The 72,089-nt window shown below is 34.4% G+C and overlaps 1 protein-coding gene across 1 annotated transcript; it reads right to left on the reverse strand.

Moving 5' to 3' along the window:
* Positions 1–2,143: 2,143 nt before the first annotated feature.
* LOC119766513 lies at positions 2,144–56,516 on the reverse strand. Its single transcript, XM_038251102.1, has 4 exons — positions 56,468–56,516; positions 53,297–56,023; positions 32,048–32,139; positions 2,144–2,236 (listed from the first exon to the last, which is right to left on the reverse strand). The coding sequence occupies exons 1-4, from the start codon at positions 56,514–56,516 to the stop codon at positions 2,144–2,146; spliced, it is 2,961 nt and encodes a 986-aa protein (XP_038107030.1).
* Between the last annotated feature and the right edge of the window lie 15,573 nt (positions 56,517–72,089).

The following is a 72,089-nucleotide window of genomic DNA, read 5'->3' on the forward strand; positions in this document are numbered from 1 at the left end:
AAAATAAACACGATTTCGGCAAATTGTTCGGCACACCAAATAAAATTGTAACATGTTAAATTAAATTTGGCATCGAAAATTATTTTGTATTTTTTTAAAGGCTTCGTTTTCGATTGAAAGCCATTTTTAGGTTGAAATCCTTGTTTTATTTTTATTAGTTTTCATTCTAATCCAACTCTGAAAAATGTATGTGAAGAAAATATTGATTTTTTTTTTCAATATTGCTGATTTCATTTTTTGTTCCTCACTTATCGATACCGATGTGCTCTCTTGTTCTTTTAAGATAGGAATCCCAGCAAGCTTGGTACAAGAGAGCACACGGGCATCGATATAGCCTTGCAAAGATTTATAATTATTTTTTGTGACTCTTTTGCTTCATTTTTTTTAAAATAAATTATATGTTCTCAAAAGTCATAAAATTGCAAAAAAAAAAAAACAAATTTCTACCTGAAGTCACTTTAATTAAAATAACGGGATTTTTTTTTAAACAAACCTAAGTATTTTTTTCTTTTCATTTTATGATTCCCAGTTATATGCAATTCTAAGGTTGAATGACTACACAGTTTTCAGACAATTCCAAAATTATTGATTTGCTTTCAATTATACTAGTTTTTCCATTTAGCATCGCATTTTTGAAAAAATAACTCAAATTTTCAGTAATTTACAATTCATTGCAATTTAATTCACAACCTAGTAATTTCCTAAAATAATTTAAAATAAGTTGTTAAGTTTTCAAAAACATAAATATTAGTTGTTTTTAAATTATATGGTTGGCTTTTTAATTCCAAGCCTTTAAATCAGCAAATTAAATTTTAATTTGACCTTTATACACCGAAAACTGATAAAAGCTATGCTGTTGTTGATGAGCTTTTTCGCTACTAAAGGTTTCTTCCCTTCATAAAATTCTGAGCTGCTCAGTCAGTACTCCAATCTATCACCATCAATGACCATTAAAAGTAAATAAAAGTCTTGGTGGTGCTTTTGCCCTCATCACCAAGTGCAGTGCACTTTTTTATTCGTGGGCGAGAGAGAAGAAATTTCGTTCAACTCAAGTTCGTTTAGAAACCACAAATGAAGCCAATAAAAATAGCATTCTCAAGCTCGTGTAAAACCGAAACCATGCAACTGTAATCGGATTACAAGCAATCAGCGATATTCATCAGTTTGTCTGTTTTTTTTCTTCTAATTTTAACTGAATTATTCAATCACAGCTCAGAAGCAAACCACGAAATCACAATCAATTTTGAGGGCACTTTTCGTGCCTCATCAACCATTCAGTCACGGCGACTGAGTGCGGGTTCACGAATTCAATGATCCATGAAGCATCTCCTCAGCAGCAGCACAGATAAATCAAATCCCTAACCAAACCAAAGCAAAGGATCACTCTTTGTGCTGGTGGCATCAGCAAAGTGATGCACTCGCTGGTTTTCTGCTGAATAATTGAGCAGGAGGTGATTGAGGCACGTCGCTTCTTATGACTTTTCTCCGTTGCAATCATTGATTTGTGAAACGTGCCCGGTTGCCACCACCGAAAGTTGTTCAAACAAACACATTCGAGATTGATTCATTATCGGAGGGAGAAGCTTGAGCGAATTTTTGTTTCAATCGCCTGAAGCTTTACAGAACAGGCTTAATTTTGTAAGCGAAACGCCTGAAGGTAGGCTATGCTGGCATACATGGTTCGATTCATGTTAAATCAATAGTTGGTAAATCTCAAAACAATAGAAGTGCATCTCTTGGAACATCCTGTTCAAATTTCAACATTTCAGTGATGCTATCTGCTGTTAATTGTGAGTATTGCAAATGTTTTCTTTTCCACCATAATGGGGGCTCTGTTTTCCGGTAAACCTAGCTCCAAATACACACACATCATAGAAATGTTGATCCCTGTGTCAGCCTTTGTTGCCAGAACCTCCGAAACAAATACACCCCAGAACACACACACATATCGTTCGTTCATCGTCACCGCATCCCCATCATCATCATCCCGAACGATGCAAACATCAATAGGGAGAGAGAGAGCTATCCTATTTGGTTCTGAACCAAACACACACACACATTTGTTCACACACGTGTGTCGGAGCCCAGGGATGATGAATGGGAAATCAAACGAAAGGTAGAAACATCAAATATTCACTGTGGCTTACACAATCTCCTGGCGCCAACAAAGGATGCTGATGACGTTGCCACTGGATGCTGAGAGCTGAATGGTGTTGGTGATGGCGACGACGATGACCTGTGTGGGAGTGTGAGAGAGAAAGAGAGTAGTGTGTGTTGGCATGGCACGGTATAACAACAGAGTCGAAGGAATTCATATGGCCAAAGTGGGACAAACTGGTCAAACAACAGTTTTAGGGTGGTGTTTTTAAATGTTTATCATTTTATTTGAGGGAAAAGGAGCAATTTTTACTGGAAAAAAGTTAATTACAAAATAACTTGGAAATCCAAGAAAAAGGTTCACATAGCAAATAGCCTGTACAAACAAGATTTTGATACAAATAATTGAATTTGGACCTATTCATTATCGAAAATGGGACAAAATAAGCCATTTGGACATTTTTAGTCAAATTAAAAGTTGAATAATAAAAAAATAATAAAGAGTAAAAACAATCGTTGTATTATATGAGATAAATTTTCCAGGGACAACATAAATTTTCTAAATTATTTTGAAATCTATTAAAAATAAGATTCACATTGTGAATTGTCTGGTTGAATCAGATAATGAGACAAACAGATACGAAATAGATTCACATAGCATAATTTAAATTGTTTAATAGTCTGGTTACATCAGATAGTGAGACAAATAATTCATTTGGACATCTGGACCTATTGAGTATGAAAAGTGAGACAAAATGATCCATTTGGACACAGCCATTTGGACAGCCTTTGGACACATTTAGTTAAATTAAAAGTCAAATAAAGTCTTTAGTAAACAAACTTTTTGGATTCCAGAAGTGGGACAAATTATCCATTTGGGCACACTCAGTGAATAAACTTATTGAATTCCAGAAGTGGGACAAATTTGGACACATTCAGTTCATATACTCTTTGGATTTCAGAAGTGGGACAAATTATCCATTTGGGCACATTCGGTAACTATACTATTTGAAATTCAAAAGTGGAACAAAATATCTATTTGGACACATTCAGTTAATATACTCTTTGTATTTCAGATGTGGGACAAAATATCCATTTGGGCACATTCAGTGAATATACTTTTTGAATTCCAGAAGTGGGACAAATTATCCATTTGGACACATTCAGTTAAATTTAAAGTCAAATAATTCGTCAAATCTTCAGTAAATAATCTATTTAGACTTCAGAAGTGGGACAAAAGATCCATTTGAGCACATGCAGCAAATATACTTTTTGGATTCCAGAAGTGGGACAAATTATCCATTTGGACACATTCAGTTAAATTTAAAGTCAAATAATTCGTCCGATCTTCAGTAAAGAATCTATTTAGATTTCAGAAGTGGGACAAAATATCCATTTGGGCACATGCAGTGAATATACTTTTTGAATTCCAGAAGTGGGACAAATTTGAACATATTCAGTAAATATACTTTTTGGATTCCAAAAGTGGGACAAATTATTCATTCGGGCAGATTCGGTAACTATACTGTTTGAATTTCAAAAGTGGGACAAAGTATCCATTTGGACACATGAAGTTAATATACTTTTTGGATTTCAGAAGTGGGACAAATTATTCATTTGGACACATTCAGTAAAATGAAAAGTCAAATAATTCGTTTAGTCTTCAGTAACTATACTTTGTGGATTCAAGAAGTGGGACAAATTATCTATTTGGACCTTGATTTGGACACATTTAGTTGAATTATAATTCAAATAATCCGTTCTGAAAAAACATACTTTTTGGGTTTCAGAATTGGGACAAATTATCGATTTGGACACATTCAGTCCAATTAAAAGTCAAATGATTCTTTAAGGATTCAGTAAATATACTTGTTGGTTTCTACAAGTGAGACAAATTGACCGTTTGGACACATTCAGTTGTGTGTAATTATGAGACAAATAATTCGTTTGTGTATCAGCATTAACCTACTAGAAACATTCAAATCGATCCATAAAATTGTGGGAAAAATCATTCGATTGAACATCACCAAATTTTTCCGGTATTCAAAAGTGGGACAAATTGGCCATATTGACACTTTAAAAGTAAAAAAAAAAAAAAACATTATAAGACAAATTATTTTGATGTCATCGTTGAACAAAGCCAAATTAATAATGTAGTTTTAAAATTGATTTGACATTAAAAAAAGGCTCATACTCTTGTTATATTGCAAATCATATAATGCGAGGCAGCCATATTTGACCATATTTGATAAAATTTTCCTCAAAAAACGAAATCACCCTAACCAAGTCAGCTCAGGAATTGCTCCCGTGTGTGCCCATGACCCCCGTCCCCAAACCGAAACCCAGCACAAAACTCAGATCCTGATCTGAGCCGAGCAGAAGACGGAGGAGGCTACATGGGAAAATATGTCTCTCTTTTCCGGCCAACCGAGCAGATATCAAAAGTGTAACTGCACCAACATCGTGTGGGACGACGACGAAGCTCAAGCGGATGACAAACGACAATATTTGCTCGAAGATGGATGACAGTTTATATTCATTCAGATCATGGCTGATGTCTTCTTTCATTTCGGTTCCTTGGCGCACAACTTGGCTCGAGTTCAGGAGTTTTTTTTTTGCGCAGGACTCTTGATTGAAAGGGTTGTACCAAAGGAAGGGTGGTGGGACAACCTCGCAACTGTTGGCCATGTCTCGTCTCGTTTAGTCACGTCGCTTCCTTCTTTCGTGTCTTTTTGGCACATTCTCGTGTGTGTTTTTGGGCAGCTGTGTAAGCCTGTGACGAAATTGGAATTTTCCTGACGTCGAGGACGCAGGAATGATTTCCATCTGGAAACGTGTGCATGGAAACGTAACATCTTTGATTTCTGTCTTTTTTGTTGGTTCTGCTCTGAATCTTTCGGAAAATTTGCTCATTGCAATAGGGTGCAATTTGTGGCAACACATGACAGGATATGAAATCATTGAAGCTTCATTCGATTATTCTGCACATCTCCTTATCTCATTCTCATCTCATTCTCATCTCATTCTCATCTCATTCTCATCTCATTCTCATCTCATTCTCATCTCATTCTCATCTCATTCTCATCTCATTCTCATCTCATTCTCATCTCATTCTCATCTCATTCTCATTTCATTCTCATCTCATTCTCATCTCATTCTCATCTCATTCTCATCTCATTCTCATCTCATTCTCATCTCATTCTCATCTCATTCTCATCTCATTCTCATCTCATTCTCATCTCATTCTCATCTCATTCTCATCTCATTCTCATCTCATTCTCATCTCATTCTCATCTCATTCTCATCTCATTCTCATCTCATTCGCATCTCATTCTCATTCCGAACTTTTGTTTTTTTTCGGATCAAGCTTGAATATGTTATGCTTGGAAATCGACAAGTTGAAAAAATATTTTTTTCAAAATCTCATTTCACTTGGGCACTCATTTGATTTGGTGCATCAGGAAATTAACAATATCAATTTCCGATTAAATCAAATAATGCTCGAATGAAACCAGTTTTCAATTTTTATCAATATCAGATTAAATATCATGATTGATTGTTACTTGTGATACCACCGATCTGCCACACAAATCGAATTCCATTGAGTGAGTCTGTAATAAAATTTGCAACAAGGAGAAAAATCGATCGTAATCTGCTTACAATTTAAAAATATCAATTCCAAGTAACTACCCTCAACTTCAGCACACAACAAAACCGATCAATTCCAAATGGAAAATGCAATAAAAATCAATCAACATCTACGGGCTGGCGATACTGGCCCACTTTTGGCAAAGTGACGCAAGCGACAATTTTAAATTTTAAGTCTTTTGAAAATTGTGTGAAAATTGCTCAATTACGACTGAAAAAAAATCTTTTGACATTCGAAACTTACATCACTTTGCAAAACTTCAGAGCGTACCAATTGCACAGGAGCTCTCTCCTTCTGCAGAAGTGAACCGAAACGGTAATCAATTAGATTAATGTCGATGTACCGAGCAGGGACGGAAGGGACGAATCCCGGGCGAACCCTTATTTGATTCGTGACAGGCTGATTGAGTTGGCTCTACTATTTGATAGTTTGGGAGATCCTTGAAATAGAACCTGGAATTGAATTATACCACCCAGTGGAATTCGGTTTTTGCTAAACAAAGTTAGCTTTTTGGACCTTTCTCTTAATATAAGAAATTTCTGTTGAGCTGTTTTTCTTAACTTTGATGATTTCCAAGAATTTAACTAATTTTTCCACAAAATTTCAACTTTCGTTCTGTATTTTTTTTCCTCTCGACAACCCGATTCTGCAATGTTTCACAATTTCTCAAATTCCATTAAAAACTTACCCATACCTTCCAATTAACGGCTACAATTTTCACTCCCATGCACGACGAAGCTTCCTCCCTCATCCCTCCACGACCATGTTCCACCATAAATTAAAAGTTTTTCGTTCAACTTCTTTGCTGCCGCTGCTCACACTATTCTGTGGCTTCTTAAGTTTCATAAGAAGAAAAACGAAAAAAAAAAATAAAGCTCCGGATAAAATAAAAAGCACCACTTGAGAGAGAATCCAGAACCGGAAAAGCTTTTAACACCCCTCCCTTTTCTTACTCTTATTTTTGCTCTCAATTTGGGGGTTTCTGAACGCAGAACACAAAATTTACTCCGGTGCTTAAGGGTGGAATGGTTTGTTTTAAAGTGAGGGTGGTAATTAGAAGTGTTGGGTTTCACCTTTGGTGCGGCTACTGAAGAATGTACTGAATTATCAATTAAATTGAAGTTCCCAAATTGTTCGATTGTCAGTATTAATTTTTTTTTAAGAAACTCACCTCACCTCCAAATACAAAATCTTACGACAGTGTTGCCAAATCTTCAAATTTTCAAATTAATTTCTAAAATGTTTTGAATTTTTATTAAAAAAAGCAGCTTGGCATGAATTTCGGAATTCTGATAAATTTCCACATAAACTGAACACAAAACAACAACCTACGTGCATCCCTAATCCAATTCCCACCTTAATCCTTCGCCAAGAAGAGAAGGCTCATTCCCACCGGTCTAATCGCCACTAATGAGCGACACCTTTTATGAATGGTACGTGAGCTCCCTTCTCCCAGACTGAGGCGGTATTCTTGCCCAGAAAAGCCGATTCGAACGATTTCGCTGCGCGCATTCAATATTCAGATACACGCACCAGCATCCGCAGCATCCCAGCTCAGAAGTCGTCCCCACCAGATCATGTGTGGTTCTGGGAAGTTGCAAAAGCTCTCTAATACACATGGACCATAAGCTATTAGGAGGCTCCTTTGGGAAGGATGAGTAGGCTGAGAGGCGGCAGTGTTTCACAACACAATAATTGCCCCTAATGGGTATCATCTTAGCAGGCGAATTAGCCACCATCTAAAGCGAAGCATTAGTGTCGAAGATTAGGCTGGAGCTGGGCATTTTGAGGTGAATTCGATTTCAAGAATAGATTACGACGGAATCCTGGTTGATTGGGTGGAGTATTATAATGCAATGAAACCAGACGCAGATGAGTTGAGTTTAAAACATTCGTCAAAATTTTCAAAATTGTCAAACTTGTCAAAATTGTCAAAATTGTCAAAATTGTCAAAATTGTCAAAATTGTCAAAATTGTCAAAATTGTCAAAATTGTCAAAATTGTCAAAATTGTCAAAATTGTCAAAATTGTCAAAATTGTCAAAATTGTCAAAATTGTCAAAATTGTCAAAATTGTCAAAATTGTCAAAATTGTCAAAATTGTCAAAATTGTCAAAATTGTCAAAATTGTCAAAATTGTCAAAATTGTCAAAATTGTCAAAATTGTCAAAATTGTCAAAATTTTCAAAATTTTCAAAATTGTCAAAATTGTCAAAATTGTCAAAATTGTCAAAATTTTTAAAATTGACAAAATTGTCAAAATTGACAAAATCGTCAAATTGTCACAATTGTCAAAATTGCCGCGTGTTTTGCCTTTCTTACAAGGGTTTTTACAAACTGTGTACAGAGTACACGTACGCGACTGCCAGTTGGTTGAATATTTACATTGGGACTTTTTTTATTATTATTTGAGCCACTGTTGCTCCACTGCGCACTCCAGCCACATGCATGATTTCACCATAAATCACTGGATTTATAAATATTGGGGAGGTTGTGTTCACCCGACAGAAATGGCTGCAAAACAATGGAGTACCCCTACTTTTGGTGAATTTAGAATGTTTATGGTCTACTTTCATAAGACTTGATTTAATTTTTTTAAATTAAATCCCTTGTCATCGATTGAACTTAAAAAGAAACAAAAAAAAATCATAGATTTGTTAAACATTTCGACGTCTGTTTAGTTAGCACCATCAAACGGTAATATGCTTTTTTGCGTCCCGAGTATTGTTCTTTTTTTTGCATGAAGTACCAAACGAGATGCTCGAATTAATGGGTGTCACAGGCAGTTCTGTCCTAGTTAGTGGGTGCTTGTGTGTTTAAAAATTGTTGAACTCATAGAAAAAAACTTGCATGTTAGATTGAAGAGCACTCTCTGATAATTCCAGAATTACTTTAACTCATGTTTTCCTAGGATAAACGTTTCCAGAATGTTTAATTAATGACAATTGAAACCAGAAAATTATTTCAAAAGGCCTATTCTTCTACTGAATAAAACAACAATCATTTCCACCTGCAAATCTGACACACACACTCACAGATGTCACATCACTTAATGCGCAAACATACTTGTGTTCAACACAACAAAAGCCCAGAAACCAGAACTAGTTTTCCGTGTGTGTGAATCTGACAAACAAACAGCTCTTGACACGGCCATTCCATCCCCCCATCACAGTGGGCTTTGACTGCTGCCATGGCATGCTATTTCAAAGGGCGACTGACTGCCTGGCTGCGTCCTGCTCGCTCGTACAAAATAAACAACGTGTCGTACAACAATTGTCTCATAAACTAGCAATCCACTCCACTCGCAAATGGCATTCATGACGCAACACACACCCACACACACAACAATTTCAGGACACTCTCGCGGCCTGCTGTGTCCCTTTAGGGGGGAGGGTGATGTCCTCCCACATGTCCTGCAGGGAAGATTTAGCTTTTTTTGAAGGCTTTATTCTTAAATTATTTTTAAATAATTGTCTTTTTTTGTCAAAATTTTTCAAATATCTTTTAACATTAAAATTTGAACCCTTTTCAAATATGTCTCCCTCTACCGCGTGGATGTCCAGTTTTAGCTTCAGAATCACGCTTTTATGTCACACGTCCATTTAATGTTCTCATGGCGTGGCTGTTCCACCACCACCCACGCTGCTTTCCGATGATGTCCGGCGTCTCCCACTTGTGTGGTGCTGTCTGATTCGCGCTGAACTCTGGCACTCTCGCTAGCCTGCTTGGATTGGTGGCTCATCCAAACCCGCGCTATCCTCGAGGGGGGTTGGGAGGTTGTTGTACAGGATGTGGTTTGTTATGATTTTTTTATAATAAAATGATTAACATTTTTCCATATTCTAAATTTGTTTTTTTTTAAAGAGTTAATAAAAATAACATTCAACAGAGTTTGGCATAATATAAAATCCCGATTTGTTCAAGCAAAATAGGGCAATTTTGACAATATAAAATCCCGATTTGTTCAAGCAAAATAGGGCAATTTTTTGACAATTTTGACAATTTTGACAATTTTGACAATTTTGACAATTTTGACAATTTCGACAATTTTGACAATTTTGACAATTTTGACAATTTTGACAATTTTGACAATTTTGACAATTTTGACAATTTTAACAATTTTGACAATTTTAACAATTTTGACAATTTTGACAATTTTGATAATTTTCATTAAAGATCAAAATAAAGAGTCCAAAAATACCCCTCTCACTGTACTTTTTCCCGATGCTCGATGCCCGTGTGAATTAATAATTCCGCAACGGGCTTAGAGATGAATTGGACGCCATGTTTAAGCTCTGTCACGGCGTCGGCGTCGAGTGCATCCCGGGATCAACCGATGGAAAACCGTTGTACTTGCAACGCAACGCTTATATGTTCGTGGGGGATGAGTTTTGGGTTTTCAGGGACAGTTTTGGCAAACATTTCAGTTTCACGATTGCTGCCGGGGCACACAGTCTCTTGCAAATTTGTATGTGTGTGTGTGTGCGGACTGTATGTGTGAGTTCGCTTCGGTCAACTGGAAACTGTTCGATTTGCGCACAATTTTGTTGTCTGTTGGCTAAACAAATTTTCATTTAATTAATTTATTATTCCGACAGTCGGCGAAATTGATATTTATAGCAAATGATCGCTTATACGGCTTAATTGAAATCGACTTTTCAGCGAAAATGGCGCTATGTGCTTGAACGTGTATGCAACCCGAGCAGGGGTAAATAACACGGGAATACCAAATTTTGATATTACTTGGGCAAATAACAGCGACCAAAATGTGCCCTTGGTTGCCCAGTAATAGATGGTAAAATACCATGAAATCATACCAAAATCTTGTATGTGTAAGGGCACAACAATACCAAACCATGTTATTCCAAGGGTAAAATAATACCTCAAAATAAAACCATTTCAATACCAAGTTGAGGTCTTCTGGATTTTTGAACATTGCTTGAATACCAAAACTTGGTATTGCCATGGTTTTATTTATAGGTATTCCCGCGCCCTTGGAAAATCATATTTTGGTATTTCTGTGGTCTTCACATACATGATTTTGGTATGATTTCATGATATTTTACCATCTATTACTGGGCAACCAAGAGCACATTATGGTCGCTGGTATTTGAACAAGTAATACCAAAATTTGGTATTTTCATACCATTTTTAGTGCAGCAGTTGCAGTTAGTGAAAAAACGGAAATTATTCATATGCAACAGCCAAATCTACTCACCTGATGATTCCATGTTGTTATTAGTGATATTTTTCACCACACCGAATGCATTTGTCATTGATGAACGGCCTGTGCTTGAAGTTCTTGAAGCTTCTGAAAAATAACAAGATTGAAAAATAAGTATTATTAAAATGAAACTGAATTGAAATTCACCAAAATTCATTAATCTGTCGATTGACTCGTTTTTCAAAGTATTTGGTTATCCCGACTTAGAGACATTTCAACGTTTTTGAAAAAAATATTAGTGGGTATATCACACTAATTTTTAAAATCATCTTTAACATTTTTGGGTTTCAAGTCATGTTAGCGCAAAATGAATTAACTCGTAAATTTGTTTTAACAAATTTCCCATAGTTTCAGAGAAAATTGATGAAACCTTTCAATATTCAAATAATACCAAAATAAACCATCCTGACTTAGAAAATTTTCCACAATTTCAAGTGATTTCTGTAGGGGGTATATCAAAAATGTTTAAAATCAAGTTTGAAATTTCCTGTTTTGAATGAAAGCATTCGCTTTGAGACATGATTTTAGCGCAAAATTAATTATTTTGTCAAAATTGGTCAAAATTTTCCCATAGTTTCAGAGGAATTTGATAAAACACTTAAATACCAAAATGTGCCATCCTGACTTAGAAAATTTTCCACAATTTCAAGTCATTTCTATAGGGGGTATATCAAAAATGTTTAAAATCAAGTTTGAAATTTCCGGTTTTCAATGAAAGCATTCGCTTTGAGACCTCGTTTTAGCGCAAAATTAATTATTTTGTCAAAATTGGTCAAAATTTTCCCATAGTTTCAGAGGAATTTGGTAAAACACTTTAATACCAAAATAATACCAAAATGTGGTGTTCGACCATTGACAAATTCTGCAATTTTGCAATATCAAAACAATACCTTAAATTGGTATGATACCAAATTTTGCTCTTGCATAATCCTTAAGACAAATTTTAAAGGGTCCAGGAATACCAAAATTTGGTATTGATACCAGAGAAAGGTATTATTACGCATTTCCCTTGTTATTTACCCATGCTCGGGAAATGCGATTTGCGGAAATATTCAAATAAATAGATATTGTGACGATCACGGGAAACGATGATGGGTCTTGTTTGGGAGATTGCAGATAATGTCATATCGGCGTCGATCTAAAACGAAATTACGCTGCGAGTTTGTGGCTGGAGGAGAGGAAAAAAAAATCAGAAATGTAATCAGCGTGACTAGCAGCGGAGAAAGCCAAAAATTATGATACGAAAATAAAACCGGCACTCGATAAAGAAAAACACGAACGCGACTATGAAAACGGGGTGGACCATTATCGTTTGTGGTCGTAACTTTGATTATGGTCATTACCATCAAGCGGAGAGGGCAACCCTGATGGCAACCCTTTTTTTCGGGGGACGACTCGTTATCTCAGATGGCAACCAGGCAGCCAGCACTGAGTGGTTAGAAGCGTGAAATTATGAGCGCAACAAAAAGATTTTTAACACGTCAAAAGTAATTTCAAGTGACTTTATAAGTGATCAAAATTATTTCAGTAAATGAAAAAATACAATCTTCTAGGAAATAAACCAAAAGAGACAAGTTTAAACTGAAATATATGCATAATGAAAGATATGAAGCCTGTTTAAAAGTTTGGTTTCATTTTTGAACATAACTGCTGAAAACTGAATATTAGTCCCAAGTGCAATTGTAAACAACAAAAAAATAATGTTTTGGAACGATTATTGTAATATTGGAATGCTGGACACTTTACCCCAGAAATTTCCTTCTTTTTTTCCACGGCCTCCTGAGGTACACAACGCTGGCTGCAACTGCCACCGAAAGTGCAAAATTAATTTCCCACTCCGGCAGACAGTGTTGCCAGCAGCCGAAAGAGTGAGTAAAGTCGTCGCCAAATACTCTGCCACACAAACCCACAGAGACACAGAGTCTTTTTGGCAGTCTGCGACACGGAATCTTTTCATCCGGATTATGACAGGAAGGGGGTTGGAAGGGAACTATGCCCCGGCATAATTTGATGACTGACGCGGGAAATTTTGCACATATGGTGAAAATTGCATTCCAGCTGCCAGCCTCACTTGAAAAGTGCATCCGGTGCTGGAAGAGGAGGAGAGAAGGTCGTACTAGGAAAATTATAATTAAAATTTTATGGAGGTTGTTCCTTGTGTTGCCCCCGCGTGCCGGATGGCGGATTTTAATATACATCACAGCTCGGATGGCTGCTGCTGTGTGGAGGGCAATAATTGCAAATTTTGATCGTCACGATATTGAGCTTTTCGGAAAAATGAAATAGGCAAACACAGTTGTGAGCAATCGATTTTTATTCTATTCGAAAGGGCAAACATGATTTGCTCATTTTGAAATCGGAATCGTACAAGAGCCTCTCTTTTTTTCTGAGGGGTGGCAACAATTGCGACAATCTGTCGAATTTCCCACACCAACGCACACGGTGGGAAAATAATCTTTAGCTGGAAAATCTTTGCCGAAAAGCTGAAGCCCAAGGTAAACACCATTAGCATCATGTGTGTGCGTGTGCGAGAGCCACGTGTGTTCGAAAGGTGGGTTCAACGACATGTGGGATGATGATGATGATGATGATGGAAGTTGACTCTTCTTCCTACACACAAAAAAATATTTCTGAATGTTACATCTTTTATGATGTAACACTTTTGCACGTCATTAAACATTAAAATTTAAATGCGATTTGATGTGAATTTGCATCAAATTATACGTAAAAACATGATTTTACGTGTGATTTAACCGTTTAAGTAGAATCTCAAGTTTACATCAACTGAGTTTGCATGTGATTCATTTTTTCCGTGTCGAGTAAATTCACATATTTTTTTCTGTGTAGGATAACAACGAAATTTTCTTGAAGCGCATGTGGCACTTGAAGGTTGAGAGGTTGAGCTTTCAAGAGTTCGATGGAATCTATTTTTTGAAGATTCATGCCACTCACATGTTGAAATCGTGTCAAGGAATTTGAAAATTCTAACCATAGAAAATCAAAAAACAATACGTGAGCTTGCTACCTACACACACAAAAAAATATTTCTGAATGTTACATCATTTATGATGTAACACTTTTGCACGTCATCAAACATTTAAATTTAAATGCAATTTGATGTAAATTCGCGATAAATTATACGTAAAAACATGATTATCAAGTGATTCAGCCGTTTACGTCGAATCTCAAGTTTACATTAACTGAGTTTACATGTGATTCATTTTTTCCGTTTCGAGTAAATTCACATATTTTTTTCAGTGTATGCTAAACCAACCAGGAAACTATGAAGATAGCAATTTTGGGTTGTGGTTTTTCGGCTTTTAGTCATATAGCAGTAAAGATAGCTTGATTATTAAAGTTCCATAAAAGATTCCATTTCTCTAAAGCTCCATGTCCCATCTTTTAATTTTTTTTAACCAAACTTTGTTCGGGGATCCTGGAGGAAATTTTAAATTTCATGCATATTTCAAATTATAAATTGAATTTGAAAAAATGTTAGATGCTTTATACATCAGTACATTAAATTTGCAATCATTAGATTTGATGACTTTTTTTTAAATCAAATAGTTTTGCCTCAATGTGAATTCAAATGTAGCTAGCCATGCAAACCATATTTCAAGGAATAAAGAAGATGTTAATGGATTACACAACTCTATCACCACGCCAACACCAGCACAGTTGCAATAATAGTTTTCTAAACAAATCTAGTTTTAAGTATTTTTCATTTCATAGAAATTCAAAAAATTGTTTTTTACTTGATCTTCTTGCAACCCCGAGCATGGGTAAATAACAAGGGAAATGCGTAATAATACCTTTCTCTGGTATCAATACCAAATTTTGGTATTCCTGGACCCTTAAAAATTTGTCTTAAGGATTATGCAAGAGCAAAATGTGGTATCATACCAATTTAAGGTATTGTTTTGATATTGCAAAATTGCAGAATTTGTCAATGATCGAACACCACATTTTGGTATTCTTTTGGTATTACAGTATTTTATCAAATTCCTCTGCAACTATGAGAAAATTTTGACCAATTTTAACAAAATAATTAATTTTGCGCTAAAATGATATCTCAAAGCGAATGCTTTCATTCAAAACCGGAAATTTCAAACCTGATTTTAAACATTTTTGATATACCCCTTATAGAAATGACTTGAAATTGCGGAAAATTTTCTAAGTCAGGATGGCACATTTTGGTATTATTTTGGTATTAAAGTGTTTTATCAAATTCCTCTGAAACTATGGGAAAATTTTGACCAATTTTGACAAAATAATTAATTTTGCGCTAAAATGATGTCTCAAAGCGAATGCTTTCATTCAAAACCGGAAATTTCAAACTTGACTTTAAACATTTTTGATATACCCCCTACAGAAATGACTTGAAATTGCGGAAAATTTTCTAAGTCAGGATGGCACATTTTGGTATTATTTTGGTATTAAAGTGTTTTATCAAATTCCTCTGAAACTATGGGAAAATTTTGACCAATTTTGACAAAATAATTAATTTTGCGCTAAAATGATGGCTCAAAGCGAATGCTTTCATTCAAAACCGGAAATTTCAAACTTGATTTTAGACACTTTTGATATACCCCCTACAGAAATGACTTGAAATTGTGGAAAATTTTCTTAGTCAGGATGGCACATTTTGGTATTATTTGGATATTGAAAGGTTTCATCAATTTTCTCTGAAACTATGGGAAATTTGTTAAAAAAAATTTACGAGTTAATTAATTTTGCGCTAAAATGACTTGAAACCCAAAAATGTTAAAAATGATTTTAAAAATTAGTGTAATATACCCTAATATTTTTTTCAAAAACGTTGAAATATCTCTAAGTCGGGATAACCAAATACTTTGAAAAACGAGTCAATCGACAGATTAATGAATTTTGGTGAATTTCAATTCAGTTTCATTTTAATAATACTTATTTTTCAATCTTGTTATTTTTCAGAAGCTTCAAGAACTTCAAGCACAGGCCGTTCATCAATGACAAATGCATTCGGTGTGGTGAAAATATCACTAATAACAACATGGAATCATCAGGTGAGTAGATTTGGCTGTTGCATATGAATAATTTCCGTTTTTTCACTAACTGCAACTGCTGCACTAAAAATGGTATGAAAATACCAAATTTTGGTATTACTTGTTCAAATACCAGCGACCATAATGTGCTCTTGGTTGCCCAGTAATAGATGGTAAAATACCATGAAATCATACCAAAATCATGTATGTGAAGACCACAGAAATACCAAAATATGATTTTCCAAGGGCGCGGGAATACCTATAAATAAAACCATGGCAATACCAAGTTTTGGTATTCAAGCAATGTTCAAAATCCAGAAGACCTCAACTTGGTATTGAAATGGTTTTATTTTGAGGTATTATTTTACCCTTGGAATAACATGGTTTGGTATTGTTGTGCCCTTACACATACAAGATTTTGGTATGATTTCATGGTATTTTACCATCTATTACTGGGCAACCAAGGGCACATTTTGGTCGCTGTTATTTGCCCAAGTAATATCAAAATTTGGTATTCCCGTGTTATTTACCCCTGCTCGGGACAAAACGCATTTGAAATAAATTTCAGTCAATTGCACGTCTCATTTTATTTAAATTTTGTAATTTTATGAGAAGCAATAATATTTTTTTTCCAATTACCATATTGTTATCTTAATGTGATAAATTGATAAAAGCTTAGGAACATACAGGTTTATACATTTTTTTTTAATTTTAAACATTTAATTGACCAAATAAACTATTTTGAGTGATTGGTTCATCCATACAAGTCTCCATACAATTTTGGCTGCTGTCTATACAAAAATGGTATGTGAATGTTCAAGCAGCTGTAACTTTTGAGTGAATTTTGTGTTGAGGACTTTTGAAAAAAAATAGGTTCTCGGAAAAAAAATTAAAGATTTTTCATCCACTTTTTTTAACATAAACTCAATTTCCCAAAATACGTATTTTTTTATTTCGAAATTTTTTTATATGGGGACAAAAATCCGCAACTTTTGAGCCATAGAGAAACATGGTCAAAAAATCTTCCGCTGAGTTATGTATTTTTGAAAAAATAGTGATTTTTGGAAAAAATCGGAGTTTTATGCAAAAACAAGTTTGACATTATTTTTTAATGCAAAATTGAATTTGCAATCGAAAAGTTCTTTACAGATTTTTTGATAAAGGGCTCCGTTTTCAAGGTAAAGCCACCGAAAGTTTGATTTTAGCGAAATATTTGCAGTTTTTCAATTTTTAAAAATAGTGACCATGAGTGACCGTTGCTAAAAAATTTTTTTTTGAGAAGTTCAGAAAATTTTCTATAAAATTGTCCAAGAGACATTGAAGATTGGACCTCGGGTTGCTGAGAGAGAGCTGCTTTAAGAAAAAGAAACACGAAAATTGAAGTTTTCGTAATCGCACCAAAACAACCCACCATTTTCTAATGACCATATCTCAGCAAATCATGGTCCGATTTTCAATTTTAATGCATGAAAAATTCGTGAAATTTTCCGATCTTTTCTAAAAAAAATATTTCGAATTTTTTTAAATCAAGGCTAGCATTTTAAATGGGCGTAATATTCAATGTTTGGCTCCCATTTTTTTGGACCACCCAAACATGGCACAGGTCACCCTAATGGCCAAAAAAAAAGTGTTTTTATTTACCTCCAATTTTGAGACTGATCAGACAACTGTTTTTTTTTTTTTAAACATGCTGTTTTCGTGGGGATCTGCTGAATAAACACGGAGAAAATCAGTTCCCAAAATCGTGAACTAGCATTCATGAAATTCGTGGTTCGCAAATTCATGAACGCTCGTTCACAATTTTGAGATCTGATTTTTCTCCGTGAATAAAATTACTAAATTTGAATCCCTTTTTTCGGTGAGATGAACATGCAAATTTCACATTTTATGTTTATAATGTTTCAACATAATCATTTTTAGGAAGATGAGGCAAACGTTTGAAATTTCGATGAGTTTTGGTCAACCAACTCAATTCCTTTTGAGAAAATTAGATTTCCTTTCGTCTCATCAAATTCTCATCCACTGACGACGAACAAATCATCACAACATCTTTATGAATATGAATCAACATCTCAAACATAAACTTAAAAAAGACCTCTCCCTAAAACGGTCTCATTTCCGGTCTTTTTTTTTCTCTCTCAAAAACTAGCCCAAGAAATCGATATTCACGGCCATTTCCACCCTCTGTCCTTTATCTCATCCCGTCACGTCACAGCATTCCTGAAATCTCCTCTGCATAGTTCAGATTTCAAACTTTTTAATTGCTTCAGAATGAGGATTTATGGCTTATAAATTAAATATGAGCCGTGCGGCGCTTTTCAACGCGGACGAAAAACTATCCTCTACACTTTAAGAAAAAAGAAGGAACTTTTTCCTCTCCTCCTGTTTAACTCATTGCTCCCAGCGGAATTCTGTCTGTTACTTTAGCGAAAGAGTTTCCACCGTTGGAAGGGGGCAGGCCGCAATAAGCAATTCACGTCATGAAGGAAGATAAACCCAATGGGAGGGGGAAGAAGGAAAATTTCCTTGTAAAGTACGCTGGCGAAAGCGTGAAGCCAAAGATTTTCGAAGAAAATGCGGAAGACTTTTTTTGCTGCAGATTTCTTCATTTCCGCTCTCCCTTTTTAAAATTTAACTTTCATCTCGTTCGTTCTTTCTTGCACTTTGTGGGTTGGAGATGCAAAGGCTTTTTTTGTGGATTTCACAGAGGAAAGTTTTCCACTCGGAACTATAGATGAGTTTCTATACTTTTTTGTTTTTTTTTTTTTTTTTTTTTTTTATTAGTTTTACAAAAATCAGTAAAGTTTAACGAATAGTTTCGGTCATTTATTCTTGCAGTAACTTGAAAAATTATCATCATGTGCTGACATGTAATTTGACTAACCAGTACTATGCACTGAAACAGCTGTAACCTATCATCACAGTTTGTCCTCCTTTCGTTGAAATACCATTCCTCAACGTGGATGATTGCAAAATGGGGTCACGCGTACGTTCAGGTGATATCTAGGTTGGATTTTTAATTAAAATTCCCTCTTGCCCTCCCATAACTCATCCGCCCTCGCCACAAAACCAGTGTCAGCAATCCAGCGTGCTCAAACCATTCATCGCGAACAAATGACTGGAGCTGCAATGTGGTGCATCATCGCAAACCCCAAAGGAAAATGCAACAGTTATTTGTGTCAATCTTTCAATGGAGACGCACGATACCTTACAAGGTCGAACCTTTCTCTTTCTTCACAACAACTCAGTCATTCCTCAAATTAACGTGTTTCCCTTTCAAGTTGCGTTCATTTCTCCAGGTCTAACCTTAATCAACGTCCTCATCTTCCTCGTCCTCCTCACAAGTCATCATCGAGGAACTTGTTTCATTTTCCCAGGTAACAACAGTTCATCATCAAAAACAACGAAACAGCCTCGCCAAGATCTTGACAATGGCAGGTTACCCACGTTCTGATTATAGAGATGTTTTGAGGCTCAACACAAAAAAGAAGCAAGCTCATTCCATACTTTCACCTTTTCTTGTCTTGTTTTACTTTTTTATTCTGGGGTTTTCCACTCCTCCACTGACTCAATTTTGAGTCCTTTTCCCTTTCTTCTGCACATTTTCCCCCTTTTTCTTGCCCCAGAAAAGCCGGTGACAGTAATTGGTACATGTACGCTTAATTAAAAACCCCCTGCCACTCAAAGGTTTCAAAGCCGGCGCAGCAACAACAACATCTGCAAAAGGGCGTCCTGGAAAAGGTGCTGATTGTGTATGTTTTGCAGTGTACTCTACTCTTGCCCTTGTTCTTTTCATCAAGATGAAAATTTTCAAAACCACACCCCAAAATAAAAAAGAAAAAAACAGCCGAACATGGCGCCAAATTAGGCAGGAAAGCAAAGAGTTGAAACAAATTCAAAGTGTGCTCCAAAATTGATTAGATTAAGAGGTGAGAATAAACACGCTTTTCATAAGCAAATTTAGAAAAGAGAAAAAAAGGTGGTGGTTTAGCCAGATTGCTCTCTGAAAACCGCAAAGAAGCGAATTGAAAGATCAGCAACATCAACACGCTGGGTGCGGTGATGGTGGGTGTCTGGATTGTGCCAGCTGAGACCCAAGTTTGATGGAAACGAGGGACGTGATGCAGAAATGTCTCACCCAAAAGTGCTTTGCTCGAAAAGTAGGTACACTGTGGTAAAGGTAAACAGTGTGGAACACAAAAAAGTGAACTTTTAAATTCAACAAACATTATTTGAAACGAAAACAAGTGTGTTTTTCAATCAATATCAATTTATTTACTAACATTAATTTTATCATTGAAAAATCATGCCATATTTGCCTTCTTCACCTCAATGAGGAAAGGCTATAAAATCAATCGAACAATGAACTCGACCTCGTGGACCCACCTACACGTATGCCTGTCGACTAAGATCAAATTCTGAACAAATGTCTGTGTGTGTGTGTGTCTGTAAGTTCTTGCACTGAAAAATATGCACACGATTATCTCCGGACTGGTTGATCCGTTTTGGACCGTTTTGGTCTCATTCGTTCCATCTTGGGGTCCCACAAGACCCTAGTTAACATTATGAAGTTTAGACGAGTACTTCAAAAAACTTCGTAAAATTGTAAAATGGTGGTTTTTATCTGAAATCATGTCATTATCTATATTGTTAGAAAGGTATTTGAATGACCTTTCCAACACGTTTAAAAGATTGAAGATCTGACAACCCTATCAAAAGTTATAAGTACTTTAGTGTTGTCATATACACTTTTTTTTTGGCTGAATCTCAGGTATTTTGATAAAAATAAGTATTATTTCTACAATTTTTGAGGCTTTAAAGTGTATTCACTTTATGAGTGTGAGGAAGGCTTCAACCACCTAAAGGTGAATTCTGGAGTTTTTTTTATAAGGTCCAATAAACCAAATTTTCAGTTTTTGCTTTTTGGGTGTTTTATAATACCGCTGACCAGGGGCGCCGACTCTGGGGGGGCACGGTACTTTTTGCCCCCCCTAAAATTTGGACCATACATTGTGCCCCCCCAGAAATTTTGGAAGAAAAATATTCTTAAATCAAATATAAAAAAAAGGAAATAATTGAAAATAATATCTAAAACATAAATGGAACATTGTTTGACACACGGATAGAATTCTTGTAAGCGAATCCGTAAAATAGTTCAAAAACATTTGTTGTTTTCGAAATCGCTGAAATTTTTTGAACAAAATCGTTTACAATTTTCTGGATTTAGATGCATTATTTTTCTAAATCGACATCGTTTTATCTATACCACTGTGCTCTCTAGGAAAATCAGTAAGCTTAGTACAAGAGCACAGAGGCATCGGTGAATGATTTGAGAGATGTCGTCAACATAGATTTTACGGATTTGCTCATAAAATTTCTATCTGTGCATGTTGTTTCAAAAACAAAACCAATGTACTTTTCCCAAAGCACTTCATCTACAATCAAACTTACGCAAACTCGTGCGAAAACAATCATCATGTTTTCAAACGCAACATTCTGCGATTTGCCATTGTAGATCAGGATTTAGCGAATATAAGCTGAAACACTTTTCAAAACGGTAATTTGTTGATTGCTTTACGTTTACAAAAATGCTGATGAATTCGATAATTTTTTGGGTAATTTTAGAACAGATTTGTAAAGATTTCAAATAAATTTGTTAACCGTTAACCGTTCTATACCAATTTTAGCCAAAACATACAATTGTTTCAAAAAAAGTAAAACTAGTGCACCGCTTTACTGAGAAACCGACAAATTAAAATTCTAAAATTCTAAAATTCTAAAATTCTAAAATTCTAAAATTCTAAAATTCTAAAATTCTAAAATTCTAAAATTCTAAAATTCTAAAATTCTAAAATTCTAAAATTCTAAAATTCTAAAATTCTAAAATTCTAAAATTCTAAAATTCTAAAATTCTAAAATTCTAAAATTCTAAAATTCTAAAATTCTAAAATTCTAAAATTCTAAAATTCTAAAATTCTAAAATTCTAAAATTCTAAAATTCTAAAATTCTAAAATTCTAAAATTCTAAAATTTAAAATTCTAAAATTCTAAAATTCTAAAATTCTAAAATTCTAAAATTCTAAAATTCTAAAATTCTAAAATTCTAAAATTCTAAAATTCTAAAATTCTAAAATTCTAAAATTCTAAAATTCTAAAATTTAAAATTCTAAAATTTAAAATTCTAAAATTCTAAAATTCTAAAATTCTAAAATTCTAAAATTCTAAAATTTAAAATTCTAAAATTCTAAAATTCTAAAATTCTAAAATTCTAAAATTCTAAAATTCTAAAATTCTAAAATTCTAAAATTCTAAAATTCTAAAATTCTAAAATTCTAAAATTCTAAAATTCTAAAATTCTAAAATTCTAAAATTCTAAAATTCTAAAATTCTAAAATTCTAAAATTCTAAAATTCTAAAATTCTAAAATTCTAAAATTCTAAAATTCTAAAATTCTTAAATTCTGAAATTCTTAAATTCTTAAATTCTAAAATTCTAAAATTCTAAAATTCTAAAATTCTTAAATTCTTAAATTCTAAAATTCTAAAATTCTAAAATTCTAAAATTCTAAAATTCTAAAATTCTAAAATTCTAAAATTTTAAAATTCTAAAATTCTTAAATTCTAAAATTCTAAAATTCTAAAATTCTTAAATTCTTATATTCTTATATTCTTAAATTCTTAAATTCTTAAATTCTTAAATTCTTAAATTCTTAAATTCTTAAATTCTTAAATTCTTAAATTCTTAAATTCTTAAATTCTTAAATTCTTAAATTCTTAAATTCTTAAATTTTAAATTCTTAAATTCTTAAATTCTTAAATTCTTAAATTCTTAAATTCTTAAATTTTAAATTCTTAAATTCTTAAATTTTAAATTCTTAAATTCTTAAATTCTTAAATTCTTAAATTCTTAAATTCTTAAATTCTTAAATTCTTAAATTCTTAAATTCTTAAATTCTTAAATTCTTAAATTCTTAAATTCTTAAATTCTTAAATTCTTAAATTCTTAAATTCTTAAATTCTTAAATTCTTAAATTCTTAAATTCTTAAATTCTTAAATTCTTAAATTCTTAAATTCTTAAATTCTAAATTTAAAATTCTAAAATTCTAAAATTCTAAAATTCTAAAATTTAAAATTCTAAAATTTTAAAATTCTAAAATTCTAAATTCTAAAATTCTAAAATTCTTAAATTCTTAAATTCTTATATTCTTATATTCTTAAATTCTTAAATTCTTAAATTCTTAAATTCTTAAATTCTTAAATTCTTAAATTCTTAAATTCTTAAATTCTTAAATTCTTAAATTCTTAAATTCTTAAATTCTTAAATTCTTAAATTCTTAAATTTTAAATTCTTAAATTCTTAAATTCTTAAATTCTTAAATTCTTAAATTTAAATTCTTAAATTCTTAAATTCTTAAATTCTTAAATTTAAATTCTTAAATTCTAAATTCTTAAATTTAAATTCTTAAATTCTTAAATTCTTAAATTCTTAAATTCTTAAATTCTTAAATTTAAATTCTTAAATTCTTAAATTCTTAAATTCTTAAATTCTTAAATTCTTAAATTCTTAAATTCTTAAATTTTAAATTCTTAAATTCTTAAATTCTTAAATTCTTAAATTCTTAAATTCTTAAATTTAAATTCTTAAATTCTTAAATTCTTAAATTCTTAAATTTAAATTCTTAAATTCTTAAATTTTAAATTCTTAAATTCTTAAATTCTAAAATTCTAAAATTCTAAAATTTAAAATTTAAAATTCTAAAATTTTAAAATTCTAAAATTCTTAAATTCTAAAATTCTAAAATTCTTAAATTCTTAAATTCTTATATTCTTATATTCTTAAATCTTAAATTCTTAAATTCTTAAATTCTTAAATTCTTAAATTCTTAAATTCTTAAATTCTTAAATTCTTAAATTCTTAAATTTAAATTCTTAAATTCTTAAATTCTTAAATTCTTAAATTCTTAAATTCTTAAATTCTTAAATTCTTAAATTCTTAAATTCTTAAATTCTTAAATTCTTAAATTCTTAAATTCTTGAATTCTTAAATTCTTAAATTCTTAAATTCTAAATTCTTAAATTCTTAAATTCTTAAATTTTAAATTCTTAAATTCTTAAATTTTAAATTCTTAAATTCTTAAATTTAAATTCTTAAATTCTTAAATTTTAAATTCTTAAATTCTTAAATTTTAAATTCTTAAATTCTTAAATTTAAATTCTTAAATTCTTAAATTCTTAAATTCTTAAATTCTTAAATTCTTAAATTCTTAAATTCTTAAATTCTTAAATTCTTAAATTCTTAAATTCTTAAATTCTTAAATTCTTAAATTCTTAAATTCTAAAATTCTAAAATTCTAAAATTCTAAAATTCTAAAATTCTAAAATTCTAAAATTTTAAAATTCTAAAATTCTTAAATTCTAAAATTCTAAAATTCTTAAATTCTTAAATTCTTATATTCTTATATTCTTAAATTCTTAAATTCTTAAATTCTTAAATTCTTAAATTCTTAAATTCTTAAATTCTTAAATTCTTAAATTCTTAAATTCTTAAATTCTTAAATTCTTAAATTCTTAAATTCTTAAATTCTTAAATTCTTAAATTCTTAAATTCTTAAATTCTTAAATTCTTAAATTCTTAAATTCTTAAATTCTTAAATTCTTAAATTCTTAAATTCTTAAATTCTTAAATTCTTAAATTCTAAATTCTTAAATTCTTAAATTCTTAAATTCTTAAATTCTTAAATTCTTAAATTCTTAAATTCTTAAATTCTTAAATTCTTAAATTCTTAAATTCTTAAATTCTTAAATTCTTAAATTCTTAAATTCTTAAATTCTTAAATTCTTAAATTCTTAAATTCTTAAATTCTTAAAAAAATAATTCATGTATCATAATTTTTAAATTTTCGATTTTTTTAAACATTGAATTTTATTGTTATTTCTAAATTTCTGATGTTTTAAATTTCTGGTTTTCTGCTTTTGATTTCTTAAAAAAAAAAATTATCTCTCAGAATATTTTTATACTGTTAATTTTTTTTTATTTTGGAATATTGAATTTTATGTATCTGTTATTTTTTTCTAAATTGCAGATTTGAATAATGGATGTTTTATAAATGTGTATTTGTATTTTTAAATTTTTGCTTTTTCTTTTGTTTTTATTTTTAGAATATTTGTATTGTTAAATTTCTAAATATCTGATTATTTTTATTATTGACTGTTACCTACTTCTAGAAAATAAGTGAGAATATGCCAATTAGAAGGAATTCGCCTACCAAACATATAAAAAATTCCCCCCAATCAACATTCTAATCACGTTTTAATAAATTATCTTTTTCTTAAAAACAAAATGAAAACAGATGAAAAATAAATCGTATCACATCGTAATAAAATTATTAAAATTCGTGATATAGGGGAACTATACCCTTTATCAGCCTATTTCTATTATCAGCCTATCAGCACTTTGATCATGAATTACAGCTTATATAAAGTGTTTTTGACTGTTCCAAAGTAATAAATAGCTCAAATAAAAGTGAGCAAGCAACTCTCCATTGTTGAAACATCTGAAAATGTTGATTTAATAGCAGAAACGGCAAAAGTGATGAGAATTGGTCGAAAGGCTTAGTGTGATTAAAATGGGTATATTTCCCCTACAATAAACTTTAACATCTAATCGCCACTCTTACCTATCGATTTTGGAAAACAACCGTGCCCCCCCAACATTTTGGACTTGTCGGCGCCCCTGCTGCTGACTCAAGGCGGTTTCAAAAACACCCAAAAAGCAAAAACTGGAAATTTGGTTTATTGGACCTTCAAAAAAAAACTCCAGAATTAAATAAGGTTTTCAATTATTATTATTTACTAAACAATTCCACATTTCTTTGAACAAAAATATTAAAAAATGCGGTCCTTATCACCAGTTGCTTATAAAAATATTAATATAAACAAAGGTTAGAGTAATATTTGGTTTCTCCAGATTTTTTTTCCCTTACATTAACACTGAGAATCATTCCAATAGTTGCTGAGGCGACATAATCTTGATAATGGACGCTATTTTATTGATATTGACATGACCTTATTTTTCCTTTTTGATTTTCGTCAATGTTATTGAGGTCAATTCACAGGAAATATCTAATATCTTTGAAAAAAAATAATCAACAGGTTAAAAATTGGTTGAAATATGTTTTTTATTTTAAACTGCACAAACATTATTTTTTTATGTTCTCAAAATCGTATTTATTCAAAAAAAAATAAATAAAAAAATACAGCTAAAATTGGTAAAGTATGTCAAAATATTTTAATAGACATCACACCGTCTTTTCAGACTGAATTTACTAAATAAACGGGACAAACACAGAACACCCAGAGGAGATGGGCGGGAATCGAACCCGGGCCCCTTAGCACACATGAGGGATCGGCAGCTGAAGCCGCTAACCACCGCGCCACGGGGTCCTCAATTTTTAAGTATTATTCAATTTGTTTAAAAGTGCAATAAAAATTAATTTAATTTGTTTAAGCAACCTCATCTTGACCTCATCAAACCTAGTCTTGATTTCAGAAAAAATATTTTTTTTTCATTATTTAAATCAGAAATTTTTACGAATGTTTCAGTTTTTGGAATTTTTAATCGGTCCAACGTTACATAGATTTTCTTACCTGATCGGACACTTTAAAGTTGTCTCTAATTTATCATGTATGTTTTTCTATCAGATCTCCAATCTTCAATGCTTATTAGCGAATTATTTAGAAATTTTTCATTCTTCTGAAAAAACTTATAATGAAAGATTGGGCTCACTCGCATTTAAATAAATTTCTGCCTCAGGAACAATGTTTTCACAAAACGATTTTTTTAATTAACTTCCAATTCATTATTTGCGATTTACAGATAAATTAACTGAGGTAGGGGTCGCATTTTATATTTATTTGCAGTGAATTCACTTAAATTCAATTATGTCGATAGGAGCGTGTTCAGGGAGCCCAAATCTATCCTACCTTTACGAAACTGAGGCGTTTACTGACATCAACCTAAAAATTGTCGAGATGTTTATAAAGTTTAAAAATATATTTACGAAAATGTTGCTTAAGATTAGTTCACTCTGAACAAAGTGTCAAAATTTTCACAATGAAAATGAGTTTTAATCAGAAAGCAAAATGCATTTTCAGAATCTTTGGACAATTTTTCACATGGAAAAGAGAAAAAAAAATAGATTCTAACTAAAACACTGTATGTGTTTTTGGCAAACAATCTGAAAAACGTCGAACTTATTTCATAGAAATTACAATTTAACTCAAATTTTTAACGAAATTTTGTTTGAGAATTAAAATAAAAAAAGGTTTTTTGGATAATTATAACAGCAACCTTAAAATCTGGAGCAACACGAGAAACGGGTGGATAAGCATTTTGACAGCTGGAACAATTTTGAAAATTCCGGGCCAACAGATATTTTTTTCACAAAACTCGAAATGTTAAGCAATAGCTGGCGTTCCCAGCTACCGTTTAACACTGCGCGTTTTGTTAAATAGTTACATGCTGGCTCGTAATTTGCAAAATAGTGCTGGCTGTCAAAATGCTTATGCGCCCTTTTCAAATGTTGCTCCAGAAATGATACATTTCACGAAAAAAAAATTGCCTTATATAATACCGATTTAAACAAGAAAATTAAATTTCACTGCGGAATTGAAAATAAGAATTTCCGACGGAATAATTTTTGACTATTTATACACTTAGAAGAAAAAATGCCATCAAAGTCAATACCGGCATTCACAATACATGGCGGAAACTTTTTGTTGCATAATTTTGATTTTTTTTTTTAATAATTTGTTTTTTTTTTCACTTCAGTGCCAAGATACAGCTATTGTAGTAAAGTTGAAAATGTCATTTTTTTAATTCCTTGAGAAAACTCAAATTGATCACTTGCATAATATTTTCAGCTATTGTCATCATGTTGATGTTTCCAAAACAGTTATTGGCTTACAAAATTAACAATTTTCGCTGATTTGACATTTAACACATCAAAATCAATTATTGTTCCATATTTTTCTGAAAAAAATAATTCACAATTTTTAAGTGCTTTTTGTTCTCAAATTGAATATATAGATAATTTGCAAAATCCACATCATTTTCAAAAATAACAATCGTCAATATTTTGGAATTACTAATTTTTATTATACTGAACACATTTAAGAGCGAGTCCACGAGCAAAGCATACCCATCTCGCATCGACCTCACCAATCTGCCTGAAATTTTCAGGGGTTGTTTGTACATATAAAACTAGCATCTGGCCAAAATATGAGCTATCTAGGTCAACGGGAAGTGGGGCAAATCGGGACACAAAGTTTGAAGGTTCAAAAACGTCAAAAATCGTAAAAAAGCTGTAAATTGGGCAAAATTCAATTTAATTTAAAAATTCAAAATGCATCTGAAAGGGCTTAAAAAATGCAACAAAATGCAGGATAGAGCACCCCGATTGGTTAAATCTAAAGGGAGTTATTGACATTTTAGTGAAAAATAGCACAATTTTCAAACTCAAATAAAAAGTGTTCCATCCAGATATCAACTCGGTTCGACCTGCAGCTTGTAGGGGACATCTGGGACTACCATCTGAGACTGAGAACGCTTTGGGTAAGGCAGTTTAACATATTAAATAGACACTTTTACTTTTAGTGAATTTTTTGGTTGTAAATTTTTGCTCGGGGGACCCCTTAGATCCCATTTTCTGTTGATAATTTTATCATATTCGTGTTCCTGAGACAATTTCACAATAGAAACATGCATAAAAATGTTTGTTTTCATCCATTTTAACCCTTTAAAAAATGAAAGTTAAAAAAAATCTTCGATTCACATTTATTGAAATCCAAGTTCGTTTCCAAGGATACTAGATGGCACCAGAAAAAAAGCAGCATCTCAATTTTTTATAACTTTAATTTTTTAAAGGGTTAAAATGGATGAAAATAAACATTTTTATGCATGTTTCTATTGTGAAATTGTCTCAGGAACACGAATATGATAAAATTATCATCAGAAAATAGGATCTAAGGGGTCCCCCGAGCAAAAATTTACATCCAAAAAATTCACTAAAAGTAAAAGTATCTATTTAATATGTTAAACTGCCTTACCCAAAGCGTTCTCAGTTTCAGATGGTAGTCCCAGATGTCCCCTACAAGCTGCAGGTCGAACCGAGTTGATATCTGGATGGAACACTTTTTATTTGAGTTTGAAAATTGTGCTATTTTTCACTAAAATGTCAATAACTCCCTTTAGATTTAACCAATCGGGGTGCTCTATCCTGCATTTTGTTGCATTTTAAGCCCTTTTAGATGCATTTTGAATTTTAAATTAAATTGAATTTTGCCCAAGTTACAGCCTTTTACGATTTTTGACGTTTTTGAACCTTCAAACTTTGTGTCCCGATTTGCCCCACTTCCCGTTGACCTAGAGTGCTCATATTTTGGCCAGATGCTAGTTTTATATGTACAAACAACCCCTGAAAATTTCAGGCAGATTGGTGAGGTCCAAACGACGTCCCATACAAAGGGGTATGCCCTGTTCGTGGACTCGCTCTTAAATTTGAACAATTTAGAATACATTGCAAATCAAGAATTTGTGGACAACGGATTTTTAGTTTTTAGTATTTTCAAAAATTAATTTATAATTATAAATGTTTGACATTAGTTAAGAGGCAGTATTTGTAAATATTGCTCGGTTTGTTCTAGAGGTCGTATCGAGGAGCTCCGATTTGGATGAAACTTTCAGCGTTTGTTTATCTATGCATGAGATGAACTCATGCCAAATATGAGGTTCAATTTGAGGTCAAAAAAACATAAAAAATCTTAAAATTGCTCGCATTTTCGTAAAACTTCATCAATTCCAACTCTCATAGATGCATTCGAAAGGTCTTTTGAAGCACTTCAAAATGTGCCATAGACATCCAGGATTGGTTTGACTTTTTCTCATAGATTTTGCAAATTACTGTCAAAAATGGATTTTTTTGAAACCTTAATATCTTTTTGCAACAGCCTCCAACACCCATACTCCCATAGGTCAAAAGATAGGTATTTTCATGGACCATAAGCCTACGGTATTAACTTTTTGGCCAATCGCAGTTTTTCTCATAGTTTTTCGGTTTTTCTAGAACAAACATTTTGCAACGTTGGTTTTTGCTCTGTAGGCCAAGAAGACGGCACTTTTTGGTCTCAATTTTGTCATATTTGAAATCCTCGAACAATTTCACGTAAGTTAGACGTATTGGAGTTGTAATATTAATTTAAAAAAATAATTAAATAAAACATTTTTGAAAAAAGAAATAGATTTACTCTATGATCAATACGTCAAATGCTGTATCAAGTAGGCGAAAACCTGTTTCACCCCTAATCCGACAAAATGTTAAAAAATATTTTAACTCATTCTAAATGGCAATTTTTCCAATCAAATTTACAGCTCCAATACTTCTAATTTACGTGAAATTATCTGAGGATTCCGAATATGACAAAATTGAGGCCAAAAAGTGCCGCTATGGAGGCCTACAGGGCAAAAACTAACGTTGTAAAATGTTTGTTGCAGAAAAATCGAAAAACTATGAGAAAAACTGCAATTGGCCAAAAAGTTAATACCGTAGGCTTATAGTCCATGAAATTACCTATCTTTTGACCCATGGGAGTATGGGTGTTGGAGGCTGTTGGAAAAAGATATTAAGGTTTTTAAAAAAAATATTTTTGACAGTAATTTGCAAAAGCTATGAGAAAATTTCAAACCAATCCTGGATGTCTATGACACATTTTGAAGTGCTTAAAAAGACCTTTCGAATGCATCTGATGATTGATGAAGTTTTACGGAAACGCGAGCAATTTTAAGATTGTTTAGGTTTTTTTTTGCCCTTAAACTTCAAAGCCCGTTTTACCCCACTTCCCTTTGTCGTAGAGGGCTCAACATTGGCATGAGTTCATCTCATGTATAGACAAACAAACGCTGAAAGTTTCATCTAAATCGGAGCACCTCGATACGACTTGTTACACATTGGTGAAAAACTCGCTCTTAACTAGAACCAAAAGTATTACAAAATGAATTGCACAATTTTTAATAGTGTATTTTGTGACTGGTTTTTTTTTTGCTTCTCTACTATGAAAATTAAGCTTGAAATAAGAAATGTAAATACAATGAGTAAGCAGTAGGGTGCCCTTACAAAATGACCCCCTGCTCCACAAGCGGAAAACTTTTTTTTTGATTATTTCAAGCATCTGTGCAACATCTGTGGTTGTAGAGCATTAAATTTTCAATGAGAATCTCACTTTTGAGAATATTTGGATGAAAGTAGCGCACCGCGCAGACCAAACCGTAAGAAACTTGGGTTTTCCATACATTTTTTCGATTTTTCCCATACAAACATCACCTCCGAGTATCAATGGGTAAATGATGACCGATTTTGCTCATATTTGGCCCAGAGTCCTAAAATAGGTCAAGGAACAATATGTGGAGCGAGGTTTAGAGAAAAAGTCCCATATTCTGGGCACCCTAGTGAGCAGCCAAGATGATGCTAGTTCGTAATTTGCTTTTAGTGGTATCATTTCAAACAACACCATACAAAATTTCAAATGAGTACTTTAGGGAAGCAGAGTAGGCCATGCAATTCCGGTTTCCGGAGCAATGTATCGCTGCCTGATTGGGAATCAAATCCGGATCATTTAAAGTTGACTATCGCGATAGTTCAATCTGTATGATGCAGGTACCTTACAATTTACCATGTACTGTAAAACTGCAACTTTGTTTCACCAACAGCAACGTCCGTCCCAAAGTGTTCAAGGGGGAAAGGAATTGAACCTTTCACGAAACCTGTTCACACCCTGATCACACAACTAGCACCAGGTACCGTACACCGGAGAAAGGTCCCTTCATCGTACTCATAACGCAGGTGGGTTCCCAGACAAGTCTTCCTCACCCCCCAAAAGTGAGGTGGGTTGGAGGTCGTCAAACGCTTTACGCGATTTTACCCTACAAACAGAGGTGGCGCTGCTGTTGTGCAGGGCTTCGCCAGTATTAACTAGATTTTACGACATGATTCCCTGTGCCAACCTCCAACCCAAACTCTGGGTGGGTGTTGATGGTGTTGCTGTTGATGTCACTGTTGCTGGCAGAAGGTCCAGGTGATGTTGTTTGTGGCAGACCTTTTTTCAGAGAAGAAGGGGTAAGTGGGGTAAATGGGGAAGTAATGCCGCGCACATGGCGTCGTTCTCAGCGCTTTTCACACAAAAAGGTTACACTTTTGTTAAGGGGTTATGATCAACTTGACTATTAATTTCAAGTTTAATTTTTATTTGTTTCAAGTGGTTTTGAAGATTCCATCCAAAATATTCTCAATAAAATTATGACTTTTCATAACCCCTTAACCTGCAGCAGCACGGAGGGAAAAGCACCCCAGAAATCCTCGGTAAACCCGGGTGCCTATCGAACGGAACCGATTCTCCCGTTCGGATGTTCCGGGAAGGTGTGCAGTGTAATCGATCTCCGAGCGGCCCGGCTCCGTCCCTGTAGTGATTTTCGGAAGTGTTTGACTAGCTGTAGGGGGCAAAAAAAAACCTCTCTCAGTCTCTTCCTACTCTGTTCCCTCTAGCGGCCAGGGCAAAACCAAATTTCCCCTCCACGAATAGAGCTCTACTGCTCGGGTGTGGTGACGATGGCAAATGTTTACCTATTTTATTGCTCAGTGAGCACCGTGATTAAATTAAATTCATTCAGGATCACGGACTAGGAGACACGGTTTTCATCGCTTGATGCTTGTCGGGGAGGATTTTTTTCCCTGTTCACTCGCTCTTCCATCAGGACGACGACATCGACGTGATTTTTGTTTTTCCAACCGGCTCAAAGTGAGGCAAATTTTTGCTCAAATATGTTTGCCCACGACCACGGTTCCGGCTTCCGGCAGGGGGCTCAACGGTTCTCGGTTTCGTCGGTTTCGTCTGCATATTCATCAACTTAATCACTTTAATCGAGCGAATTACACCTATCGGCGGCGGCAGCGATGTTGGACGACGATGAACGAGCCTGATAACGGTCTGATGGGAAAAAAGGAGCAATTAAGTAAGCTCGATTTGGCGCTAATTGCCGTGCAAATGGATGTCTGGATTTGGAAAAGAATGATCATTTGCTTTTTTTATTTTTAGTTCAATCATCCACATAAATACAAGTTCGACCTTACCTGATCTAAGCTGGAAGAGAATGACTCATAAGGTGAAAGCATCAACAGCCTGCCACCCTCATCCCCTCTTCACATCAACCAGTGTCAAGGGACTTAAAATTCAAATTATTTTTTCACCAGATTTTTTTTTTGGAAAAAAAACCAGCTTGTTTAATTTGCGTGATTCTTTATACTTTCCTACTAACATAATTTCAAAAAAGTTTCAAAAATTAATGATTTTGTGCAAAAATCTTTTATTTATTATCTGAGATAACTAAAATTTTTGATTGAGATAATAAAATTAAAGCTTATTTGAAACAAGCATGGTATTTTCAGCTTCGATGCTTTCAATTCTTTACCACGATTTTATAAATTCAATTCAATTAGTTTTTATTAGTAAATAATCAATTCACAATTTCGTAATTCTTATAACCTAATAGAGTTTTGGAGTACCTTTGAACTATGATTTGTACTATAGTTCATTTTGATGTAATTGGATATTCTAACAATGGATTTGCCAACAGAAGGAAAAAATATTTTAAAAAAACCTTCTAAATTTGCTAAGGAAAAGGATAGAGATAGAAAAGCTTAAAACTAGATCACAGTTTGTTTTGTCTTTTGACGTCGAAAAACTTCGCTGCACAAGGCAGCTTATCCGTTGTAGATATACTTCATCATAAGCTCACTCAGAGCTTGGAATTGTTCTGCCTTGTTCCGGCAGGCACGAAAGCGCGTGAGCATCTCTCCAGCAAGAGCGAAAAACTCGGGAAGCGTGAAGAGATCATCTCCGGTAACGTCTGCTTGTCCCGGTGAAGTACCGCTCCCAGAAGCGGCTACTCTAGCGTACGAACCTCCCCAACCGGGAGGGAACGCTGGGTTGGTCGATGGAACCGCTCCGCCGCCAGCTGCTGCAGCGTTCGTGCTCGAAGTCTTTGGAGGTTGGCGGGACGCTGGCGCTTTCTTCTTCTTGTTCTGCTCCTCGAGGTACTTTTTCCGCGCGGCACAGCCACGGAAATTCGCCGTGTGGTTTCCACCACAGTTCGCGCACTTGACGCGCGCTTTGTGCTGCTGGGCGTTTTCCCCCAGCTGGTCTTTCCGCGGAAGATTGCACCTTTCGGTGAAGTGGGTCTCACCGCACTTAACGCACCGAGGCGAAAGATTACAGTTTCTTGAACCGTGTCCGAATTTTTGACAGCGGTGGCATTGCGCTGCGTCGGCCGGATTCTTCGTGTAGAATCGCCACGTCACGAAGAAGCCGTCCAGTGCTTTGATCTGCCGTAGGTCCTGGATTTTGACCGACCCACGATCGAAGTACAGGAGGTACAATGTGTACGTACCTGTCACCGTTGTCGATTTCGAGAGCACCTTAACCTCTCGAGGCTTAAACTTGACGCCCGACAGGTGTTCTTCCAGGTCGGAGATCGGGCGGTCCGGATATCCCTGAAGGACGATCTTCACTGGGACCTTCTCTGCTGGGTCAAATGTGAAGAATTTGAAGTTTCGCAACTTCAACTTCTTCACTACCAAGTCGAAATTCTGTTTTTTATGCGTAATCACTTGCACAGAAGTTTTGCTAATTTTGAGACAATATTGGAGTCCCTCAAGCAACTCGTCAACATCGTCCGCCAACGTATCCAAAACAAAAATTGGAGGTGGTCGTCGTTCCTTCGGAGAGTTACACTTTTTCTGCTTTCTTGCTTGCGCGCAAGTTCATCATCGTCATCGTCGTCGCCAGCACTGCTGCTGTCACTGGCGGTGTTGTTTTCTTCTCCACTCAGCATCTCAAATTCGTTGCTGGTGGGAACGTTGGAAGTGGTTGTTGTCGTAGTGCTGGTGGACTGCTGCTGCTGCTGCTGGTCGGAAGTACTTCCGGATGCCCGGGTCGATTGTCTCGTCCGTACTGGGGACTCACGTGGACGGTATGACACGTGTAAAAAAGAAGGATCGGTGACGTCACCGGGCACGCTCCCGTGCGCGATGGCGGTCGATGCGGCATTGTTGTGTTTACCTTTCTGCACTCTGCCGGTAGATGAACTTCGCGGGTTTTTCGAGGCCGCACTCGAACTGCCACGGCCACGGCCGGCCCTTGGCATGCTGGAGCAGCAAACTCGCGGGTAAACACTGTTAATTACGGCGAAAAAATCGAAAAGTTTGAGGAGCTCCGAACAGTTGACTGTTGCTGGCTGGTGTTGCCAGTCCCGATGTGACGATTTTATAAAAAGCTGAATTCAATTGAATTTTTGAGAAAAAAGTCATTCCTTCAAAATTATGTTATATTCAAAGCAATGAACAAAATGTTTGAGTCTGTGAGTAAAATCATCATTAAGAACAGTTATATAAACAGTGAAATCATAATCATAAATCATCTGTGCCAGATATTGAAAGATACGGCCAGATTTTTCACTTTATGTCCATTTTGATTAAAATAAACGAATTCAATTGAAAATAAAAATAAATAAAATGTGTTTTTCATAACGAAAATGCAATTTCAACAATTTTGAGACCATAAAATCGAATAAACAAAAATATAAAAGTTAAATAATTGAAATTTCAAGCCACAGTTTCAACATTAAAATTTAAAAATAAATTATTTGAAATGCATTATATACTTGTCCAGCTGTTTTGCAATCATTAGCTTCAAAATTATCTAAGTACAGTCCAAACTCGATTATCCGAAGCCTCGATTATCCGAAGGGTTTGTATGGAACTTCGGATAATCGAATCTTAAAAAAAAATCATATTTTTATTTTCTTGTTTTTAACAACAAACTCGAAAAAAAAAATGATTATAAAAATACAAAATGCAGTTTTTCAATAATCCATCACCGACATTTTGGCCGCCATTTTGGTTTTCAAATTCTGAATAACTATAAAGTAGTTTTGGCTCGACGGTCAAATTAAGATAACAAAAAATATTTTGTTCGTGATTCGATTATCCGAAGTTTTGATGAATTCTTAGTAAAATTTTGCCAAGGACTTTCGATAATCGAGTCTGGACTGTATTGACAAGTTTTTTTTTTGCGAGATAATATAATCATTAAAAATCTATTTGAAACGAGCCCAAAAGTTCAAATCAAATTATCAAATTCTTTAAGTTAATTTGATTTCTATTTTCATTGAAATTTTGAAGCTGTTTGAATTTTTTTTTGCTCCCTGTTTTATCAGACAAAATTTAAAAGTGGTGGAAGGCGGGTACGGCGACATAAACTTTGAAAAACATTTGCAATGGCCTTTCCAAACTTAATTTGGAAATGTAATTTAAATAAGTAAATAAAAAAAACATGAAAAATTTTCAAAACATTTGCTCGATTGTATTTTTCAGTGAATGAAACCTTCTAAATAAAAAAAAAACAATGTTTTTATGTTTTATGTTTAATGTTTTATGTTTTATGTTTTATGTTTTATGTTTTATGTTTTATGTTTTATGTTTTATGTTTTATGTTTTATGTTTTATGTTTTATGTTTTATGTTTTATGTTTTATGTTTTATGTTTTATGTTTTATGTTTTATGTTTTATGTTTTATGTTTTATGTTTTATGTTTTATGTTTTATGTTTTATGTTTTATGTTTTATGTTTTATGTTTTATGTTTTATGTTTTATGTTTTATGTTTTATGTTTTATGTTTTATGTTTTATGTTTTATGTTTTATGTTTTATGTTTTATGTTTTATGTTTTATGTTTTATGTTTTATGTTTTATGTTTTATGTTTTATGTTTTATGTTTTATGTTTTATGTTTTATGTTTTATGTTTTATGTTTTATGTTTTATGTTTTATGTTTTATGTTTTATGTTTTATGTTTTATGTTTTATGTTTTATGTTTTATGTTTTATGTTTTATGTTTTATGTTTTATGTTTTATGTTTTATGTTTTATGTTTTATGTTTTATGTTTTATGTTTTATGTTTTATGTTTTATGTTTTATGTTTTATGTTTTATGTTTTATGTTTTATGTTTTATGTTTTATGTTTTATGTTTTATGTTTTATGTTTTATGTTTTATGTTTTATGTTTTATGTTTTATGTTTTATGTTTTATGTTTTATGTTTTATGTTTTATGTTTTATGTTTTATGTTTTATGTTTTATATTTAAGGGTTTAGGTTTGTTTTTTTTAAAGAAATTTCATTATTTAAGCATTCAAGGCAAACTTTGTTTGAATCGGACCAGTTTTTTTGAGCCTTGAATATTGATGTATTAAAAAGACTAAATCAAAATTAACGAGAGTGAAATATTTTCACCATTCGCAAGTAAATGGCAATTAGTTCCGTCGATTGGCAATTGAAAATGAGCATTCACGAAAATTTATCCACTCTCAGGCTGCAAAGCTAATTTTCACAGTACACACATTGAAACACACATCTGCTCTGCAAATTGAGGATGATACCTCAAATAGCTATTCAATTTACCAATGATGCTCGCGTGCTCTCGATTTCCAATGGAGGTTATCGGGGGAGGAACGGGTGTTATAATTGCTTAGGTGGAAAATGCACTACAATTTGCCTGTTTTGACTCATTACTAACATCGTTTGCACTCAATTTGCACATTCTCGGAAGAGGACGTGGTTATTTTCAGCGTGTGCACACAAAAGCGACTTTCCATGTTGGTTCCATTCGAGTATTGTATGTGTTGCAAACATTTTGTATTGTTCAGAGATTTAAAGAAAAATCATTTGTTCAACTTTAAAAGAGAGAAAGAGGGAGAGGGCAAATCCCGACCCGATCTCACATGACCCCGAGGCGTGGAATAGGTTCGGAGAATTTTCCAACAGAAATAATGTCCTCTGAATGGGAAAACTTTCCCCTCGCAAGCAAGCGATAATAATCCGGATGCGGGCACCTCTTCATTCCCTCCCTTTGTCTCTCCCATCGAAACACAAAGCCACCTACGATCGCGAACAAAAGAGAAAAGGAGACCAAACTCGTTTCACTTTCACTTCACCCTCCCTTCTCCCTTTTGGAAAAGCTCCTCAACATTGACAAGCTTTGCCGGGAGCTTTTTTTTCTCCTCCGCGACATAAAGAATGAAAAAAAAAAAATAGGAAAAACAGCACTTTTGCAACTTTTCATGGCACTGCTGGCTGCTGGGTGATTGTCCCTGGTCCAGGGCGCGACAGCAGCAGCAGCAAAAGTAGCAGTTTGCTCGCGGGACCAGGAACAAATGGGACACACCTTTGACAGGACAGGGGACGGTAGTTGAAGTGGGAGTGGGAGAGAGAAAAAAAAACAGCTGAACGAATTGACACAAACAGTAGAAATGAAAAGTTGGTCTTTTCCTTGGACTTTATGTTTCGCATCGTGCTTGGGGCGAACAGGTTTTTTTTTGCCCCTTTTTGCTTTGCTGGAAAATTAAATGAATTGTATGGTTGACGATGTGCAATTTCAAGTTTTTATATTTTTAGCAAACCATAGAAAATCGATTTTTTTTATTTTAGAAAATCGAACAGCAACAGTTTTTTGGTCATTGGTCTGCTTTTTCAATTTGTTTTGAAAATGTTGTTTATTTCAAGGTTGTTAACGTAACAATTATCGGGACTCGATAACGATAATGCTATCGTTATCGTTGAATCAACCGGCGTTATCGTTAATCGACCTAATTTATTCAAATCATGTAAAATGTTCAATGCTTTTACTAAGAATACATGTTTTGAAAATGTAATACTCAAGATTGTTCACCAAATACCGTATTTATACGAAAACACACAAATTTCATAATTTACAATTTGATGACCAAACTATACCTAATTTTGTTGGTTTTTTCACTTTTTAATAGTTTTTCACAAAATACCGTATTTTTTGGAAATGCTCAAACTTTCAAAATTTGCAATATGGGCATCAAATGAAGTGATGATTTTCACTTAATAAGATTTTTTTTTTGAACGCAATTTTTTTTAAATCTACAATATATTTTGTTTGAACTTTTTTTGTTAAGAACTATTTTTTTGCAAAATCCCGTAGTTTTTCGAAAAAAAACACACAAATTTTAAAAGTTGCTTTATGGGTATCAAACGATGTGAAATTTTGCATGCATTTTTAAATAATTTCGGTCTTATTAGAAAATACTAATTTTTTTTACGAAATACTATTTTTTTAAATCACCCTATTTTTCTAGATGAGCAATATGTCAAACAAAGCGAAATTTTGTATGCAGTTCCACTTATAAAGAAATATTTTTTTGAAAAATACTAAATTTTTTCACAAGTTATCGTATTTTTCAAAAATACAATTACAATTCAATTTTTTTGATAATTTCCAGTATTTAAAAAAAACTCTAATAAAGTGAAAAAGCATACAAAATGGAGCAAACTTTTCAAATTTGGTAATTTCGAAAACAATACGTTTTTTGTGAAACTTTTAGAATTTTCTAAAAAAGACTTAAATAATTTGAAAAATGCATAACCGTGGATTGCTTTGCATTTTGCAAAACAAAATTTTGATACCTTTAAATAACTCTAATAAAAGTGACTCCACATACTAAATTTCGATTGGGTGTCACCATATTGCAATTTTTTTTTAAATTTGAGTCAATTAAAAAAAAAATCAACTGAACAGCAAACAAAAACTTACTTCGTTTGATACTAATTTTTACAAATATTGATAATTTTAGAATTAAAAAAATACGGTATTTTGTAAAACTAACAAGCATTTAATTTTTTTTATAAAAACGTGCAAACACAAAAAATGGTTTTATTTCATATTGCAAATTATCAAAGAAAAAATTACAATTAACAATTGAACAGTTATGTGTATTACATTTTCAAAAAATATATCATAAATAAAAGCGTTGAAAATTTAACATTATATGGTTGAAAGTAATCAAAACTTAAGTATTTAAAAAAATACGGTATTTTGCAAAAAATTAAAATTATCAAAAACAAAAAATAAAACTCAAATAAAGTGAAAAACATACATAATTATTTATAAGGTGGAAATAATATTTTGCTTGGTTCGATTTCTATATTGGAAACTTTGGAAATTTTCGCACTTTCTAAAACTACGGTATTTTGGTAAAATTTAATGAATGAAATAAAAACTACACTTAAATTTCACTGCGTTTGATTACCTTTTTTATTTTTTTATTGTTTTAATTAAAAAAAATAAATTATTGTATTAAAAAACTATAAAAAAAAAAACATTTAAAGCATACAAACTATCTTTTCGTTTAACATTGCATTGCAAATTTTTCAAATTAATGCACATTTGAATTTTGTGATATTTTGTGATAAAAATCAAGTATGTATCTAAACTTTTTTTTTCAAAACAAATAATGAACCATAGGTTTGCTTTTGAAAAAGTAAGCAAATTATAAAATGAAACTTACCTCATTTAAAAAAAATTTCTTGGTGCAAGAAAAAAAAATCAATATTTAATTGTTAATTTTTTTCGGTACAGAAAGATTTTCAAAATTTTGTTGTTTATTTTATTAAAGTAAGTCATTTAAGTAAGTCAGATAAACACCTTTTTTCAATTGAATTATTCACAATTATTGAAATGACGATAATGATAACGATTGTCGACGATAATTTTATCGATTCACAACCTTCGCACATATTTTTTTTTAATGAAAAACCAATGATTTGTTTGAAAAAATTACTTCACTTTATCAAAAATTGAGTATTATTTAGAAAATAAAATGTATTCTCTCAGACACTGTATTTTTTTCAAAAATCTTAAAATTTCTTTTGAATTTGTCGTGTTAAAAGAATCACATAATCAATAGGAATGTTTTTATAACACAACTCTTTATCAATCGTTTATAAAATAAATTTTTATTTCTTGTTTGGTAAAACTATGTGTCTTTATTGATTATGTTCCAAATTTGCTCAAACGTTTCAATTTTTCTTTTGCAATCATTAACAGACATCAATTTCCATCAATTCTAAATCTTGCCACATTTCAAACCCCTTTTTCTGCAACAATGCCCATGATGAGTGATGAGTATCATTTTGCAAACGCAGATGAGGTTCAGCAATCTTAACCAAATGCTTCCAATTACGAACAAGCTCCTCTATCTATCTGTGCTCCGCGCGATTGATGTTTTCCGCTCAAATCCAGACTCGCAACGCAAAGAGAGAGTTTGTTCAATGCCAAAATTAATTACTGTAATTTTAGGCGAAATTTCAAAAACCCTCTTCTGCTGCTGCTGCTGATCCTGATAGACTCAATTGGCAAAAGTATAATTTTGTTTTTACGGCTTCACATTTTTCGGAGTCAATTACCGTTTGTGTTGGGTTGGTCGTTCACAGATAACAAACTCTCTCGAGCAGGGGCAAACAACAAGTCGTTGGAAGCGCCTCCCAGCTCAAACAAACCATCATCAGCAGTGTCGTTTCGAGCCCGTTGGAAAACTCTCGACATAATCATCAAAATCCGACAAACAGAGCGAGGACCAAGACCGAGGAGGGATTTAGTTTTCCAGATGACAAACGATTACGGGTTGATATGTTTGTTTTGAGCGTCGGAAATCTCTTGAAAAATAGACCTTTTTTCCCTTCGATAATGCCCATGTGATGATTTGAGTTGAGTTGAGTTGTGTTGAGTCGAGTTCCAAAGAGGATAAAGTTCCCTTCGTCACGATTTGAACGTGAGCCTCCTCAGCCCAAGGGGCTGAAGGCTGGTCCTTGGTCGTATTGCAGAAAACTTGAAATAATGATAATGCTGAATGAAGGCAGCAGAGAGCACGAGTGTGTATCGTCTCGAAACGAAAAGAGGGATTCCAGTCCTACTCTCGTCGTCGCACTTGACATTTCGAGAAAAAAAAGCTGATCCAAGTGACGATGTTTGAAGCGAAAAATAAAACCGATCGATTGAGGGATTTTATTTGGAAGAGGAAATTCGAAACTAAATCTGAGCTGTATTTTTTTGATGACGGATAAGTTTTCTGAATGAAGTGATTCTCTGTTTTTTCAGCTCGTTATTATGTGATAATTTCTTTATAGATCTGGCAAAAATAACATTGAAGCAAAAACGAGTTTATTTGAAGTTGAGGTACATTTCTAATGTGATTAAAATAGTAGTTTATGCAACAAGTTGTAAAAAGAGAACTTATTCAGCACGAGTCGTACATTTATCCAACGAGGTTCACCGAGTTGGATAAATACGAAGAGTGCTGAAAAAATTAAGTTTTGCAACGAGTTCCATACAACATTTTTTGCAATTCCAAAAAACACACACTGAGTGAAATTTTATGTCAAATTTTCATGTATTTTGTCAATAAATCGTTTAAATCAAAAAAATGTTGAAAAGTGTTACTTTTCGAAACAAGTGCTGAAAAGTTCAACTTTTCTGCACCCATTTGAGTGCTGAAAGTAGAACTTTTCAGCATTTATTTTAAAAAGTGTTGTTATTCGATTCTGTTATTTTTGGTACAGAAAAGTAGGCTATTTCGTCGTTCAAAAATGACAGGAAAAGTAAGTAGTTTCACGAGGGAATTGCAAAAAATCTATTCCACGTACGAAACAAACATAATCAAGGCATTACCAATTTTGTTTCCATGGAAGCGATCAATAATTATCACTTAGCAAGTCATGTCCGAAAATGAAATATGTTTTCCCAACTACACTGACAGTGATACAGTTGCTCTGCCGGCTAAAACTGATGGAACATGGTTATTGAATTTGTTATCCTTTGAATGAATTCACTGGAAGTTGTGGGGCAACTTCCCTAGAGTGATTCCTAGAAAGTCGAACATGCTCGCTGGAATGTTTTAATGAGACCATTGTGATTTATATTTTTTTAGAAAGATCTGCCAGCTTATCAATAGACAACCTAACTTCAAAGCTACTAACACTATTCATCTAAACCATCAATTGAAACTACATGCATTAAAACAATCTCACAGAAAATCAAACAATAAATATGGCATATCAATGGACATCGTAATCAAAGCTAGTTTCATCACACCTGGAGCAAAATAATTATAATTATCTTCCGTCGAATGCCCACTAAATCAAAATTTAAATTCAATAATTTAAATTGGAAAATTTATGATAATAGCATGATTGATTTTTTTCCATCTTTTAAGTTTCCCGGAAAATCCAGGAAACTCAAGCGGAGGTAAACATTTTCCTTACTTTATGGTACTACAATTTAGAAAATTTACAAAAAAATATGAGAGAATCTAAATTAATTTTATTCTTACCAATCTACTGTTAAATTTGCACGAATCAACTCGTCTGTAAATTTCATGTGAAGGTTTATTTCAAATAGTATTTATTTCTGAAGCATTCACAATTGCGAAAAGATTTTGCAACCAAAATTACTATATTTTAAAATAGAAATATTGATCGTTGCAATGTAACTTGGATTCGGCCCGCACATTTCTCTTGCTCTTTTGACAACAAAATTTCCAAAAACTAGGCAACCAGCAGTTGTTTATTCACATTTCCAGTCGCAGTTTCCACCAAACTTGACATTTGCATTTTAAAATTGCGGTTGACAGGTGAGCAACATCGGCTCGCTTTGATTATTTTTTGAGAAAATTAAAATTTCTAATGCCAGTTTTACAAGTCGCAATAGTGCGATCGATAGCAATAATTTAGTGCGAAGTCCAAGTTAGTGAGAATTGCGCAATAATCTATTTTATTTTTGAAAACCTTTTTTGACGATCATTTGAAAATAATATATTAATCCAATATAAAAAGTTTTTGTATACTGTGATTAAATTGGATGAAAATTGAATTTATATCATACATTTTTTTAAAGAGAAGGAACGAATGTGCCCAAAACATGCACGCATATTTCAAAAACTCGCTTCGTAAATTTTAAATAATTTTTAGATTTGGTACGATATAAGAGACGATATAAGAGTTGTACGATTTTTTACAAGCAGTCAATCCATTTGTTGATCTTCATGCTCATTTTGATCTTGAAATTAGCTTTTCTATACAATTTAGTTGAAAAATATTAATCAGAAGCTGGATCAGAATAATTTTCGATAAATTTCAAATTTCCCGTAAATTCCCGGGTACCTCTATTAAACCTTTAAATAATCGACCTCCGGATAATCAAAACATCCGAAAATCCAATCCAAAAGCTCCGATTTTTGACTGGCGAGTAGGGTCTTACTAGCCGAAATAGGGTAGTTAAAAAATGGCGATTTTAAACAATTAGCGCAAAAACCTAATTTAAAAAAAAATATCTCCGATTTGGCTCAAGTTTGTTCAAAACCATGCAGAAATTATGTAACTACTTACTAGAACAAGTTCAACTGGTTTCGGACCTTGAACAAAGTAAATCATTTGTTTTACTTAGAAAATCTGGTGTGTCGTTTTTAACTTTATTTTTTTTTAATGAGATCTCAACACAAAGTTTTTAAATATTTTGTGCAATTTTTTGGAATATGTCTAATGATTTTTTTTCACGGTTTAATTTATGGCAAGGTTTATGTTTTATAGTTTTCAACTTGCTTTCATTTTCAAATAATTTACTCTGTAATGCCCATGATAGCACCAGTGCGAGTTTTTTTAATTTTCAAATTCTAATTTTTCGTTCGTTTGTTCCAAGGGGTAGCGAAGAAGCCGCCATCTTGGAAGTTCAGATAACAAACACTCAGAATCAGTATTATTCATATTACTTTGGTAACACGAAGTGTGATATCCTGGTTAAACTCAAAAGTACCATGCAAATGTTTAAAACCAAACTTAAAAATGTGTAATGCCGATTCTTAGTGTACGGGTGCACTGTTTGATTGACCCAAAGAAAAAAAAGCAAAAAAAGGTAAACAGCAAAATCACTTTTTTTGATATGAATTTTCAGCCAATATTGGGATGGAATCTCCAAGGATATGATAGAATTTACCATCAGCAACACAATTCACGTGTTTTTTCAGATATTTATCGTTTGAATTGCGGGAAATTTAAAAATCAAAAACCCAACCAATGATTTGTTATGGGCTACCATTTGACAGTAAGTGCTTTTGTTGTGGGCTCTCATTTGACAACCGTGCTAATGTCGACTGTTGTCAGTTTGCTTAGGTCGGAATAGGGTTACCATCCCCCCGGTTTGTTCCGTTTGTTTTCATTTGATAAGACATTTAATCTGTTAATATATTAAGCATAAGCATAAGCATAAGCATAGGTGCCCACCCGCAGTTGCTACTCCGTTATTGACCAGGACCTCCAGAAGTTACATCCACGAGCCGTGGAAGATGAGTGGGTGCTATCTTTCCTCGCTTCGCAACTTCTCAAAGGCCCCTATCATGCTGATCAATACCGGCGCCGGCCACGACCAGTGGTAGAGTCACGGGGAAGTGGATGGGAATGTTAGTCCGATACTTGAGTGATAGAGACCGCCCAATCGACTGCTTCTCCGATAAAGTATCACATGAGTTTTGAGGGGGTTAGTAGATGGGTATGAGGTCAGGATTCACGAGTGGCAGTGATGTGACCATGAGCATTTTGTTTATCGGTTGAAAATTTAAAATCTTAGGCAGCCGGCTGCGGAAAGATAAATAATTGATTATTTAGAAAGCTTTTTTAATCGAACGCGTGCCAACCGAGCAGTAGTGCTATGGGCTGGACTTATCAGTATATTTTTACTGTTTGTATCATTTAGATAACGCGAGCAAATTTCAAAAATAGTAAATTAAAGACGCTTTACTCTTCATAAAATTGATAGTTTGATGAGTTAATAGTAAAACTGCCAGTTGGAATAAATTATTACGATCAACGAATATAAACGAAAAGAAAACAGGACACCACGTAAACGATTGTAATGAAATTGAAACAATAGAGCTATCTAAGCCCGATCTCACGCACACTAGCTTACCATTTGTTTTTGCTGGCGGGTACAAATTTTAACCTAAAAATCCTTCGTGTACGTACATGCAATACATACGCACGTAAATAACTCTATAACTTAAACGAACTAAACCGGCGGCATGCTTCCAATCAACGATGCTAAAAGAAGAACTTATGAGAAATAAAATATCAAATGAAAGGCTCCGAAAAACGCGATGTAGAGTAATCGCGAGGTCCCGCTACTCACAATCGAATTAGAAAAAAAAATCAAAAACGCGCGCTGAAAATTACAAATTATAAATTACGAAGGGACGATAGAAGAGGTCAAAAATTCTAAATTGTGCATTACGTAATAAAAGAACACTCCCCATGTGCATTGCATTGCACTGTATGGCACCACTGCAACGTGGATCAGACGAAGAGGACGAACACAACAAAATGCACTCACTCACTCATACACTCGCAAAGTTCAGCGTGATGAACGACCTCGCGCACCACATACATACTTGCCAAAACAACCTCCAGCCTATATCGTCGCAAAGTAGGCGATGCAAATAAAGGATCACCCATTATCGAAAGTGTCATAAATGTGACTCACCACAATCTTGCAAGTCTAAATTTGCGTCTATTTTATCAAAAATATTATCAGGAATAAAAAATGTAAAACAATCAGCAAAAATCTCAAGAGGCACTCCCCAAAACATCGCGGTAGGCACAAAGGGCCAGCGTCAAGAATATAGGTGTAGTGACCGATAACAGCGCTTTTCTAACGCACAAGCAACACCAATGTGAACACAACTATTCGCGATCAAAAGCTCAAAAATTCCGACCGATGGCGCAAAGCATCGAAGAATGACGATTCAGATTTTCGCTGTTCGGTTACATAGGAATGCAAACTTAAAATTGAATTTACAGCTCATAGAACAACTTTTGAGAAAAAATTCAAGTAGTACGATTGTTAACTCTTTGCCCTCTATAAATTAACGCAATAAAAAAATTTGAAAAAAAAAATAATTTTGAAAAAAATAATATTGTTTAAAATGATAGAGCATCAAAATTTAACAAAGTATCAGCTCGAATTTTTGCTCAAAAGTTGTTTTGAACGCTGGAATTTAACAAAACAGAATTCGCATACATAACCTCAAAGGGCGGAAATTTCAATCGACATTCTTCGTTCTGTTCTGCTACTCAACACTAGGTGTCGCATGTCGTTTGGCTCTTGAACGGCAATACAACATCCAAGAACACACGCACACTCTTAAGCAAAAGTGAGAAGCTTTTTCTAGCGAAACAACAATAGGACCAAACCTGGGCCTCCCAGGATGCGCAACGGCGAATCAAGCAACTTCCGATAAAAATCTATACCAAGCGCACTCAAACACATCATAATTTCTCGGAACTGTCGTAAAAAGTCGCATCCAATCCATGCCTAGATCAACTCACAAAAACAACTAGAGAAAGCACGCAACCTCCAGCGAGGAAAAAGAATCCAATAAGAACCAACAAAAGCGTACGCTAAATAAGCATAACCATTACACTCTCAAACGAGGAAAGCCTTCCAACTTTGAGCTTCAAGCTCACTCTCTTCAACACACTCACACACACATTCACACAGAAAGCAAGGGTTTCTCTATTTCTCTCAACTCGTATACACTTGCGCACGGTTCACAAACCTCCTTGACGACAGCAAAAAAATCAGAGCAAAAAATAAATTGTAATTGGAAACTTCTCACCGGTTCCAGGAATATCTCCATGATGTAGGACCGAATCCGCAATCGCAACCGGTCAAAGGGCAGCATTTCTTTTTTTCTTCCATTCACATGAGCACCTAAGAATGTACGCAACACCAACACTCACATTTAATCTGTTAATATATTTAATAAAAATAAAAAAAAAGTATAAAAATTTAAATAACGAGTCATTTTTCCAACATTTTAATGAAAAAAGTGTTTTAAAATGCATTATACACTTGTCCAGTTGTTTTGCCATTATTAGTTTCCAAAATATCTAAGTATTGACGAAAATTTTATTTTCTGAGAGACGATTTTTTTTGCGGTGCTGTACATTGGAATTTCATAAAAATGCAAAACATTTTCAAACAAGCCCAAACATGCTAAATATGATTATCAATGCTGAAAATGCATTGCAGATTGTTTTCAGTTGATTAGACTTCTATTTTCATGGAAATTTTGAAGTTTTTTGGAAAAAAATTGTTTTTGCCTCTTGATTTTTCAGACCTATATTAGGGGGGGAGGGGGGGGGACATAAACTTTGAAAAAGATTATAATACACTGGAATTGAATTAAAAATTGCTGAGACATCGGCATTTAAAAATTGAGTGCCAATTTTTCTTATCTGGAAGCTTTTCAAACTTATTGATTGTATTTTTTTTATTTTTTGAATAACTTTTTTAATCTTGAAAACACATTAGTACTGTTACTACGAAAACAGTGCACTTTATAAAAAAAATGGTGTACTTTGCTTTTTTCCCTGATTTTTCTTTTTTTTTTTTTGAGAGTCAATTTTTTTTAGCACTGTCAATCATTTATGTCCTTGCTGTCTTTTTTAAATTTTCGAAATCATTTCAAATATTAAAAATTTCAAAAATATTTTATTGCAGGTCTGTTTTGGACATATTCCCTTATTCCAATTAATCAATCCATTCCAAATGAACACAATCGTAACAGTAGAAAGCATCCTGGAAGAGCTTTTAGTTAGGTAACGCCCCTGGTCTTTTCCCGTCCATATTATTTTTGTTCATAATTTTGGTCGTTGCATATATTGTTTATGTTTTAGTCCCTCGACTCTGTCCAAAGTCGAGGGGGGGAGGGGAGGGGTGCATTAATATGTGAAATGTGGAAAAAGGTGGATTAAAATTCATTTTCCACCTGCTCAGTTGCTTTGCAATCATTTGTTTCAATAAATCTAAGAATTTCAACAGATTTTCACAAAAAAATCAAAATATTTTTGATCGATTCAAACGCAGGAAAATGTATGTCAAATTGTTCAGTTGATAAGACTTTTAATTTCATAACAATTTGATGTTCTTTGGAAAGATTTTTTCCCTCTGATTTTTACGGACTAAATTAAACTTTGCAAAATATTTGCGATGGACTTATTTATAAATGGTCATTTAAGGAACTGCGACCAGGTTAAATTCTTGTCAATATAGGGGAACTATGCCCTTTCTCAGCCTATTTCTATTATCGGCCTATCAGCACTTTGATCATGAATTACAGCTTTCATAAAGTGTTTTTGACTGTTCCAAAGTAATAAATAGTTCAAATAAAAGTGAGCAAGCAACTCTCCATTGTTGATACATCTGAAAATGTTGATTTAATAGCGCAAAACGGCGAAAGTGATGAGAATTGGTCGAACGGCTTAGAGTGATTAAAATGGGTATATTTCCCCTAATTGAGTGCTTTTCATCCGAGTAATCCAGAAAATTTTACAGCAATAATTAAAGCGCCCAAGCCTACTGCGTTGCATGAAACGCAGAGACATATTCTGTAATCGGGCATACCGGGTCCTTCAATGTTATGAGTAAGTGATGCAAGTGTTTGGGTTGTGTGAAATTAAATTTAAATCGAATAGATATTAAAAATACAAATCACCCGGATTTGAGAAAATTTGGATTTGACGACTACGAATCACTTTGAATGTTCATTAGGGTGACCAGAAAAATGTTTTTTTCATTATGTTTAACTTCTGTGTCAATTTTGAGCGAAACTGGTTACAATTATCCCCTTTTTTATCCTCAATAACTTTTCAACATCGAGTTTTCGACAAAGTTGTAGAGCATTGAATTTGCAATAAAAATCTCATTTTGAAGAATATTTGGATGGTAGTAACGCACCCTACAGTAAGAAAATTTGGTTTTTCATACATGTTTACGATTGCAAACTTCACCTTCGAGTATCAATGGGTAAATTTTGACTGATTTTGCTAATATTAGGTCCAAAGTCCTAAAATATCTTAAGAAACAAAATTAAACTTGGTTTTGAGAAAAAAATCCTACATTCTGGGCATCCTAATGTGCATGTACAATGTTACAAAGATTGACGTCAAATCCTTTTGTTGTCTTTTTCTTCTGCTTTTCTGGTTTTGTGCGCAAACACTTCCTGCCACGTGGACCACATATTCACACAAACATACATACATACATCTCATAAATACATAAATACTTGAACAAAATGCAACAACTTTTCACCGCAAATCCTTTCATCCGAGCCACCACCAGCTAATAATCCAAAAATTACCATAATTCCCGAACTCGTGTTCGACAACCACTTTTCGGGTCCTCCCGAGACATAATTAATTCACCAGACATCCGAGCGCTGGTCAAATCCCAGCAACCCTTGCGCGCACATCCTCCCTCCCGCGCTCTGATTAATGTTCCCAAATGACTCCATCAAAGTGCCCCCACTGCTACGCGGTCACGGTGACCTTCCCATCCAAGCAACCCCGGGGAAAAGTTGATCCTCTGTGGCGACGACGACGACGACGGCATCGCAGGGCCAACTTTGTTAAGCTAAAGTTGCGTTTGCGGATGATTTTGATTTTCTGGAAATTTTAACTTTAAAGTGCTCGGACAATTTTTGGGGCTGCAGTGCTGCCAGCACATCAATATCAATTGCACTGCACTGAAGAAGATATATATATTTTATGGATGGTAGAGCAGAGATGTTCCGTAGAGATGGAAGGGGGAAACTTTGGCCAAGATATTTCCTCGGGAAAGTTTGCACAGCGTAGTTTGTGAATTTTGCATAAATCGACTCTTTCTGGGAGTTTTCGGTTGCAGTCGGAACTTTCTCCACTGGGAATCGAATCCAGTGGGGGTGGCTCAATTTCGTAGTGTATGTGTTTTGCTCCAGTTTAGGGGATAGTTCTTTGAATATTTTAGATTTATTTTCTAGTCAAAACATTGGAAATGGCTGAAATTGTTTTTTTTATAATCCCTAATGAAATGTAAAAGGGAAAAAATAATGCAATAATTTCTAACAAAAAACATATTTTCAAACAGTTGTGCAGATAAACTTTGAAAAGTAAGATGCAGGGGACTGTACACTGCATGAATAAGAAAATATACTTCCCCAAGACGAAGCAAAGTTTATTGTTTGCGTTTGATAAATTGATTATTGCTCGTGTCGGAAAAGGGATATCCCAAAGTTTAGAAGCTTCAAGAATAAGGTTAGTTCATGGTTTCCCTTTAGTAGTATTGTTATAAAGAATTTTGGCTTGAATTATCGTTCATAATGTTCTACAGAAAAATTACTGATAATTGGCCACATTTCCACAACCAAAATGACATCGTCAATATTTCCCCCCAGAACTTTGCGTTCCATTTAACCGCAACCCCTCTCATTGAGTAAACTTCCACGAAAAGGTATGAATTTCAATTACACACAAAAACCGAAACGAGTGAATAATTGCGCGTCGCTCCGTGATTAACATAAATCATTGCCCGAAGGAGATTAAATCAAGCTTGAATATTATTTAAATTATCACCACCCCACCCCACCCCCGCTGTCACAATTGTGCGGGGTGGGGAGAAAGCCGCAAATGGAAAATTTATGCTCCAAAAGTGTTGGCCACGCGGCTGTCTCATTCACTTTGGAACTCCGCGCTGCTGGCTGGGAGGAGCGGACAGGTAGAAATGTAATTACAGCTTTCAGGTGTGACTGGGCACCGTCAAAAGTGTGCCAGTTTACCCCACTCCGCATCCCACCCTGAGGAGACAATTTCGCGATGAATAAAGATGAAAAATTAATCTGTCTCTTGTGGTTGATTGAAATCGAGTCGTGTTTGATGTGACTGAAAATTGGGTTTTATTGAATTTCGGGCGATTTGCATGATGGATGTGGTGGTAATGTGTGGGGTTGTGAATGTGTGCATGGGCAATTAAAACTGAAAATGAAAAGAAAATATGAGGATTAATCTTGAATTCCATGCAGTTTGGCAGCAATAAACCCATTTTCGAAGACTTCTGCTTAGAGTGTGCTTGTTAAAAAATCAGTTAAAGCATTTGTGCAAGTGTGCTAAGAACAAACACTTTGACTGGGTTGCACTCACTTTGTGTGGAAGGGTTGTTTGGATTTGGAAATGATGTTGCACTAGAAGCGTTTGTGTTTGATCTTAACCAACTTAATTTGATGATATTTTTAAGAACAAAATATTTTTGGATGTTTTATAGCTTAACCTGACAAACCTTACCTTACCTTGCGTGATTTTAGAGCTAAAAAACACGTTTTAGACCAGTTTTAAGGACGATGTACCATTTTTTTAAGGTGCAGCTAAGCAACATACTCTCTTCAGGAAAGTTTTAGAGCTGTTTTTCAAAGTAACCGAATAGAATTTCTTTTTTTAATATAGCGTAAACGTGATTTTTTTAAATATCAAAGTAAAGGTTTTCCCCTGAACCAATCGTTCAATAACCTTGAGGAGTTGTTAAGGATCCCAAAAGGATCATAGCTGCATATCACCAGGAAGGTGCTGTGTCCTATCCCTCGCCTAGGCCAGACCAAAATCCATGATAAAGCTGTCAGACCAAATCTGTCAGAACAAGACTGTCAGACCAAAGAGCAAAGAGTAAACAATCTTGGTCTTCGACGTAGAAAAGAAAATTTGAAAAAGAATTTTATTTTTCCAATTCAATGACTGGGTTTGGACTGCAAAATTTAATGTACGTCAGAAAATGATTAAACAGTGCGGCGTCCTGTACACCGACAATTAAATAAGCAGTTAAAAGCCTTATTCATCCACTTTAATTTTTGATCGCGTTTTCGGTTTACACCTGAAAAATCTTGAAATTATTTATACGGATTTGTGATTCCTCTCTTTTCATCATTCCCTTGCATATCCCTAGAAGCTCTCTCAAAAATTTCAGCCGATTTGGTTGAAAATTCGAGGTGCCCATTCGATTTAAAATTTGTAATGTAGGGGAACTATACCCTTTCTCAGCCTATTTCTATTATCAGCCTATCAGCACTTTGATCATGAATTACAGCTTAAATAAAATGTTTTTGACTGTTTCAAAGTAATAAATAGCTTAAACAAAAGTGAGCAAGCAACTCTTCATTGTTGATACATCTGAAAATGTTGATTTAATAGCGGAAAACGGCAAAAGTGATGAGAATTGGTCGAACGGCTTAGTGTGATTAAAATGGGTATATTTCCCCTATATTGGACCCGTTATTATAGGGAAAACGGTATTTACTTACTTTACTTTACTTTATCAGCAACAGGTCTATCGACCCAACGCTGAACTAATCGAAGATTTCCAGGATGCTCGATCTTGGGCCGCTCGTCTCCAGTCGCCCACAATGTTGGCCGCTCTTGCATCTTCGTCGACTGCACACAGCCAACGCGTACGAGGCCTTCCACGAAGCCGACGACCCCGTCCAGGTTCGCTACTGAATATCGTTTTAGCCGCCCGCTCGTCCGACATTCTGGCTACATGTCCAGCCCACTTCAGCCTGTCGTGCTTGATGACTTTTACGATATCAGCATGTTTGTAGTCTTGGTACAGCTCGAAGTTCATGCGCCTGCGCCACCGGTCTCCTACTTGCTTGCCGCCGAAGATAGAACGCAGGATTCTCCGCTCGAAGACCCCAAGTGCTCTCTGGACAGCCTCCTTTAGCGTCCACGACTCGTGACCGTAAAGAGCTACAGGGAGTATCAAGGTCCTGTACAGCGTGATTTTCGTAGGCGTCCTTAGGCTGCGGGACCTTAGCTGGCTACGAAGACCGTAGAAGGCCCTGTTTGCAGCACTAATCCGCCGTTTCACTTCGCAGCTCACATCGTTGTCGCACGTCACGAGTGTACCAAGATATACAAATTCATCCACCATCTCATATCTTTCTTCATCTATTTCCACCTCCGAAACACCATCACCTGCACTGCCACGCGCTCTGCCAGCAACCAGATACTTGGTCTTGGCAGTGTTAATGGTCAGTCCGATCTTCGCAGCTTCCCGCTTGAAAGGGACGAACGCCTCCTCCACTGAACGACGGTCGATACCAATGATGTCGATGTCGTCAGCGTATCCAAGCAGCATGTGCGATTTAGTGATGAGTGTTCCGTTTCTTTGCACGCCTGCCCTTCGCGCAGCACCCTCCAACGCTATGATGAACAGTAAGTTCGAGAGAGCATCGCCCTGCTTCAATCCATCCAACGTAACGAAAGCTTCAGATGTCTCGTTGGCTATTCGCACGCTTGATTTTGCTCCGTCGAGCGTTGCACGAATCAATCTTATAAGCTTCGCCGGAAAGCCGTGTTCTACCATAATCTTCCAAAGTTCGTTTCTTTTGACCGAATCGTACGCCGCTTTGAAGTCGATGAACAAATGGTGTGTTTGCAGGTTGTACTCCCGGAACTTGTCGAGGATTTGTCGCAGAGTGAACATCTGATCCGTCGTTGACCGACCCGCTCGAAAACCGCACTGGTATTCGCCGACAAAGGTCTCGATCATCGGTCTCAGCTTGCTCCACAGGATGCGGGAGAGTACTTTGTACGCTGCGTTGAGGATTGTGATGCCTCGATAGTTGGCACAATCGAGTCTTTGCCCTTTCTTGTAGATTGGGGTGACGAGCCCGTCTAACCAGTCGGTCGGAAGCTGTTCTTCGCACCAAATGCGTAGGATGATTTGGTGCAGAATCTCGGTCATCCGCGTACCCCCGTGCTTGAAAAGTTCGGCCGGAAGTCCGTCCTTTCCCGCGGATTTCCCGTTCTTGAGCTCTTTAACAGCCTTAGCTACTTCCTCCAACGTAGGCGGGTCCACAGCTTTTCCATCTTCCTCAACGTGTATCCTGTCCTCGACGATTCCCTCTCGTGCCTCACCGTTCAACAGCTGCTGGAAGTGCTCCTTCCACCTAGCCGCCACCGCAGTCTTGTCTGTCAACAGGTTGCCTTCCGTGTCGTTGCACATCACAGGGGAAGGCGTGGTTTTCCTTCTTACACCGTTGACAGTTGCGTAAAACCTCCGCTTATCGTTCGCGTTGTACTGTGCTTCCGCTTCGGCAAGTACCGTTTCGTCGTACTCCCGTTCTTTTCGGCGGTGGATTCGTTTCTCTGCTCTTCGCAACTCACTGTATCGCTCACAGTTTCGGCGCGTACCCTTAACGAGCATACGCTTCCTGGTCTCGTTCTTCTCGTCCGTCACTCGCTGGCACTCCGCATCGAACCACCCTTTGGGTTTGCGTCCTCTGGTCGTGCCGATCACTTCGGTAGCCGTTGTGTTGACGATGCTCTGGAGGGCTCCCCATTGCTCGTCCAGGTTACCCGTAGGCGCGTCCTCGTTGATCCGCTCGTCAAGCTTCCGACTGTACTCTGCAGCAACGTCGCTGCTCGCGAGGCGCTGGACGTTCAACCGCGCTACCCTCGCAGTCCGCGGGGTCAACACGTTCGACAGCCTAGCTCGGATCTTGCACGCTACCAGGAAGTGATCAGAGTCGATGTTCGGTCCTCTGTACGATCGGACGTCCATCACGTCCGAGAAGTGTCGACCATCCACCAAAACGTGATCGATTTGTGTGCACGATTCGCCATTCGGGTGTCGCCAGGTGTGCTTCCGAATGTTCATGCGCGCAAAGAAGGTGCTACAGATAGCCATTCCTCTGGCTGCGGCGAAATTGACCAAACGTAGGCCGTTGTCATTCGTGCGAGGATGAAGGCTCTCCTTGCCGATGACAGGATGGAAGAAGGCTTCCCTTCCGACCTGCGCGTTTGCGTCTCCGATGACTATCTTCACGTCGTGTCTTGGGCACTCTTCATAGGTCTTGTCAAGACGCTCGTAGAAAGCGTCTTTCTCGTCATCGGGCTTGTCGTTCGTCGGAGCGTAGATGTTGATCAGGCTGTAGTTGAAGAATTTGCCCTTTATTCTCAACACGCAGATCCGGTCATTCACCACCTTCCACTTGATGACTCGGTTCTTCTGATCCCCAATCACTACGAAACCGACTCCGTGCATCGCCTTTTCGCCGCCACTGTAGTAGATGTGGTACTTGAAAGAGGTGTTGGCGATGGGGTCCACCGCCGTGAATTTTCGCTCTCCATGACCGGGCCATCGAACTTCCTGGATGGCGGCCACATGCACGTTCAGCTTGTGCAGCTCCCGGGCAAGAAGGCCAGCACGTGCAGGATCTTGGAGAGTTCGAACGTTCCAAGTACCGAGTTTCCAATCGTTGTCCTTTTTACATCGCCTGGTCTGATGCCGATTAATCCGTCCTGAATTTCTTCTTTCGTTTTCTGAGTTGGTGATTTACTTCGGTATGCCGCCTAACCAGGGCTGCGAATACCTAGTCTCGGGGTGGGGCTGCCACCTTGCAGCTTCCGGGACCCAGCTGCGGTTTTCTCTCGACACCGTAACGGGGCTTTTATCTCGAAGCCTAACGGTACAGCTACACCCTCCGAAGAGGGTGGAGCCCCCTACCCTGTCAGCATACTACCAAAGTTTCCACCGGGGGTTGGTTACCCGATCTCTGCAATGGTTACTAGTATCCCGGCCAGCACCGCGGGGAGGCCAGGGTATCGGAGTTACAGGACAAGAGGCTGAAGGATCACTTGGTGGGTCTATTTTATACCTACGGTACATAATGTACCTATGGTACGCGTTGTCCAGTCGTTCGCTGACCATTATTTACTTAAAAATTCAAAAACCTGTATCTTTTCAAAGATTTTTTTGATCGATTTGGTGTCTTCAGTAAAGTTGTAGGTATGGTTAAGAACTACACTGAAAACGATGATATACGGTAAAAAAAGGGTTGTTTTTTTTTCACTTTTTGACACAAAAACTTTCTTTGTAAACAACATAATTTATATATATTTTTTATTTTCTGATATGTTATAGTGGACATCAAAAGCCAACTTTTGCTATTCTGTTTTATGAAAACATTGATCAAAACATTCTGGATTTATGATAGGAAAGTTTTTGAAATATCTTTAAGAAGAGAATGGAACATAGTTGTATGTCACACTTCATTGTTTCTCTTAAAGCTATCCCAGAGAGGTTGTTTAGACTATTAAGCATTGTCAAAACTGCTTCGAAACTAATTTGAAACTACTTTGATCTATGAAAGCATATTTCCAGATTGTTTGAACTTGATATGTCAAATCACTAATTTTTGTACAGTCGGTCGGTTTAGTCTCAAATAAACTTTCACCAAAGTGGGCAATCCCGGTAAACAAGTGATACTTTTCGTCCATATCCGGCTCCAGCGTGGATTAAACGAGGTACACCTATCCGAGGATGATCAAGTACATACCAATTTGGTCTTTTGGCTTGCATGGACAGAAGATGTTTTTTTCCGGCACGTGGTGATCGAGTAACACGAAAATCATCATGGGTGCCGCTTCCGTAGCTACGGTAAAGCTCTCTCCGAGGCGCAGAATCGACAAGCCACAAATCATCTGATTTAATTGCATAAAGAATGATTGAATTTAACGAGATAAAAATTAGAACTGATTTTCCTTTGACAAATCAATTTAATCTTCAAGGAGAAAAACATCTTAAATAATAATTTATTTCAGTCTTAAACAGCTCTTCTAAGCTGTTATAAGTTTAAAAAAGCTTTAGCATAGGTTTTATTTTAGCAATTCAATATACTTGCAAAGTGTTGTAAAAATCATTGTTAAATCTGATGAGTTTTAGATAAATCCTAATAAAAGGTCTTGATAACCTCCTAAAATGGTTCAATTTGCTCTTAACTCAGGTTTAATGCTGATTTATTGTTGTCCTGGAGATAAAATGGCTTTATGAAATTTTTTAGCTGAGATAACTTGAATCTCTACTCAAGATAGGTGCAAAACTGAAAATGTTACTTGGGTTGTATCGTGTTGGATTTAAGAGTAAAGTTTATCAAACATTAAAGTTTTTTTTAGATATATTCTAATACTGAACTTTAAGTAATCAAAAAAATCCTACCGATTTTGTTATCAACTTTTGTTTTACAAAAACTCAATTTCCCAGATCTGATTTTTTTATTTCCAAGATTTTTTGACATGTGTAAGGGGACTTTAACTTTTGAGCCATTGAGAATTATGGTCAAATATTTTTCCACCGAGATGTTTTTTTTTTTCTTAAAAATCACTATTGAGCAATTCCAGCTCAAATCAGGAATTTTTCTGGAACTTTTGTACCCGACCGTCTCCTATTTCAATGAAACTGTTTAGGCATGTTATTCTAGGCCTATATAAGCCATTTTTGTGTACATGGAGCCAGTTGCACTTGATAATGACATTTGATAAGGGCGTTAGGGTTTTAATTATTTTTGTATTTTGTAAATTAAATATTGCTGTATCTCTAATCCGTTACACCATATCAAAAAGTGGTCAAAAACAAACTTGTAGGAAATTAGACGGGCTTTTTTGAAAAAAAATATACTGAAAGAAAAATACACGGCAATTCTATGAGATTTTTCATTTTTTAGGTTTAAAAACCAAATTTTAAGGTGATGTCACGATTTTACGTCAAAATTTTCAAAAACCGGAAGTGGGAATCGATTTCCCAGACATAGAAATCTCTATATTGACCATTGTCCTTAGTCCAATCCTTGTGATACAGCGGTTTGAAAAATAAAAGTTTTGAAAAAATAGATTTTTAGTGGTTTTTGGCAATATCTAAATGACAGACTTGATTTTTCAGACTCGTGAATATTTTTAAAGGAAAGCTCGTCCAATTTCCCATATCTTTGTCTTTGTCACCCTTCTCACATGTCATTATTGAGTACAACTGGCTCCATATACGCAAAAATAGCTTATATAGGCCTAGGATGACAAGTCTATAAAGTTTCATTGAAATCGGAGATGGTCGGGTACAAAAGTTCCAGTAAAATTTCTGATTTGAGCTGGATTTGCTCTATTATTAAACAGTGATTTATGGAAAAGCGTAATTTCATACTTCAAAATAATTTGATCTAATTTTTTCTTGTAAATTTGAATTAAAAATCGAAAAGTACTTTGCAGTTTTTTTTTGATAAAGTGCCTCGTTTTCATGACATAGCCACTGAATGTTTGTTTCAGTGAAATAATAGCAGCTTTTTGATTTTTTTTAAAATAATGACCATGTGTGATATTTTTTTAAAGTTTAGAAAATTTGCTATAAAATTGTCTAAGAGCCTTTGAAGATTGGACCCCTGGTTGCTGAGATACAGCGGCTTAAAGAAAAAGAAACAGGAAAATTATAGTTTTCTAAGCCTCACCCAAACAACCGTCCATTTTCTAATGCCGATGCCTCAGCAATGTTAAAATATGAAATTTTCCGATCTCTTCGAAAACAATTTTTTTTAAAATGTTGAAACGGGACTAACATTTAAAAAGGGCTAAATCTTCAGTATTACGTCCTGCTTTTTATATGCTTTGCATTTTGCATTTTAACAGGCAATCAACTATTCAATTTTCTCTGAAATGGGCTTGCAGTGCTCGAATTGGATGTTAAATTTTAGAAAATTAAAAACTAATACTTTTTTAGTCATAATTCTATCAGATCTGCTTCAAATATTTCTGAATTTTTCAGAGTTAATCGAGTTGATAGCTTAAAAAAGCGTGTATTTGTTTGAGTTTTATAAATGCATATTTTTTACAACAAGTGGTAACTTTTTATTCGATTTGAATAATCAGGACGCTTTACCAATCATTTAATTGTTTATTTATTGTGAAAATTTTCTATTGAACCAGGACTGATTCGCGATTTCAGTTTCTATTGTTCACTACTGTTATCTAAATTTCGATAACATTGAAAAATCAACCATCACGTGAACACGTTTTCAACAAAACTAAACACAATACAACAATAAAGCTACATCAAACACCATTCACATCCAGAAATTCCATAGAAAATAGAAAGGGTCCAAACATACCTACCTACACTCACACAAAAACAAACAATAAATTTTGCATAACGGTGCAAACAGATAGTGATCAAACTTTTTTGAACAAACACACAAACACACACACACACGTACAACAATGCTGGAAGCAAAATATATAAATTGATTTCCAGCCTAATGTTTAGCTCTATTGAACGAGCATTCGGCCAGGGAATTTAATAATTGAAATTGAACCAGTCTGATGAAAGACTTGTTGAAATTTTGTGATAAACAACAAAGGACGTTGTAATGATCACTTTTGCTCATTTTCAAATGTATTGAAAATTGAAAAATAGTTGTTTCAATTGCTTTCAGAATAGCTCTTTCATCTCATGTAACACTGTTGAAAAAATCTAGAAGTTTATTGTATCTGTCATTTCTTTACAATAACTTAAATCCGACACCACAAACCCAAATTGAACCACACACATTGAGATCGTTCAATTTCATCGATTGTTCGATTCAAAAGCAATCGGCAATTTAATATAAAACTCGTTTTTTCCGTTTCCCTCACACAAGTCCTCTGCCACCGGTATCTATGCTTTACTATCTGATACAACGCAATTCTGAGGCTGGCCCAAGTGGTTGACCACCCAAGAGGACCTACCTCTTCAGGACGAACCAGCTGCTGGCTGGCTGGTGTGATTGCGTGTGTGAGTGTGAAAGAGCAATAAAAATAATCGTAAAATCGATGAACACATTCCCGTAGACCCCTCGATAGAATGGGTTATTTCATTTCTCTCCGGTGGTCAGTTCTCCGGGGTTCCTGGGTTTCGATCGATGATATTGTTGCGGTTTGCGGAGGTTGGGAGTGGATCTGGGAAGGGGGTTTTCCGGAAAGAAAGCCATACATCATAGCTGTGCTGGGTCGAAATTGCAGGAAGCGCTCTCGGCAGCACAGTCAGTCGCAGCAGCGAGTCTTATTGAATGTTGGAATAAACAAGAAATTAAATTAATAACATCGACCAATGAAGCCATAAATCAACTTGGGACGGTCCATGGTTGGCTTTACGGCTGGTTTTGGGGATGTTCAGTTTAAAATTTTGCATAATTTTAATCATTTTCGTGATAAATCACCATGCGTCTCCATCAAAAGCTTACTTCTTAGAATTTCTATGGAGACGCATGGTCCCTCACGAACTTTTTCCAGTTCGATCATCCCTAACCTCACCACAAACGTTGCACATTGCAGCCAACCCAAACGGAATAAACTTCCGGCAGCCAAGACGTTCTCCGCTGGGCGTACAAGTGCAGTCACCATTATCATCTCATGGCCCTTTTATAGCCGTACAATGGCCGTACCGCACCGGTTTAGCCCTGCTCCATTGTTGGCGCCCCTTTTGTTCGCATTTTGCCAAGTTTTCCGTTTTTAACACCTTCACTCACAGTCCGGTTGCTGTTGTTGTTGTTGGTGGTTTGTCGCGAAGACAATGGGTTGAAAAAGGAGCCTCAAATTGGCACCCCCCCTGAAACTCCTAGAACCACTTTGCAAGGGGCCAATTGCTGCTGCTGTGGCAAGTTGAATATTGCTCGAGCAACAGCGATTTGCTGATTTGTGTGTTGTCCACCCACCGAGAGGGACCACCACAACAGTTTTGGGGGTTTTAAATCGTTGCCACCAACAGGAGAGCTTGGAACGGAAATGCAGAATTTCAACAATGGGACAATTTTGGTCCGTTCTTTTTCGGGAAGAGAAAGGGGAGGGCAAACTTTCCACTCCCCCATTTTGGGCGAAATATGAAATTGTTTGCGATAAATTTGGGGAGTGTAGCACTTTGTCGTTGGAATTAAAACAAATTTAACAGCTTCGGAGCCAAACACGTTGAAAAGGCAAACTTTTCCACTACGGACAATAGTTTGCGGAATATCTGTGTTGATCTTTTGTGTTGGCTTGATTGTATTCAGTTGTATTATCTGTTTATCTTGAGCTGTTTTTGATTACTTTTTGAGCGGCAATCTAGTTGCACATTGCAATTCGGGGTTTTATCGAATAGTTGTTTATCTGAGATTAATAAAAAATACGTGTTTTTCAATAATTTGCAGACTTTAGTAGTGATGGTTTGGAAATTTGGTGTCGAAGCGACTTTTATGTAAAATTGGATTGGCGATTGTCCAAGCTCCATGCAAAAAAAAAGTTTTTTTTTTGTATGAAAATTGTCCAAATAAAGCACACGGAAGCAGGCATCAGACATGCGTCTGCAAGCTGAGTGCCTATAAGAAGAGCTCTTAGTGCAGATGCATGTCTGGTACACATCTACCAAATGACCAAATAACAAAATAACAATGACAGCTGAAACTTGATGTTTTAGTGGAATATGTCTATTTCCGTGTGCTTTATTTCGCACAATCATTTTTTTTTTTTTTCAGTAAAATCGCTGTTTCTCCTCGATGGTTAATTTAAGTGTAAGGTTTTCATTGAGTCATTTATTGATCTGGGAAGGGCGTCCAATTTTCCCGGGTTTCAGTTTTTTTTTTGAATCCCGCGAATTTCCGGGATCCTGAGAACTTTTTAAAACAATTTTAAAATCTATGTTTTCATTATAATTGTTATTTTTTAAAAGCTTACAATAATAGAATAAGCTCAATAATATTATTTGGAGATAATCTACATTTCAATCTAAACTAGGACGACAGTTTCAAAATAGCCTAAAATAAATTAAAAATTGATCTATTTTTGTTCTGAAATAAAATTTTGTATCCAATTTTGTAAATTTTTAAATAACTAGAAAAGCTTGACAAATTTCTTTAAAAAAAAGATGCGAAAAAATGATATCAATGTAAACTTTTAAATAATTTTTGAATTTGATGTATTATATAAAACATATTTTACAAATTATCTTTAACATAATATTGCCAACTAGGAAAATCGGAACTACAGTCTGAATAGGTACACGAGATTTTAAAGCAATAAGTTTGAAAATTGATGTAATAATTGTTTTGTTCTATTCCTATTTTAACCAAAGACGTTCAAACATTTTGCAAAAATTGCATAAATAGCTGTCTTAATTCATTAAATTTGTCTTGATTTGCCCAAGGTTGTTGGGTTTGATGAAAAATAATTTAATGTGATATTTTTTTTACAAATTTAAAATCATAAATTTACGTGAATATAATACCCAGTCTTTTGAAAATATAAAATAAATTGATAAAATTTCAAGCGCTATGCATTTTGCAGATCTGTAAACTGGAATTTTAACTATATTCCCTGATATGCCAAATTAATTGATAAGCCAAATTAATCAATTGATATCTAGAGTTATTTTTAAGGTCCTATTGTCAACATTTTTCATGTTTGCTTTTTTAGTGTTTTTTAAACCGCCTTGGGTCAAAGATATTGAAAAACACCAAAAAAACTTTTTTTTTATTTTGTTCGTAGGCCCTTTTAAAAAAAAAGTTCCAGATAAATACCGAATAGAAATTTTAATGTTTTAAAATTCTTATCGTTTACTAAATATTCATTTTGTCATCTATTTCCAAGTTCGGGAATTCTCGGGAAAAAATTATTAAAAACCCGGGGAACGGGAATTCCCGGTTTTGGAAAAATCCCGGGAATTTTGTCCCGGGAATTCCCGGGATGGACGCACTAGATCTGAGGAACACGATGCACGGATAAAAGTTTATTCCCGAAAACGTGTTTTGTATCCATGAATTCGAGAACCACGATATATTATATTCACGTTTATAGGATCATTTTTCAATCATTTTTTTTTTCTTATTCAAGCTTCAAAGGGTTAAAATTAAAGGGTGAAAATTAATATCAAAATACTTTTAAAACTAACATATTTGAAAAGGAAAACAATGAGTTTTAAATTTCAAGGAATAGATTTACCACTAATGTTATAAAATTTTATCAAATTTTGATAAATATGTAAACAATAAGATAACGACAAAAAAGATTAAATTGAATTAGGATATTGCATTTTTATCCACTTTCTTAAGTATTTTTTTAAATGTTAGTTAAATTATTCAATTTAAGTTAAAATGGGTTTAAAACGAAGTCAAAAATGAGCTCACAAATTTATGGTAAAGATTTATCTTCGATTCAATAAGTGTTTAAAAAGAATTTAACAGTTCAGCTCCAGGATGTTACATTCAACTGTGATCAATTCATAAGCCTTTGCAAGGTGGGTACATACTTTAAGTTTAGATTTTGCCTGCTGAGTGCTCTTCTAGGAAATATATTTTTTGAGGAAAAAAAACCGATGATATATGAAAGATTTGTCTTGAATTTCAATAATCTAATTTTTGATAAGGCTATAAAAAATGTATTCAGCATAATATTTTTTTTTTCAACGAAAATTATCCCGAAATGTTTAATGCACTGTTACCGTCATGCTACTGTCAAAAAATGTCAAAATATTAGTACGTTAATGAAAATATTAATTATCCCAAAATGTTGCTTTTGTTTTGATTTGAGGTCCCGAAAATTCCAAATTTATAATAAATCTTAAAGTTTTTTTTATAAACCTTATCAATGTACTTTAAATAGTTAACAATTTATTATGGAAGTGTTCTTAATGAACATTTTAACTTTAAGGAATAATATTTTTTGGGAGGGGTACGAAAAAATTCGCAATGGCTTAATGTGTAATTAATAAAGTGAAAACAATGAAGATTTGATTTTATTTAAGCAGCTATAATTGTATCCACTTTTTCAAAGTGAATTAATAAATTCTTCATGCTAAACCTGACGATTTGTATACAAGTTTCACCTTTACATTATTTTCACATAACCTAATATCTCAAATATTTTCCGAAATAAATCTCGGATAAACGAATCTCCGAATGGTCAAGGCTTCCGATAATCGAGTTGTTTCAAATCTTCGCTTTTTATTCTGTTCTAGGCCAAATATGAGCAAAATTAGTCAAAATCATCTTTGATGGTCGAATCTCATTAATGCACACCCGACCCGGGCAGAAAGTTGCATCTTGGAAAAATCTACCCATGTTCGTAAAAACACGAACAAGTCAAGTTCACCCCAGGGTATGGTTAAGAGATAACCGAACATGGCCACGAACATAAATTGTTCGAGGCGTATCTGCGAAAAATCTTGTTGAGTTTATTTGACCAACAATGCCGCATCAAGTTGAGTTTATAGTAGCAAACAACTGAAATCTTCCAAAAATCATATCAAGTTCATAAAGTAGATTTTGATCCCAAAAATAATGTAATTGGTTTTTAATGCACCCCGCCACAATTCAGACCCCCCCCCTCACCCCTTCTTACTCTTCACAAATATGAGTAATATTGCAGGAATATACGCACTTACATCAAAACAAGATTTTTCAAAGTTGAAAAATTATTTTACTTTAAAAACTCATTAAAAAATTGTGGAGAAATCGTTGAATTGCCAAAATGTCACAATAATTTTCCAAATCACGAAAAATCCAATCCATCTCTATATTCCATTTTTTTTAAATTAAAAATAAAAGTTTACGAAAATATTCCTAAAATTGACAGTAAAATTTCAAAAAGCCTGGTAATGTTTCTTATCAAAATATTTTTTCAAAATGTTGAAAAATATTCAACTGGCTGAGAGCAAAAATTTCGCAAAGTCCTGAAAATCTAATAAATTCTACCAACAATCTTGTCGTGATACGGATCCCGTAAATTTTCTAAGTGCCGGAACGATTTTTGTAGGGGGTATATCAATAATTATTAAAAACCAACTTTCTTATTTCAAAATTTCAATGAAGACGTTTTGTTAGAGACATTATTTTAGGAACAAACTGATGTTTTTGTAAAAATCGGACGAAAATTTCCTGTAATTTCGACAATTTTTCCGAAATTTTACTGGCCTAAAGCCAAAATTTTGCTAAGTCCAAAAAATCAAATAAATTCTACGGAAAATCTTGTCGTGATACGGATCCCGTAAATTTTCTAAGTGCCGGAACGATTTTTGTAGGGGGTATATCAATAATTATTAAAAACCAACTTTCGAATTTCAAAATTTCAATGAAGACGTTTTATTAGGGACATTATTTTAGGAACAAACTGATGTTTTTGTAAAAATCGGACAAAAATTTCCTGTAATTTTTGCGATTTTTCCGAAATTTTGGTTCAAAGCAAAAATAAACATCAAAAAAATTTATCATGTTTCCAAACTCCCGAAAATTTTCTCAGTCTCAAAAAAATGCTTTTTCTGTAAAAAGTAAAGAATTAAAAAATATACGCAAACATAAATTTGAAACAAAGTCAAAATAATCATTTCATGGCGTTCGGGTAAAATTTTTGAAAAAAAAAAATAATTTTCGAAATTTTTGCTAAGTCTAAAAAAACTACCACGAACAGCCCAATATCAACTGTAGATAATGCAGTATGATCATGGAATATACTTTCCATGATACGCAGTCGGTTCCAAAAGTCGTCATAACTCGAGGAGTTTACAACAAGATGCAAATAAACAAGCCAAGCAACCAACTCACTTTCCGCCCGGGGAGCAGACGGAAATAACTTGGGAATAACATTTTTTGATATTGAAAAATACTAGGCCAATAACATTTTATGCTATCAATTACAAGATTTGTTATTCGTCGTTATGATTTTTTTTTGTTATTGGATTGTTATTGTAATAACAGACTTATAACATTTTCAGTTATTCTTCGAACAAATTTTTGTTATTATTTTTTGTTATTTTAACAACTAATCCGATCATCCCAATAACAGTTGGCGGTATTCTTCCATAACAAAAAATGTTATTCCAAAGTTGTTTTGTCTTTCAATCAATATCAGACCAATAACAAATTTTCTTATGATAACAAATAAATTCCCAAAAATATTCCTCAAAAGTTTGATTATCATAATCAACCAAAACTAAAATTGCCCCTTTTTCATTTGCAACAACTCTTCTGAAGACACCATTTCCACTTAATTTTGCGATCTGGACCACTGTGCAAGGTACACGGAGAAAAATCTTGACCATTAACAAACGTTCATGAAATTTAAAAAATCGATCAAGGTGTTCAAATTGCATAGTACGTTTTTTTTCCAAAATGTACCATGGAATTTGAACACTATGTTCGTGGTTCTAAATTTCATAAACACTTGTTTACGATTTTGGAAACTGATTTTTCTCCGTGTAGGGAGAAATATTTATCAATGGGTAATTCTCTACCAACTCACACGAAATCGGGAAAAGTTGCCCCGACCCCTCTTCGATTTGCGTGAAACTTTGTCCTAAGGGGTAACTTTTGTCCCTGATCACGAATCTGAGGTCCGTTTTTGATATCTCGTGACGGAGGGCGGTACGACCCTTCCATTTTTGAACATGCGAAAAAGAGGTGTTTTTCAATAATTTGCAGCCTGAAACGGTGATGAGATAGAAATTTGGTGTCAAAGGGACTTTTATGTAAAATTAGACGCCCGATTTGATGGCGTACTCAGAATTCCGAAAAAACGTATTTTTCATCGAAAAAAACACTAAAAAAGTTTAAAAAATTATCCCATTTTCCGTTACTCGACTGTAAATTTTTTTGGAACATGTCATTTTATGTGAAATTTAATGTACTTTTCGAATCTACATTGACCCAGAAGGGTCATTTTTTCATTTAGAACAAAATTTTTCATTTTAAAATTTCGTGTTTTTTCTAACTTTGCAGGTTTATTTTTTAGAGTGTAACAATGTTCTACAAAGTTGTAGAGCAGACAATTACAAAAATTTTGATATATAGACATAAGGGGTTTGCTTATAAACATCACAAGTTATCGCGATTTTACGAAAAAAAGTTTTGAAAAAGTTACTTTTTGCGTTTCTCTTTGTTTCGTCGTCCGTGTCTGTCGCGGGTGACCATGAACGGCCATGATCGATGACGACCAACTTTTTCAAAACTTTTTTCGTAAAATCGCGATAACTCGTGATGTTTATAAGCAAACCCCTTATGTCTATATATCAATTTTTTGTAATTGTCTGCTCTACAACTTTGTAGAACATTGTTACACTCTAAAAATAACCCTGCAAAGTTAGAAAAACACGAAATTTTAAAATGAAAAATTTTGTTCTAATGAAAAATGACCCTTCTGGGTCAATGTAGATTCGAAAAGTACATTAAATTTCCCATAAAATGACATGTTCCAAAATTTTTTACAGTCGAGTAACGGAAAATGGGAGAATTTTTAAAACTTTTTTAGTGTTTTTTTCGATGAAAAATACGTTTTTTCGGAATTCTGAGTACGCCATCAAATCGGGCATCTAATTTTACATAAAAGTCCCTTTGACACCAAATTTCTATCTCATCACCGTTTCAGGCTGCAAATTATTGAAAAACACCTCTTTTTTCGCATGTTCAAAAATGGAAGGGGTCGTACCGCCCCTCCGTCACGAGATATCAAAAAACGGACCTCGGATTCGTGATCAGGGACAAAAGTTACCCCTTAGGACAAAGTTTCACGCAAATCGAAGAGGGGTCGGGGCAACTGCTGTGTGAGTTGGCGGAGAATTACCCCAATAGGAGAGTCCATTCCAAGTATTTTCACATTCTAACTTTTGTTAATTCCAAGTCAACGCGAACCAACATAATGTTAGTTTGAGTGGACTAAAATTTGAAATTTATTGACTTGACTAAAATCTTTTTAACCTGAAGTTAAAGTTTGATTAAAATATTAACTCTCTATTGATCTCATTCTACACTTTAATTTAACAAAAAAAAACTCATCAAAGTACTTCAAAGCGCACTCTACTAGCATAACGCTGGCTAAACAAAGTCAGCCAAAGCCTACGATTAACATAAACAACACGGCTTGAGCGGGCGCGATTTTCCTCAACTTACTTTTCCTGGCGGGCAAATCAAATATTGACACTGAGTTTCGCAACGCTACCCTTCTCTCTCTCTCTCTGTTCATGCCTATCTGTGGTAAACACCCTTAAGTTGGCTTCTCTTCCCCCGGTTGGTGTGCCGTTTGTTTATCGAAAGATTATCCGTGGGAAAGGAAAGCTTTCACTTTTCCACCCTTAAAAACAACTACAAATTTATTCGTTGTTGTACATCCGTGATGAAATGAGGAAGGGTGATTGAGTTTGAAAGTTTCTCCTCACGGAACTAATCTTGCGCGAGAAGGAAGCGTTATGAAACGCAACTTACACGATTGATCTCACAAAAAATATACACACTTGAACTGCCGATGACATGAGCGAAGCAGCAAACTTTCTCGTCAAAGTGTTGAATTCTTTATTCCTGCCAGGATGCCAGCAAAGTCAACAGAGAAAGAGTGCAGAGGAAAAAAAGTTGGCATCCTCTGCATCAGAGCTTTTGCTGACAGTGAAAAGGAAAAAAAGCACGTTTCTTTCTTTGACAGAAATGCGGATGCTTTCAATCCCTGACAAGGTATTTGCTGGAATTTGTTCGCTGAAGTTGTGAGCTTTTCCTGGATTTTGATAGACAGATTTTCACAAACGCTGCTTGTGAGAGATAGATAAATTATTCATTTTTCATTAAATTTTGAATCCTGGAATTAAATTTACCTCACAATTTAACTTAGCAAAAATTTAAAATATATTTTCGTTCAAACAAAAAGCATCATAAAGCTATCAAAGTAAAATTGTAACTACAATTTAAACAAGGCCCGAGGTCAACTTGCACCAAAACAATCATAAATTGTGGTCAACGTTCAAATTGGGACCATGTTTAAGGTTGGACACTGCAAAATGCGTGTTGTTCGGTTTCGGACAGAAATATTGGCTCTACACAATTGCTCACTTGAATGCTTTGGGCGTTATAACCAAAATGCTCAATTTTGCGTGAAATTTTATGCGAAACCGGACAGCGAGTCGAAAACCCGATCGTGAATTGGGTTTATCGATGTCAGTTTGAGAATGGAAATGATTAGATTTGGTTGGTTTATTGCAATGGTTCGGAAAAGATAACAATTACAATTACAATTATAATTACTATTACAATTACAATTACAATTACAATTACAATTACAATTACAATTACAATTACAATTACAATTACAATTACAATTACAATTACAATTACAATTACAATTACAATTACAATTACAATTACAATTACAATTACAATTACAATTACAATTACAATTACAATTACAATTACAATTACAATTACAATTACAATTACAATTACAATTACAATTACAATTACAATTACAATTACAATTACAATTACAATTACAATTACAATTACAATTACAATTACAATTACAATTACAATTACAATTACAATTACAATTACAATTACAATTACAATTACAATTACAATTACAATTACAATTACAATTACAATTACAATTACAATTACAATTACAATTACAATTACAATTACAATTACAATTACAATTACAATTACAATTACAATTACAATTACAATTACAATTACAATTACAATTACAATTACAATTACAATTACAATTACAATTACAATTACAATTACAATTACAATTACAATTACAATTACAATTACAATTACAATTACAATTACAATTACAATTACAATTACAATTACAATTACAATTACAATTACAATTACAATTACAATTACAATTACAATTACAATTACAATTACAATTACAATTACAATTACAATTACAATTACAATTACAATTACAATTACAATTACAATTACAATTACAATTACAATTACAATTACAATTACAATTACAATTGCAATTACAATTACAATTACAATTACAATTACAATTACAATTACAATTACAATTACAATTACAATTACAATTACAATTACAATTACAATTACAATTACAATTACAATTACAATTACAATTACAATTACAATTACAATTATAATTGATTTTATTTTAAAATATTTATTTGAATTGAGAACTACGGATTTGAGATGTTTTTATCTGTGCAATAGTTGAAATCTGAAATTTTTTTTAAAGGTCCCATAAACCAAAAAATATGTGATGGAGTTTGTTTTTTAACCTGATTATTCCTTCTACTGATTCATAAAACCGAGCATTATTATCACAAGAAAAGTTAATTAAAAATTTCCTTCCCATCTCAACCCCCTCCAACTTCCCAAAACTGTTATGATAAAACCCAGGGCAAATCTCGCGCTAACTTTCATCAAAACAAAAAGGCCACCCCCCGCCTAAACTTCCGCACCGTTATAGTGTTGATTCTGTCTTTCTTCGGCAGCCACGACACTGACTGGCACGGGGATAACAACCGGTAACAAAGGAAAAACTTTGAACAATAAAAAGTCATCCCGCACTTTTTAACTGCCTGCCGTCGTCGTCGTCTTCTTCTCCGTCATCACCGGCAACAAAAGAAAGTGACCGTTTCCGGTGGTGGTGGTGGTGAAGGCAGCTTTTGCCGCCACCATTCAAGATAACTCCGTTCGCCGAAAGTTATTAAAGTTATTATTCTTGGGCGCAATTTTCCTCGTGCTGGCTTCTGTCGCAGTTCTCTTCTAGCGGGCACGGGCACACATCAAGGACACACTCTTTTCTTCAGCATCACCATCAGGGGAAAAGCAAACTCAGTCAGCAAAAAAAAAAAATCATAAAAAACCTAATATATTTTATTATTACATAATTCATCTGTTGAAAACAGTTTTTATCGCCCCTTTTTTGGCTCTCACTTTCACACACCCATACTTCCTGACATTCTGGAACCTAAGGAGGTGCTACCAGGTCATTGTCCCAGCTCTTCCTGCCCCGAGTGATGACTGCCAGAAGCTAGAAATGGACGCAGCCCTGCTGGCTGCCGCGCGACTGGGAAATGTCAAATGAGAGATGGGTTCCGGTGGAAAAATTCAGACACTTTAATTGTGAGGTATTTTACCTCTGTTTCAAAAGGGGTAACAATAAATAAATAGATATTTGAAATTATTGCCAAAATTCTTTTCTATTTTTATTGATTTTTCAAATCTACAAAAATGCACCGAAATGAAAGAATATCAAATTGAGTTTGGATTGCAGGATAACTTATTTTTATGTTTATATATTTTTTTAAATACATGGAATTCTCAGCCTTAAATTACAGATTTTAACTTGGAATAATTCAGAAAAACGGGTTAAAAATGATAGACAATTAGATGACGGTGCATATTCTATTTGCTGATCAAATTATTAAAATGAAATTCTAAACTTGGAGGCCTGATCCTTACCTTCATGAAGCTCAATAATTCAAAGTCAAATAAACTTACCTAACCTAACCTACTTACCTAAAATCCTAGTATAATTTACAAAAGCGATCCGAAATTGGACATTTTTGATAAAATTTACGTTTGAATAATTCTTTTAAATTTCTCAAGTCCCTATCTCAAAGGATGCAATTTTGAATTTTGAATTTTATTTTTTTTGGTTTAAGGTGTTGAAATATATAGAAAATTCATTAAATTTTGGTTATTTTTTTATTTTT

Source organism: Culex quinquefasciatus, chromosome 2 (assembly GCF_015732765.1).
Source record: "Culex quinquefasciatus strain JHB chromosome 2, VPISU_Cqui_1.0_pri_paternal, whole genome shotgun sequence".
Lineage (NCBI taxonomy): Eukaryota > Metazoa > Arthropoda > Insecta > Diptera > Culicidae > Culex > Culex quinquefasciatus.

Coding starts and splice junctions, on each gene's coding strand:
- LOC119766513 (XM_038251102.1), bottom strand. CDS start 56,516: ATGGTCAGCGAACGACTGGACAACGCGTACCATAGGTACATTATGTAC. Junction 32,140..53,296: donor GGCGGCTAAAACGATATTCA/GTAGCGAACCTG, acceptor CTCTGAAAAAAG/GTCTGCCACAAACAACATCA. Junction 2,237..32,047: donor ACCCAGAGTTTGGGTTGGAG/GTTGGCACAGGG, acceptor ACTCCCACACAG/GTCATCGTCGTCGCCATCAC.